This window comes from Molossus molossus, unplaced genomic scaffold, assembly GCF_014108415.1.
Source record: "Molossus molossus isolate mMolMol1 unplaced genomic scaffold, mMolMol1.p scaffold_m16_p_20, whole genome shotgun sequence".
Classification (NCBI taxonomy): Eukaryota; Metazoa; Chordata; class Mammalia; order Chiroptera; family Molossidae; genus Molossus; species Molossus molossus.
The window spans coordinates 28,765,504-28,835,645 of record NW_023425356.1 but is presented as its reverse complement, the minus strand read 5'-3'; the positions used below and the strand labels follow the sequence as shown (position 1 = coordinate 28,835,645).

The following is a 70,142-nucleotide window of genomic DNA, read 5'->3' as shown; positions in this document are numbered from 1 at the left end:
ATTAGGTGTACTCTTGTGCTGGTGATCCTTTTCCAAGGGACGCTGCCCTGTGCAGCTCTAGGGCCCCACACCTCCTCTGGCAAACCCTTCAGCCTTAGACCTCGTGGCTCCTCCCCTGTCATCTTCATCAACTTGTATGTGACCCGTTCTTCAGAACAAAAGCCCCCAACCTTTGCTGGTGCATTGTCTTTCCTACAAGTGAGGCATGAGGAACAGTGGGGTGGGACGCTTCTAGGACTTGACTCTGTGGCCACCTATGCTCCCCCAGGGTCTGGCCCTGGCTCGGGGGACTCACCCAGGTCTCATACATACTCTCAGGCTTCAGTTTCCTCAGGGTTGATCTGGAACAGACAGAGTCACTCCTCAGTAGGCAAGACGGACCCCCGCCCCAGGGTCCCCATAGCAGAGGCTGCCTGTGGGTCATGCCTAGCGCACGGACAGCCTGTAGCCCGGAACAGACAGCTGGCAAAGTCTAAGCTCTGGGCACCATGCCCAGGGCACTGCATGGTTTAAACAGGTGGGAGAACGGAGGGTGGGCCAGGGAGCTGCAAGAAAACTTTTGGGAGAAAGGTAAGAACTGAACATCTGATTATCCATTTGTTCATTCATTCAATCATTCGTTCATTCATTTACTTATTCATCCAATAAAAGCGGGTGTCTGAAATGTTCTGAGCCCTGTGCTGTGTAGATTCTTCCCTGATGAAGGAAACCACGATCCAGAGGAAGAGAGAGAGTGTGGTTTACACTGATGACAGGCTATTTCCAGCCGTGAAGTACAGTGAAAGGAGAAAACTGTGAATTTGAGGCAGGGTTTCTCAGCGTCAGCACTATTGACATTTGAGTAACCCTTTGTTGTGGGTGCTGTTCTGTCATTGTAGGATGGTTAGCAACATCCCTGGCCTCTACCCACTAAATGCCAGCAGCATCCCCCCCAACCGAAAAATCTCTCCAGACCTTGCCAAATATCCCCCGGAGGGCGAAATTCTCCCCCTGCCTCGCTAATCCCCTCACCCTGTTGAGAACCACGGGTAGGGTAAGGTATGAGGAAGATCACACACTGGCCAGACCTGGGCTGGAATTCAGTTCTGACACTTATGGCCTGTAGAACCTCATTACTTGAGTTTGCGAAACGGATTAATTATAATGATAGAGGCAGAAAGCACCTCTCAGTTCCTGGCAGACCACAGGCATGCAACACGCATCACAGTCCACAGTCCACAGTCTCCTCCATGTGTAAGGGCTCAGAGCTGCTTAGGGAGTGAAATAGTGTGGAAGAGGGTCAGTGTATCATGAGTACTGGCACCCAGATGTGGATTATCTCAAGGTGAGAGCATCCTCCGGGTTGGCTGAGAGTCTCCCATCCTATGTTACAGGCAGGGGTTCTAGCCCTGCTCGGGGGTCTGCCCCTGCCCCTACCTCTTATGCTCCTCCACGAAGTTGACAATCTCCTCTTCGCTGTTGGGCTTGTTTGGGATGGTCACAGGCTCCTCCATGAAGGCTTCATAGAAATCAATCTCATTGAGCTTCAGGGTCAGCTTCTTTGCCACCTTTGGGGGTGGGGTGGAGCAGGGGATGCAGGGTTACGGGTGGGCAGCAGTGTCATGGGGGAGCAGGCATGAGGAAGGAGGTCAGACTGCCACTGTGACACCGGACAAGTGTCTTCACGTTTCTGGGCTTTGGTTGGACATGAGAGGAGTGCGTTAGATCCTCTAAAATCTTGGGGTGAAGGAGGCCTGAGGTGGAGAGGGGAGTGTGGTGTGTAGGGAGGGAACTGGTCCCCGCAGATTCTGGGAGGGGGATTGGAGGGCTGCTGACAAGGGAGAGGGAGACCCGACATGTTCTGGGGTGGAGAACCTTGCTGTCGAAGGTGGCGAAGAAGGGGATGTACGGATGGAACTCCTCCGCAGCGTCCTCGAAAGCCTTGTAATCTGAAGGGGGGTGCCAGTCAGTCTCTGGGAGAGCAGGGGTGCCAAGGAGCCCTCTCCCGTCTGTTTCCCCTCGTTCTGCTTTGGCAAGTGGGATTCATTTTGAGACCCACCCCCTCTAACCCTCTGAGAGTGATTAAAACGTGGTGGGGGGAGGTGGAATGCTGGAGGTGCCCCGCCGGGAACCCCCCTCCCCCAGAGCAGGAGAACAGAGCAGGGGTGGAGCTGGCTGTGGCAAGAGGAGTTAGGAGACAAAGGGGCTGCGAAGTGAGTTAAGAGGGGGGATCCAGGGAGGGGGACGGTGGAGTCTGAGGGTTACCCACGCTCTGAGTCTTTGCTCTTGAAGTAGCCAATGAGTTTGATCTCGTCCTCGATGTTCTCAAAAGCCTGCAGCTCGCGTTCACCCTCAATCAATTCCACAGGGTCCTCTAGGACCTGGAAGAGGGGTCATTGAAGGAAGAGAGTGAGTTTCCATCCTCACAGGCGGAAGAGGGATGAGGGAGAAGAGGGCTGGGGAATCGGAGGAAGGTGCTCACTGGTTCTGTGTGTTTGTGTGTGTGTGTGTAAGGTTGGGGTTGGTCGAGGATACGGATAAAATCTTTTTTTTTTTTATCCTTACCCGAGGACATTTTTGCATTTATCTTCAGATAGAGTGGGAGGGAGAGAGGGGGGAGGAGAAGAGAGAGAAACATGGATGTGAATGAGACACATCGACTGGTTGCCGCCCACAGGACCCCAACCGGGGCCAGGGACAAAATGCAACCAAGGTACATGCCCTCAGCGGAAACTGAACCCGGCCGGGACTCTGGTCCGCAGGCTGACGCTCTAACTGCTGAGCCAAACTGGCCAGGGCCAGATAAAATCTTAAAGCAAGGCCATTAGGTCCAGGGTAATGAATCCTCACATCAAGCAGAAACTCCACCAGGGTGTCAGCAGAAAGCTCGCCATCATACTCAATGACTTCATCTCCCTTGAACACATAGATGCTGTCCTCTTCAGTTAGTCCTAGGGAGTGGGCCAGAGATGAACCATGATCCCGATCTTCCCACAGAGCCGAGTCCAAATCCAGGGCCACAGTCCATTCCATAATCCCACTGCACCCCATTCTCCCCCCTTCCCCAGCCTCGATCACCTCCACTGCCCTTTAGCTCTGCTCCCCGGGTGTCTATCCCATGACCCAAGGGGCTTTCCATGGAGAAGCTGGGCTCAGGTGGGAGTGTTAGGGGAGGATGTAGGAAGATTTCTCCGTTCTCTGCCTACTAGAGAGAGATATTCATGTCACCTCGTCTGAGGACTCCAGTGGCCAGTTCAGCCCTTTAACCCTCTGCTGTGACTGATCAGATGACCACTCCACCCCCATCTGTATCTGATGTCCAGTCTCAGGCCTGTGTTTCCCCCTGGTGGCCAGTGCTATAATACCTAGCCATGGCTCTGGAGGGGGAGGGGTGGGAAGAGGAGTTTGCTGAGGCCTCTCCAGCCTCACCTGAATTCCCTGATTTCCCCTTTCCTCTAGCACCTAGCCCTGTGTTTTTATTTTGTTGTTGTTGTTTGTTGCTTTTAAAATTTTTAAATAGATTTTTAGAGAGCAGAAGGGTGAGGGAATGAGAGTGGGGAACATTGATGTGAGAGTGGAACATTGATCGGCTCTTCCTGCACGCCCCCTATGGGGGATTGAGCCGGAAACCCCGGCACGTGCCCTGACCAGGAATCAACCGGCAACCTTTCAGTGCCTGGGACGATGCCCAACCACCTATGCCACACCAGCCTGGGCTAGCCCTGGTTTTTAATTATCTGAAAAACACAGAAAGAAACTCACATCCACCTCTTCCTGGGATTTGAGCATGGGTCTCTACAAGGAATAAGAGAGGCCAGGACCCCCAGCCATAAAACTTCCAATCTCAGCATTTTCCCCCCTTTCAGAATAGGCATGGTCGCCCAGCCAGTGTGGCCCAGTGGATTGAGAGTTGTCCCATGGACTGAGAGGTCCCGGTTCGATTCCCAGTCAGGGCACATGTCTGGGTTGCGAGCTCCATCCCCAGTAGGGGGCGTGCAAGAGGCAGATGATTGATGTTTCTCTCTCTCTCTCTCTCCCTTAAAAAAACAACAACAATAAAAACATATTTAAAAAATAAATAAATGGATTACATTTTAAAAAGAAAAAAGAATAGGCATGGTGGAGTTTCTAGCCTATGCGAGGGCTGCCCGTCCAGCCTCACGTGCCAGCTTCCCCTCCGTGTGCTCCCACCCCTCCCTTACCTAGTTTCTTGGCTACAGCTGCATCCTTTTCAGAGTCCACCATCCCGAAGCCAACACCCTTGTCTTCTAGGACTTGGGCTGCTAACTGCAAGGAGGGGAAGGGTAAAGTCAGCCCCTGGAATTCTTAGCAACCCCCTCTCCACCTCATGCTTCCAAGTTGGGTCATTTGGGATGCGGGGAGTTGAAAAGTTGACCTTGATGTGGTGCAAGGACCCAGAACACCTCCACCTTCTCCACAGTCCCACCCTTTTGTTCTTTAGCTCAGTTTCAATGCCTGAACATTTATTGCTCGTGGGCAATGTGCTTACTACGTTGAACTTTGAAGTGCTCTGCGTGATACTCCTGTTTCCTCAGAGATGCTGAGGAGCCTGGCTTTAGAGAGACTGAGGCTCTTTCCTTGCTCCTCACACTCCACCCTCATCAAAGGCCATGCCCAGTATGGGGTGACATCCCTGGGATTCTCACAAGTGACCCACAACGGGAAGAATTTTAGAGAGCAGCAGGGTTGGGGGGGGGGGGATTAGTCATGTTGCCGCTGAGCGAGGAATGTCTGAAAGCTGAGCGCAGGACTTGTTGCCCTCAGAGGGACCAGAGCCAGGGACTAGAGACACGGGCCAGGCCCTCCTCATCCAGGTGAACTTTCCCCTTCACTCACTTCCTTAGCCTGTTCTGAGGCTATGGACCGTCACCCCCAGGTCCCTGCCCCTCTGCCTTGGGCGAGGATTTCCACCTAACACAGACCGGCTCCTGGAGTCTCGGGAGGACGGGATAGAGGCAGCTGGCAGGTGGATGGCGTGGATGCTGAGCACTCAGGATAAAAATATTCAGCTCATTAACCAGAGGGAGGGCTCCAGCGCCTGGCAGGGGCACACAGGAACGAGAGCCTGTGGTCCTGGTATCTTGCCTTGAGGTACTCCCAGCTTCAGCTAAACTGGGGCCTATCTGTGCGGCCAGGACAGAGAAGGGGCTGCCGCCGCGTGGACAAGGACCCGCTAATGTGTCGGCTCCTGGAGGGGTATGTGTGGTTATCACCCCAAAGCGCAGGTGTTTTTCTTGTTACAATAGCCACTCTTTCCTGTGGGCCTGAGGCCAGGTTGGAGGGGAGGAGAGTCTTCCCACAGAGAGAAGCTGGGGAAGGATTCTGAAGCCTCCTCCAGTGGCAAGAATTTTCTGCTCAGAATATCCAGCTTGATCCAGAGGGGCCGACGGGGAGTGGAAGCAGAGGCAGCGTGGAGGTGTGGTGGTCTCCAGGAAAACGTGAGCCACGAAGTAAATGACATGCAAGATGTACATAGCATTGACATTTATGCTCAGTTTAGATCCTTGGGGTGCTGCTCCTAAAATGTATGGGGAGGGGGCATGTTCTGGCTAGGAATGTAGATTGGGGGGTACAGTCCTTTGCATTGCAGATCTCCCCTTTCCCCTGAAGAACTCTCTTTTTCTTTTTTGTCCCCCTTCTAAGGACGCCCCTGTCCTAGCCGAACCTGGTACTGCCAGCCTCCTAGAGCACCCTCCTGTAGATGGAGGAGACATTCCTCGCAGGCCCCCTCTCCTGGCATTGCCTGACCACAGTGCTACTTCTGGGTCCCCAAGTCTCTGTTTCTCATTTGGCTGAGGCCACATACCACTTGGGTCCTGTTGGTCAGGACAGGGGCCTACCGCACTGTCCTTGGCCCTGGATCCCACCCTCAAAGGCAACACGGGTGGTAGGGTGGGGGAGCCGCAGAGAGGGGCTGGGTGTGCCCTGCAGGCCGGCAGACCCCAGCACTCACCTCCAGGATCAGCTCCTCCATTTCAAATTGCCTTTGTGAGGCCTTGTCATCCTCCGGGGGGTCGTGGTAGAGCAGGGCCAGCACCTCATACTTCTTGAATACGCTCTTGTAGTTCTTTGCGTTGACATTGACCACACGGTCCACGCCATCGTACGCCGGGAAGTCCAGCCCTTCCTCCCCCTGCACCCCTGACGGGGCTGTCCCTAGCACCAGCAGCAGCAGTGCCAGCCGAGGGCACGGCACAGCTCTGGCCCCCATCCTGTCTGCAGCACGCATGGAGGTAGTGAGATCTGGGTTGTCTCCCCTGGTCCGGAAGAGGTTCGCTGGGGTAGGGAGGGGCCCCTGGGTCCTGAATCCTGAGTTAGGGGTTCACAGAGGGGGTGGGGTGGGGAACGGCCTAGGGCAGTGGACAGAGGACAGTGCTGGGTCCTGGAGACACTGTCAACAGAGCCAAGAGAAAAAGGGTCAGGAGGAGGAATAGGAGCATGGGGCGGGGAGGCAACCTGAGCTGCTCCTGAGATTGGCAGCCCTCAGCCCCACCTGGTCCTGTCTAAATTTGTTTTCAAAATTGGCAGGAGAGACTGATAACCTTCTGAGGCCAGGACAGCTCCATGAGACTAGAACCCTCCCACCCCGCCCCTCTCCCCGGCTCCCAGGCCCCCAGAGCTTGCTTCTTCTCCCCTCCCCACAATGGCCGGGGCTCCTCAGCCCCTGTCCCCACACCAGCCTAAGAGCTCATCACCATATTAAGAAAGGAAAAAGCTGGAGCTAAAAATAAGACCAGATGAGTCGGAGGTAAATGAAACTGGGGCTAGTGGAGGGGGGAGTTGGGGTGATTAGAAGAAGTGAGGGCCAGGGGACTCGGAGAGAAGGAAATGGGTTGAAAAGTGGGAGATACCCTGGGGCAGAGGTTAAATTTATAATGCAGGAGAGAAGGGACAACTGTATTAGCTCTAAGTCCTAAAACCTGGGAGCCCCCTCAAAGTGAAGTCTGTTTCTTTGATCCTGTAGAGAGGAGGGGGCAATAAAAATGCCATCCAGGCGGCAGCAAAGAGACCCCTTGCATTTCTCTTTAAAGAGCCAGGGCCACGGATGAGATCATTCTCCGAATAAAAGATGGAGCCGTGTCCAGGACTGGAGACCTGGCTGAGTTCCAGTCGGTTTCCTTTGCTTCACTCAACACTCAACTTGGGAAGGCAAGGGAAGGACGGTGTTGAGGGGCAGTGCTGGCCACATCCATCCTGGAGAGACGGGCATTTGGGGTGCCTCTGCCCATGAGGAATGAAGCAGGCCCTTGGCTGCTGCCTCCTGCTTGTGCTCTGGGCTCTGATCCTAGGGGACTCGGTTTCCTGGGCACAGTGGAGAGGAAGGTTCCCAGGCTGAGTGGCCCCAAGGAGACCAGCGAATGGCAGCCATTCTTTCCATGTCTTTGACCAGGAGAATCAGGTATACACACTAGGGGGAAAAATCAACACTGGGAAACCGTGAAAAGGTGGGCTGTGTGCCCTGAACCAAGGATGAAGATGAATTCTGTGCACCTGAGTGCTAACCAGAGTTGGAAAGGAGAGGCTCAACTTTACGAAGCCCATCTTGGGGGTGAGGGCCAAGTAGATAAGTTCAGCTCTGTGTACCTAGGAAGGAAGGACCTTCTTCATGGCCCTCCAGGGCGCTTACCATTTATAGGTAAACTGAGGCATGAGGGAGATCATGGAGGGGATGGATCAAAGTCAGACCCTCCAACCCTACCGAGATGGCTCTGATATTTGAGTGACAGTGTCTGTTTTGCACACAGGCGATGGCATGACATTCCGTTAGAGGAATAACGTTCGCACGCTCCGGCGGGGCAGACCTTGGCTGGCTAAGGCAGGCAGGCCACAGAAAAGCTCAGGATCACGGCAGGAGTGAGTCCAGGAGGGATAGCTGTCACCTGGCAGGGCACGCTGGAGCTGGAGAGACCTCGCAACCCATCTCCTGGTCTCACAGGAGGGTGACGAATGTGCCCACAGCCCCATGACCAGAGCAGACAGCGGGATGACGTCCAGCCCCAGTTCATCATGTCTGCCGTGCTCTGGGGGAGGGGAAACACTTGGACAGAGACATTGGAACATTAGTCCACGGCGAAGCTGACTTTCTGTACCCCCGAGTGTGTGAAATGGGACTCGATGGTGGCCCGGCTTGCTCCCTTTCCTGATCTCCTGCAACCGACAGACTTCCCACCCCATCCTGCTCCTTCTCTTCGCCCTTGGCCCTTCGGTTCCACTGTAAGCTTCCCACTAGCTGCCTCCCCATCCTTTTCTCCCTGATGCTTTGCTGTCTTCCTACTTAGTTCCTTCCCTCGGGCCCCTGCTTCCAGGCCCTTGGACTCAGCGGGCTCAGCCACTGATATCAAATGACCCTGAGTTGGGGCCTTTGTATTTTTAACCCACCAGACACCCGAAGCTCTTGCTCCTGAAACCCGAGGAGCTGGCCCCTCGGTACCTCATTTACACACACCCTGGTCCCTCCATCTTCCAGGGTCTGGTTCAGCCGTGTCAGCAGGCGGGGGAAGGACCCCAGACTGATATAGCTCTGTCCCTAGGAGACCTTGCCTTGGAGGAGGGAGGAGAGCATGGGGGGGAGCCTCTGGGGCAGGGGCGATGTAGGGGAACATGTAGTGGCTGACTGTACCTTACAATGCCCCTCCCTCTGCTAGCCAATGGCCTGCCATCCAGACCTGCCCGTGACCCTTCTTCCATCTCTACCCTATTTTTCTGTTCGTTCCATTGTTTTGCATTTGCATATTTTTGGCCCAGCCCTCGTTATAAGACCGGTCTGAAAAGTGGTGAAGTTCACAAGTTCTGGAATCAGAAAGATCTTGGTTTCTTCATCCATAAAACGGGGTGGGGTGGTCAGAATATGTGTGTTGTGTGAATCCGTGGATGGGGTAGTGCAGTCACTAAACAATTCACGTGGCTTCTGGTGGCAGCCTCTGACTCCCCAGCTTTCTTCAGCACGTCTCCCGCGCTCTTTACGCTCTGGGGCGTAGCCCGTCCTCTCCTCTAAGAGAAGCCTGGGCATGAACAGACTCACAGGGCAAAGCCAGTGAAGGGGTGGAGAGGAAGGAGCAGCTGGCAGGAGGGACTCCCCACCCCCAGCGATGCAGCCATCGGTGGGCCCAGGCTCAGAGCCCAGAGTTTGTGTGGTGTTTGGGGCATGAGACAGCAGGGCGCTTTGCCTACAGGGATACAGAACGCCTCGTTTCAGCCTCTATTTCAAGGCAGCAGCGGAGGAAAAGGGCTGAGGGGTGGGATGAGGTGGAGGGGGTGGAGGGCAGGGGTTACAGTGCCTTCCTCAGCCCCACATTCACCACTAACCATGTGCCCCTTCCCAAGTCATGCAACTTCTCTGACCCCAGGTTTTTCATTGATGAACTAAGATCTCTTCTACACTAAAACTCTGATCCTATGAGCAGATCCGAGGAATGGAAGTAGGGGCTGGGTTGGTCCACCTTCCAGCACCGGATGTGGGTGCTGGGGTCCCCTGTAGTGTGTGGCTCTGCTGCTCCTCTCTCCCTCTCCCTTTTCTCTGCTTCCAGCTTGACCTGTCCTGTCCTTGCTCTCCATCGTCGGTGGGAGAGTGATCTAAGCCTGGGCAGCCCTCAAGGGGCAGCGATGTTTGATTCTGATCCCTCCCAGCCTCGGCTGTGGTCCCTGACCTTCCTCACCTACCTGCCATGAGGATCATCTCCTCTCCCCAAATCAGACGCGACACATCCGGCCACGTGAGGGGTGTAAACCTTTACTGTCGAGACTGGCCACTGATCCAACAGGACGAGGCCCCTCCCTGCTGGGCTCCGGTCAGACACCCCACCTCCTGCCCATGGTGCCATCAGCCCAGCCCCAAGATTGCCTGTCTCTTTTATCGAAGGTGATTCATCCTAGCATTTCTCTGTCCCAACTCAGATGTCACGCCAAACTCATAATCCCCAATCCCCCATGGGGCCATCAGGACACCCCCCGTGTCATGTGAAGCTCTTCCTCTCCTGAGTTAGTAGTAGGTCTCCCTTTCCAGCCAGCCTGTGGAAGAGAAGAAACCAGACTGAGCTGGGAAAGGCACTGGGAGGCAGAGGAGGCGGTGAACAAAGGGTATGCGAGGACCAGGTGAAAAGGCCTGAGGGTGAAACTCAGGGCACCAAGGACTGGAAGGAGCAGGAGGGTGGAATCGAGGACTGAAGGGCCAGCGTCCATGCGCAGCCCAGCAGGGAGGAGGGAAGAAGGGCAACGGGTCTGGAGGAACCAGATGGGATGGGTGGCTACTTAGGAGATTGGTGACAATTCAGTCAGAGTGGGGTGCAGGGAGCCTCACCACCGGGATGCTGACGAATTCTGAGTTTTCTTATTTCATCATAGACAAAGATGAGAAGGCTGTAGGGGGTGGCACAGAGCCACCACATTATCCTGTAGGGAGCAAGAGTTGGTCAGTGCGGCAGGAGACAGGGGCCAGAGAAAGGCAGATGCAGAGGACAGGGGAGGGCCCTGAGTGCAGGGTTAGTCCCCGCCTTTGAGGAGGCTGAGTCTGGGGATGAGGGAGGAGAGAGAAATGCCACATCAGAGGTATAGGCAGATTATGTACCAACTTTATGGAGTTGCTAAGGGAGACCCTCTTTGCTTTCTAGGCCTGGTACCCACCAAGGGGGTGGGGGATATCCAAGCAGGAGAGGTCTATCTGACACTAGAGGCGTGGAAATTTTTTTTCCAGGGAGTATACGCACTCCTTCATGTTGCAATTATGGGGATGGTTTTTTCTTTCTGAACCTCTTTTATAAATAGAGACCAGGAAGATGGACTCTGGGGAGGGCCTGACGTAGAACCACATCTGTTCTCTTGGATGACAGAGAGCTGGCCTGGGCTGCTGTCTGAATGAATTGTGCTGTGAGCCACAGGTCACATGTACTGTTTTCTAGTCGCCACATTAAAATAAGTAAAAAGAAACAATTTTAATAATATATTTTACTTAACCCAATATATCCAAAATACTATCATTTCAAAATGTAATCAATATCAATGTTATTAATGAGATATTTTATTCTTCTTTTAATCCTAAATCTTCGAAATTCACACTCACAGCACATCTCAAGTCGGACTCCAAATTTTCAATGGTTAAAGGAAAATGTCGTCCATCCCAAACCGTAAAGTTTTATTTAATAGAAAACTATTTAACACTGCTTCACTTTTTAACTTTAAATTTACTAAAACTAAATAAGATCACATATTCAGTTTCTCCATCTCACTAGCTGTGTTTCAAGAGCTCAATAGTTTTGTAAAGATAGTGGCTACCATACTGGACAGCACAGGCCTAGGCCAAGTTCCTTACACACACACACACACACACACACACACACACACAAACAGTTAGGGACATACAGTCACACATTCATTCAACAACAATGTCGTATGTCTATTCTGTGTTTGTGTGTGGTCCAGGGGAAATAAAAATGATGACATGTGGCCTTTGATCTCAAGGAGCTCAGACAATCAAGGAAAAGAGGACAGAGAAACACACAAAACGCATGACCTCAATATTAGGCGAGGGGTTTCATGGTCAAGGTATATGCAGAGTGTTTGGGAGAACAGGTAATGCTCAGCTGCACTCCCTATTACTTATATATTGGCATCAATAACAAAAACAGAGTTACTTTTAGCAAAGCACCCACCATGACCCAAGGCCCCGGGCTCTGTGCATTATCTGCATTTCTACGTTCAATTCTCGCAACGGTCTGCCTGGGTTGTATTACGGAGACTTTGCAGATAAAGCTGGGGCTTATAATGGTAAAGAAGTTGTCCAAGGTCCCAGAATAACACACCGTAGAGTTGAAATTCAAACCTGGGTAACTATGTGCAGTGACAGACGGTTGCTAGACTTCCTGTGGTGACTGTTTCGCAAGGAATATAAATGTTGAATCGCTATGTTGTACATCTGAAACTAATATAATATTGTATGCCAACTCTAATTATAAAATTAAAAAAAAAAAAGAAATGCAAACCTGGGATTGTTAATACCTAAGGGCAATGGCAATCTCTTTTATTAAACATTGATTGAGCACCTATGGTATACAAAGCATCATGTAAAACACTGCAAAGGACAGAAAAGTGAGTGAAGTATGTAAATGCAGAGAAAATGAGTTGGAAGATACACACTAAGTCATTAACAGAGATTACCTATGCAGGTGGGGAGGTGAATGGGACTGGAGTGGAACGGGAATTTTGCTTTTTCCTCTGTAAACATTTTAAATGGCATTTTTTTCCCACAAGCATATACTAATGTGAGAAACAAAAACAAAACCAAACATGAGGGACAAACAAAACAAGGTACCCAAACAAGACTCAGTATGCTCATTCACACAGAGGCACTTTAAAGCACATTTGCATAAGTACACCAGAATTAGCCATGCACATTGGGTTAATTTGGTGATTACTTCAGTTCTGACCATAAGTATCTCCGGACAACTAACCACACGTCATCATAAAGGAAAAGATGCTAGTCTGGGAGTTGTGGTAAGTCTGCAAACTTGCATGTCTAGGGGTTTGTGATCACTTGGCACAGTCCCTAGTCTCTCTCTAAGAAGCATTTGTCAGAGCACAGACAATTCTTACTACACCACTGAGTGTACCCCGTTTACCCAGGTGGCCCCCAGCCGGGCCTTCCCTACTCAGGCTCACGGTCCCTGGGCACTGAGATCCCCCTACGGGCACCCCCCTCACTCACTTGAGTGGGTACATTCGCAGGGCCACGTCCATGCCCGGAGTGTAGGACAGAAAAGCAGCCAGTAAAGTCTCCTCCAGGATGCCACATATTAGGATCTTGTTTCTGGGAAAAAAAACGTTTTGGTGTATGTTGGAGACAGGGAGGGAGAGGTAGGGACAATGGTGAGGCCCCGAGTGCAGGTTTGGGAGACACGGGCCCACGGAGGGCGCTCACTTCATGCCCTGCTGGAAGACTGAGTTGCGGCGGGTCTTGCAGATGATGAGGTCGGCCCACTGCACGACCACAATGCTGACAAAGAAGGCCGTTTGGCAGGTGAACTCCACCACCTTCCGCTGCTCAAATGTCTGCGGGGAGGATGGGCGGTGTCAGAGGGATCCAGACACACCTCAAAGGCTTCGTCCCTCCCCTGCCTTCCCAGACCCAAGGCTGAGTGAAGTGTGTAGACTCCCACAGCCTTTCACTCATACCTCCCTTAGCACTTTTCATGTCAAAGCACGAGTTGTTCGTATGTCCTCTGACCTGACTGAAAGAGTCATACGCCGTGTCTTAGTTATCCCCGTGGCCCCTCCCTGTGCCGAACGGCAGGAGTGTGGCTCAGGACTCAGTTAATAAGAAGGGTGGTGTGAGAGAGGAAGGTGGAGTCAAGAGAAAAGCGGAGTCAGAGGAAATAGGTTAGGAGGGCAGGTTGGGCCAGAGGGGAGAGCAGTGCCTGAAGGGTGGTACCAGACAGGAGACAACATTCCTCCTTTCACTCATTTCTTTGGTTCACACTTTACATGTAAGGAACTTAGAGTCTGGTGGGGAAGGTGGATACGTTATGCGAGTACAGTGGGTAAGTTATACGAGGGAGATCACAGAGGGCTACGGGAACACAGAAGAGGTGCATCTAAATGACGCTGGAAAACAAGCCTGTGTTTTAACAAATAAAACAGCCCTGGCTGGTTTGGCTTGGCGGTTGGAGTGTCAACCCGTGGACCAGAGAGTCTCAGGTTCGATTCCGGTCAAGGGCCCTTACCTTGGTTGTGGTTTGTCCCCGGCCCTGGTTCGGGTCGAGTAGGAGGCAACCAGTTGATGTGTCTCTTTCACATCGATGTTTCTCTCCTTCTCCCTCTCACTCTATTTGAAGATAAATAGAAAAGAAAAATCCTCAGGCGAGGATTAAAAAATAATAAAAAATAAATAAAAGCATGTTTATAAATAACTTGTAGATTGAATCAAGAATTTGAAACTACATGGAACTGAACAATAATGAGATACTACATATCATGGAATGTGGTCCAAGTTGTACTTGGAGGGAAATATAGAGCCTTAAATGATTAGAAACCCAAGGCTGAAAATTCATGAGTCCAGTATCGAACTTAGAAAGATCCATCGGCTCCTTAGCGTGCTCCTAGCAGTGCGTGGAGTACTTGTAGGATGGGCAGCTCTGTACTCGACAATCTGCACGTCACAGCTGCGGAGGAGACAGAGACCCTGCCTTCATAGAGTTTATGCCTCCAGGCAATGATTCTCAACCCATTTTGCAATACCTTACAGTATCTTTGATGTCATTTGATGTTACTTTGTACTAATGTAATTACCTTTATTGTAAATGAATATATGTCAAGCTGCATCTTGGCAGCAGGGAAATGGGAACAAGACATAAAACTAACAAGGGCTTGGGCTGAGGAGCGAGGTGATTCGGACAATGAAGACGCAGGGCATCACTGGCCCCTGGAGCAGTGTTGGCTGCTGGGAACACGGGCATCTGGTGGCCTCATGGGGTCCAACTAATACAAGTCAAGTGTGTGAGGGGCATCTTTTCAACACCCCAAATTTTAACATACTTTTGAGAAACCTGCAGTTCACTTGGTTGGAGGTACTATGGTGAAATAGGAAAGTGCCCGGCAGGAATCAGCCCAGAACTCGAGTCCAGCTCCTCGAGGGTTCACAGTGGGACTTTGAGCAAGTCACTGAATCTTTCCAAACCCAGTATCCTCACTTACGGAATGATGATCGCCTGTGTGTCCTCTGTGGTACCAAGATTCTAGCAATAACTGGTGTCTCACCTCGCACTGTCTTAGAACTTGGGACAGAAGTATTCAGACACAAAAAAACCTACGTAATAAAATTCTTAAACACATGATGTTGTTTAGAGGGCCTCATTCATCTTGAGTGTTCGGAAAGACTACTGTAGAGAGGAACCCCCTAGGTTTAGAAAGCGTAGAATGAGCCCTGGCAGGGTAGCTCAGTTGGTTAGAGCATTGCCCCATTATGCCAAGGTTGTAGGTTTGATCCCCAGTCAGGGTACATGCAGGAATCAACCAATGAATGCATAAATAAGTGGAATAACAAATTGATGTTTCTCTCTCCTCTCTCTCAAATTAAAAAAAAGTTTAGAATGACAAAGAAGGGATATACAAAGAAAATAGGTTTTTGGACTTGAAATTACATTATTTGAACTCCTATGGAGGGAGAGAACATAATGAGAGAGAGGACCCAGCACTGATTTCTGGGTAATGATGGTTAGAAGGTAGAAAAACAAAAATCAAACTCCAAAAGTTGACATGACGAAGACTTCCAGGTCCAAGAAAGCCAAAAGATATAGGAAGGTAAGGATAGATAGTAGAAATGAACACAAATGAAGTCATTGTAAACAAAGGGAAGGATATTTGCTGACATGATTGAAGATCGAGGCCAAATGTTAGAATGCTCATATAGGACGGGAGATAAGACATAAACTCTATCTGCTTCCTCTATTCTCCCACTCTTCAAAAATTTGCTAACTCACTCTTCTCTGTTACTTCTTTTTTGAAAAGAGTTTTCATTGATTTTTAGAGTGAGAGGAAGGGAGAGAAAGAGAGAAACATCTATGTGAGAGCAGAACATCAATCTGCTGCCTCCTGCACGCCCCCCACTGGAGATTGAGTTCACAATCTGGGCATGTGCCCTGATCGGGAATCAAACCGGCAACCTTTTGGTGTACAGACAATGCCCAACCAACTGAGCCACACCAGCCAGGACCCCAGTCACTTCTTCACTCTTACTCGTCCCTGTCTACCACTCTACCCCTTTTACTCACCCACTGCTGTCCATAGCTGTCCTCCAGATCATTGAAGTATCGATTTTCCCAGGTGGGGCGGATGCCCAGCAGATCAAGAGGCTTAAAACCATTTTCGGCCAGAATCACAAAGTAGGTAAAGAATCCAGCCAGAGCCTGAATCATCCCTGTGAGTGGTAGAGTCACAGAACAGGGGAACCTGGCTCAGAGAAAGACTTCGAAAGGCAGGCTTTAGAACAGGGGATGACTGGGACTTGTTTCTAGCTGGGTTGGTGTGTGTTGAGCTGCAGTGCTGAAGAATCTTCCACCAATGATCTGATGCCATCATTTCTGTAGGACTGGCCTCCAAGCCCTGATGTTTATTTGTAAACTCTAACCCAGAGTCATCTTTCAATCATGTAATCTTAAAATGTGAAAGGACCTCAGAGGGGATTTCTTCCCTCTCTCCAGTGAGTGAGTGCTGAACCCTTCCCTCTCCATTTCCTCTGACGCTAGGACGCTCATCAAGTCCTCTCCTCTTAGTCACAACCTCTGTTCCCCATGCCTGGACCACAGCAATAGCCTACTAACTACAGAGCTGTGTACTGTGTAGAAACCCATGGACACTGGTTCTCACAACAAGTCTGAACTATTATTTACATCTCATAAGTGGGAAAACTGAAGCACAAAAAAGATTCAGTCCTTGTTCAGGGTCATGCAGGTAGTAAGCTGGAAAATTCAAACACAAGTCTGGCTTGTAAATTTGTATTTTTTCTAGGTGTTTCCTCCTCTAGATATTGGGATGGTCTCTCCTATTCTCAGTCTTTTCCTGTCCATTCCTCATTCTGTTCCCTGAAACATCCTACTGCACCTGGCAACTCAAGAGCAAAAACATCTTGTGGCTCTCAAGTGTATTTCAAAACGGGCTCAACCGCCTATAGCCTATTTTCCACTACTCCTTTATCAGGAATAAACTGGTTAATTCACTCTGCAACAACCAGACTATGTGAGTTTCTCCTCTCCTCTTGTCCCCCACCCCTCCACTTAACCATACATTGGATAGTCTACTCTCCGTCTTTCAACATCAGGTTTGAGTCCGATTTTCTCCATAAGGCTTTCTGACAATCCTTATGATTGGTGAGCCTGCTTGCTTTGTACTGTCTTATGCTCATTATTTGGTACTTAGAAAGATGCTATCACTTTATGTATGTTTGTTCCTTCCTGACTGAACTTTAGGTCAAGGGCAGATCACAGATCAATGGTTCTTTGTGTTCCCAGGGTCTAACACAGTTTGTTGTTAAGAAAATTTATCTCCCTGACTTCCACAAGGAGATGGTCCAATGACGAGACAGGTGCAACCACTCCCCACTCCCTTCACCCCTCACTCTGGCCGTACCGATTTGTCCATAGGCCATGCCGATGAGTCGGTTGTTCACCAGATTGTCAGTCTTTGGATTCCGTGGAGCCCTCTTCATGATGTCACTTTCAGCTGTCTCATAAGCCAAGGAGATAGCAGGGAGCTGGAGAATGGGGGGTGGGAGTAATAGGGGACACAAAGTTCAGAAGGAAACCCAGAAGTAACTTGAGCTCTGTGCTTCTCCCTGTACACAGATTCTTCCTACTACTCAGTCCATCTCCAGGAGTCCCATGAGCTGAGTCCCAGTTTGGCCCTCACCATGTCAGTGCCCAGGTCAATGCAGAGGATGGTTATGGTGCCCAGAGGCAGAGGGATGCTGAGGATGATGAAGAGCAGGAAGGGGGAGATCTCAGGAATGTTGCTGGTCAGGGTGTACGCGATGGATTTCTTCAGGTTGTCAAAGATGAGGCGGCCTAGGGAGAATGGTCAACCTTCTGTGAGAAGCATAGAGAGGACACACCTCCCACAAACCAGCTCCCAGACAGAGAGACCGCTACAAAACGCTGTCATGACCCATGAAAGGGTCTGCAGGTCCTAGGCCTCTGTGGTCTCAGTTTTGTTTCTAAATTGTATGATTATTAATTAGACCCAGCATTTATTAGCATGCCATATCTGTGTAGTATTGGTTCTTGGACTCAACCTGGCTAATATCATCTGCTTTGAAAATTAAGCAGGGTTGGGACTGGTTAATACTTAGAGATGTTGCCTGGCCCATGTGGATCAGTGGTTGAGTGTCCACCCATGCACCAAGAGGTTGCCAGTTTGATTCCTGGTCAAGGCACATGCCCAGGTTGTGGGCCAGATTCCCAGAAGGGGGCATGCAGGAGGCGACCAATCGATGTTCTCTCTCATCGATGTTTCTATCTCTCTTTCCCGCTCCTTTCCTCTCTAAAATCTATAAAGAAAAAAAAATATGGATAACTTACACCTACAAAGTAACATAGTAATTCAGTGGAGAAATATCCTGATTTCAAAATGAAAATCTGAAACAATTGGATATCCTCAGGCAAAAACAAACAAACAAACAACAAACAAACAAACAAACACACTTAGAGATGTTTGTGAACACCAGTATAAAAGCCATTAGAAGGTTAAGGATGAAATGGAAAGAACCTGGGCTTGGGTTCCAATCCCATTTTCTGCAATAGCTGGCATGTGACTTTGGGTATCCTCACCTCTCTGAACTGCATTCCTCCTGTGTTGTAAGATGGCTTGATTCCTTCCCTGATGACCCTTCCAAAAACTGTAATCGCTGTCTGGTGTGGCTCAGTGGTTGAGCATCAACCCATGCACCAAGAGGTCACCGGTTCAATTCCCGGTCAGGACACATGCCCAGGTTGTGGGCCCGATCCCCAGTGGGGGGCATGCAGGAGGTGGCCAATTGATGTTCTCTCTCATCAATGTTTCTCTCTCTCTCTCCCTCTCTCTTTCACTCTCTCTAAAATCAAGAAAGAAAAAAAAATTAAAAACAAACAAAAACCCCCCCCAAAACAAAAAAACTGTAATCTCTCCCTGAACTCCCTTCCTTTTTCCCCCCATTGTAGTTATCTTCTTTTATTTAAAAATAATTTTTTCTTTTATTGATTTTAGAGAGAGAGAAAGGAAGAGGGAGAGAGAGAGAGAAACAATGATGAAAGATAAAATCGATTGGCTGCCTCCTGCATGTCCCACACTGGGGATCTGGTCCACAATCTGGGCATGTGCCCTGACCGAAAATTGAACTGGCGACCTCTTGGTGCATGGGCCGACGCTCAGCCTCTGAGCCACACCAGCCAGGAGCACTTATCTTCTTTTAATATACTATGCTATTTCACTTTATTGTCTGTCTTGTTCCACTAGAAATGAAATGACATGAGAAGGGGGATGTGTCATGTCTTTTTATTCCCCACTGTTGCAGCCCCAACATCTAGAACAGTTCCTGGCACATAGCTGGTGCTCAAAAAAAATGTACTGAATTGAATGGATACAAAATACTGAGCAGTGCTCGCTTCAGCAGCACATATACTAAAATTGGAACGATACAGAGAGGATTAGCATGGCCCCTGCGCAAGATACTGAGCAGTGTCAGGATCATACGAGGTCTCAATAAAATGATAACTATTACTACTATCTGGATTGCACAATTGTTTTGTTGTTGTTGTTAATCCTCACCCAAGGATATTTTCCCATTGATTTTTAAATAGAGTGGAAGGGAGGGAAGGAGGGAGAGAGAGAGAAACATCGATGTGAGAGAAACACATCCATTGGTTGTCTTCCGCACGACCCCAACGGGGGCTGGGGATTGAACCTGCAACCCAGGTGCCCTTGACCAGGAATTGAACCCACGACCCTTCGGTTCATGGACTAACACTCTAACCTCTGAGCAAAACTGGTCAGGGTGGGATTGCATAGGTTTTAATAAGATGGCTCCAGGCAGAAAGCAGGGAGCCTGGGATGCAGAATTCTGAGTTCTCTCATCTACCAATGGCTATTGTCTCCAGAATTCTCTGGGAAAGACTGTAATAGTTTTGGCTCATGCAGTCAATTTATAGGTCAGTCTCCAACTGATTTTGACATGTCAACATCATTCAGGAAGCAGGTCCCTGGGGGCCCCTCCTGAGATTATGGAGAGTGAAGTTGTCCCAGGGTTGTGGCTGTGTCTTGGAATTTATTGTGGACTTGCTTGAATCTCCATGAGAGAAGAAAGAAGATACAGTACTATACCACAGTCCTAGTCTCCCTAGATAATCTGGACTTCCCTCCAATCTAATACAAAAGGGCTCCTGATAGTGATGCGCTAAGTACCAACTGAATCTAGTTTGCAAAATTTTGTCTTACAGTGATTTTCCCTAATCTTTACAGGATCATCGAAATGGGTGATGGGTGATGGGAATGAGAGTACTGCACACCAACTCCACCTGAGTCAGAGGGTCAAGTCCCAACTCTGCCTCCTCACCTTCCTCCACGCCCGTGACGATGGAGGCAAAGTTGTCGTCCAGCAGGATCATGTCGGCTGCCTGCTTAGAGACGTCGGAGCCAGCAATGCCCATGGCTATGCCGATGTCTGCCTTCTTCAGTGCCGGGGAGTCGTTCACCCCGTCACCCGTCACCGCCACAATGGCTCCCTGGGAGAAGCACAGAGAGAGTGAAATAATTACTGTCAGGTTCAAGACCAGTCCCCCAAATCAGTTTTATTTCATCATCCCTTGTTTCTTGGTATAATCATGCTTGATGTAGGTCTCTTAGCTTGATGTAGGTTCCTTCTCCTCCCAATATATTAACACTCTCAGGGAAACCCCAAACTGATGCCCATCTCTGGGGTTCACAATGGGATACTCTAGAGTCTCCTCTGGCCCAGTACACGCTCCTCTGCTTGGTTTAGGCCTGGGCTATGCCACGTGATTTCTGCCAGATTTCCTAAGGCCCTTTGTCTCCTTACCAGCCTCTGACATCCCTCTACGATGATGAGCTTCTGCTGAGGGGATGTCCGAGCAAACACAATCTCCGTGTGGTTTTGGAGGATCTCATCAAGCTGTTCTGAGTTCAGATCCTTTAGTTGTGAACCATGCACCACAATGGCTTTGGCATCCCTGAGCAAAATGAATTTTATTTTTTGTTTTTAATCCTCATTGGAGGATATTTTTTGTTTGTTTGTTTGTTTTTTTTACTGATTTTAGAGAGAAGGGAAGGTAGAGAGAGAAAAACATCGATGTATCAGAGGAACATTGAATGGTTGCCTTCCGTGTGTGCCCCCACCAGAAATCAAACCCAGGAATCGAACCGGCCACCTTTCGGTACATGGGACGATGTTCCAACCAACTGAGCCACACTGGCCAGGGGACAAAAAGAATCTTAAATGGTTAGTTCAGAGTGTTGAGAATTCATCAGGTACCCCCTAACCAACCTTTACTATAAGCTCCTTGTTTTTCCTTTCAACCCAGTCTCCCTACTTGTTCCCAACCACTGACTGTCCCCAGATTGACACATTCCATCTCCTCTTCCCTACCCCAACCACTCCTCCCTTTTCTCTGCCTCTTTCCTTGTTCCACATCTTCTGAAAACCTGCTTTGTCATTTTCCTATTACATTTTACTTTGTACTATGTAAACCCTGCACATCCTACCTACTGAAGAATTCTTTAAGAACTTTAGTAAGTGGGATTTGGGTGGGGCAGGCTGATGAGAGAGGAAAGCATGGCAGATCTGAATTCTTTAGGGGGTCTCACCTGCTATTGACCTGGGTGACAGGGATCTTGAGCCGGGCAGCAATGTCCTCTGCTGTCTCGGTGCCTTCTGAGATGATGCCCACACCCTTGGCAATGGCCTTGGCTGTAATGGGATGATCCCCTGTTACCATAATCACCTGGGTTGGGAAGGAGAGCAGAGGAGTAGAATTATCTTCAGAGAGGTCCTGGGTCCCTCACCTTTCTCTCTAAGAGCTAATAGATCACTACTTTCGTTGCACAGAGGTTTTAGTAGCTCATTCCTAAGCACGTGTGCTTCAACCCTTGGGGATAGGTAAAAATCATAAGATCATAAACCAAGGCAAGCTGGGTTCTAGTTTTTCCAGGAATAAATAAAGGAGAGATTTGGGTATATTGCTATTTTCAGATTTTCATTTAATTGCTTCAGAAGCTATTCTGCATCTTTAAGCTCAGAGACAGAAATACCGATGCACAGAACAAGTGGTAATAAAGGAACGTCTGCAATAGTCCATCTGCCAAGCAAAATTTCATCTAGGCCCAGGCACATTCTGATCCTCATCCTTCTTCTCTTTTTCCCATCGCCTCCGTGTACCCCTAAATTTCAGCCCCTTTTTGCATAGCTGTTACCAGCTCTAGTCCCATTCCTTCCCTAGCATTCTCTCCTTACCGTATGATGATCGCTTATACATCTCTCTCACACCCTGGGGAGAGCTCTGTGAGGGTGAGGCCATGTCTATGGCTCCTTGTTAAGTGTCCTGCCTTAGCACACTGCCTAGCACAGAATAATCCGTCAACAAACAATGATCAGATGAAGGTATGAAGGGATGATTGCTGTCTAGGAACCAATGCCCATGGTTCCCAAGTACCCAGTTTCTCAGGATCTGAGGGAGAGAGAAGGATACCGTTTGACTGACTGGACTATCCAACTACTTTTGGGAACAGAGGTCCTGGAAATGTCCGTCTGTTTATTTTTCGAGCATGGAGATAAGCCTTCCGGGACTTTTCCTATGAGCCTGCATCATTCCCTACAGCACCCTGGCTGGCTGGAAGAAGACAGCAAAGTGTGCCTAAGCTGTGCTTCCAGAGACCGAGGAAAGTCACACTGAGTTGTTCCTCGTACCACTGATTTCGAGCACCCTGGCTCTGTTCTGGGGCACTGGACCCTCATCATGCTTGGCCTGTGGGCCGTGGGATAACTGGTGAGGCTCTGGAAAGGAACTGCCCAGAAGAGTAGAAGATTTCAGATGAGGTTCAGACTGAGCCCACAATGATGCCTTTCAGGCTCACAGTGCCCCGGGCTACCCAGTAGCTCATCAGTAGTGACCTGGGGCCTATAGGACAGGTGTGGTGTCGTCTGGATACATCCCTAGTACCCAGTCCAGTCTGACCATTCAAGTGGACTGTTCTGTAGTAGTTTCTGGCAGTACCACCTCCATGCCAGGCTGGGGAAATAAAAACACAAAGTCAGTCACCCCAAGAGTGAGTTCCTAGGATGCAGTTTCGCAGAGACTGAGACGCACAGAGACAATAGGAGCGCAGTTCTGCAGAGAATGGCTCCCTTTGAGGTGAAGGGCACAGCAGCCTCTGGAATGTGTCAAGTATTAAAAGAATTTCATTCCTAACTTCTTCATGCTGACTGTATCTCTGATGTTCCCACACAGTCTTGCAAGCTGCCCTCTTGTTCCTTTGTACCCGCTTCCCCCAGATTGGATCCATCTGAGGGAAACGTTCCGGTGTTGGCACCGTTACTCTAGGCCCTCACCACTTTACTACAGTTCTTAGAGGAGGCCAGGTTCATAGCATGGCTCAAGCAGCTTCGTACTACTGAGAACCTCAGGTAGCGGCAAACATAATGAAATATTTTTACTTTAGTTTTTTATTTTTTTAATTCTCACTCCACTGATTTTCAGATAGAGTGGGAAGGAGGAGAGAGAGAGAGAGAGAGAGAGAGTGAGAGAGAGAGAGAGAGAAACATTGATGTGAGAGAGACACATCGATTGGCTGCCTCCCACACGACCTCACCAGAGCCAGGGATCGAACTGTAACCGAAGTAGGTGCCCTTGACCGGAACCGAATCTGTGATTCTTTGATCCGTGGGCGGATGTTCTAACTGCTGAGCCAAATCAGCCAGGGTTTTATTTTAGGTTTTTTGTTTTGCATTCATCTTCAGATAGAGCGAGAGGGAGAGAGAGAGGAAGAGAGAGAGAGAAACATCGATGTGAGAGAGACACATAGAGTGGTTGCCACCCACACGACCCCAACCAGGGCCAGGGACAAACTGCAACCGAGGTACGTGCCATTAGCAGGAACTGAACCCGGGACTCTCTGGTCCGTGGGCCAAAGCTCTAACTGCTGAGCCAAACTGGCCAGGGCTATTTTAGTTTTTAAAAAATTATATTTATTCCTGCCCTGGCTGGTTTGGTTCAAAGGTTAGAGCATTGGCCCACAGACCAGTGAGTCTCAGGTAGGATTCTGGTCAAGGGCACGTACCTCACTTGTGTTTCGTCCCCAGCTCTGGTCAGAGTCGTGTGGAAGGCAACAAGTTGATGTGGCTCTATGACATTGATGTTTCTCTCTCTCTCGCCCTCCCTCCCTCCCACTCTATCTGATGATAAATAAAAAGTATCCTGGGGTAAGAAATAAAAAAATAAAAAATAAAATTACATTTATTCCAAAGACCCGAGCACATGTTTCTACCTGGGAAATACCAGTACTACAAAAATTTCTTGTAAAAATGTTGCTGCCCTGCAAATGTTACCAGGCCTCTTCCAGCAGCCTAGTAGTGTTGATCAGCTCTGCATCAACACCATGATGGAGTGGACCCTGAAAGGCTCCACCCTGTGGGACAACCCCTCGTGTGTGCGTTATATTTTGTCATGGTAAGTTTTTCACTTCCCTGTAAAGAAAAGGATGATTCACAGTTCTTCACCAAGTCTACCAAATGTCAGCTTAGGGTCCAGAGGAAGTGAGAAACTACAACATGACATATAAACCTGTGCCCAGAAGAAGCACGGAGGCCCGCGTAGGCTGTTAGCTGGAGGCCAGCCCTAGGACTTCGCCTCAGATTTTCACGAGCTCACTCTGCCTCAGGCTGTGAGGACATCTGGCTAAAATCACCCCTTTGTCTCCTGTTTGGGCCACCCCACTTTTGAGCACAATGGTTACTTCCTGCTCAAGAGATCCATGAATTCCCAGGTGAGATCACTTTTAGACACACCCACAATGTTATGCCTCATTCTGACAAGCCCACTTCAAAGCTTAAAAATTCAGATGAAGTCCTTCTCCACTTATCTCCCACACTATGATATAGGAGTTTATAGAACCATTGGAAAATATTAGGAGAACTGGGTTATCCTATGCAGATGTGTTATAATAATGCTATCTCTGCAAAGAACTATACCAAACATCTTGTGATAATTAGGGAATTAACTCAAAGTACTTTTTTACATCCAGTTCTTGGCTCCCACTGTAGTGACCAATCATTGAACTTAGCATGGCCCAAGCTGCCACCAAATAAACTGCCAACAATCAAAGGTCTAAGAGAAAGTCAGCTCTAACAGACAGCATCTAGATCCTTTAAATACCTCTAATGACCTCCCCTCCCCACCACTATAACCTGCTCTCCCCAAGTCTAGGGTTTAGCATGTCAAGTAGGACCAGAAAAGGTGTCAATACCACATGCTCATTAGTTTGCGAAGCACTGTCCTAGGACACTAGTTCTCAAAGTTCTCTGCACATTGGAATCTCTAGGAAAGTTTTTTTTTTTTAAAAATGCAAGTGTAGCAGGAGATTCAACATGGTAGTGGGCAAGACCAGAGTGAGGGTAAGTTTGTGAATGTGTGAGCATGTGTGAGTGGGTAAGAGTGTGGGGAGGCATCTGCTTGGCCAGGAACTCAGGGTGGGTGGTTCTGGTGCTTCAGGCAGGGGAGCTGCTGGCTGCCACTAGGGCACATCAGCCTAGCCCCTGCCAGACCTGGGCAAAACAGCTGTGCCCACACCAGACTATGCACTCCAGCAGCACCCCCACCAGACCCATGCATGCCAACAGTGCCTCCACCAGACACACAGGCATGAGCTGCCAGCTGTTAGTCCACCTGGCCCTGCAGCAAACAAGAGCCACAGGCAGAGCTGCTGGCCACAAAGGCCCCACCTCAGCCGAGAGCTGTCAGATCCTGCTGTTACTACTGCCAAGACCTGCCACTGCCATCAAGAACCACCAGCCTTACCATGGCAGGGAGCCACCAGCAACCTCAGATGAATGGATGGGATCTGAGACCTGGCCCCACCATGACCCAAAGCCCCTGGATGCACCGACCTGCCAATGCAACCTGGTGCAACTCATCCGGCCCTGATCTACCAGACTGCTAAAATGGTGAGATAAAGAAACAATCCCCAAATGAAAGAAAAGGAGGAATCACCAGAAAAGGAACTAAATAAAATGGAGGCAAGCAATTTATAAGATAAAGAATTCAATCTAATGGTTTTAAGGGTGCTCAAACAACTTAGTGAGAACAACAAGTAACTAATGAGAACTTAAGGAACTCAGTGGGAACTACATCAGCATGAAAGAAGAGCTAAAAACCATGAATAAGAATCAATTGGAAATGAAAAATGACATAGCTGAAATAAAGAATACCCTGGAAAGAATCAATAGTAGATTAGAAGAAGCTGAGGACCCAAACAGTGAGTTAGAAGACAAGGTAGAAAATAAAACACCCAATTAGAGCAGCAAATGGAAAAAAGTTAAAAAAGCAGGAGAAGAGTTTAAGGGAGTTGTTGGACACCATGAACCATAACAACATTTGTTTCATAGGGATACCAGAAGAGGAAGAATCTGAGCAGGGAATACTAAATCTGAAGAAATAATGACAGAAAACTTCCCTAACCTGGTGAAGGAAAAAGTCATACAAGTCCAGGAAAAACAGAGAGTCCCAATCAAGATGAACCCAAAAAGACTCACACCTAGATACATCATAATTAAAATGGCAAACATTAAAGGCAAAGAAAGAGTCTTAAAGGCAAAGAGAGAAAGAGAGAGAGAGAGAAAGTTAACTGCAAGGGAGCTCCCAGTAAACTGTCACCTAATTTCTCAATAGAAACACTCCAGGCCACAAGGGAGTGACAAAGTAATGAAAAGCAAGGGACTGAATCCACGACTACTCTATTCATCAAGGTTATCATTCAAAATGAAGGTGAAATAAAGAGTTTCACAGACACAAAATAAAAATAGAAATACTAAAGGAGTTTACTACCAACAAACCAGCACTACAGGAAATGCTAAAGGGACTGTTGTACGAAGAAAGAGAGAGAGAAAGAGAGAGGGGGGGGGAGAGAGAGAGAGAGAGAGAGAGAGAGAGAGAGAGAGAGAGAACACAGGCATAAAGAATAAAAATGGCAACAAATAAGTGCCTATGAATAACAACCTTAAGTATAAATGGCTTAAATGCTCTCATGTAAAACATAGGGTAGCTGGTTGGATAAGAAAACAGGGCCCATATATATGCTTTCTTCAAGAGACCCATCTCAGAACAAAAGACTCACATGGGATAAAAGTGAAAGGATGGAAAAAATTTTTCCATGCAGTGGAAATGAAAAAAAAAATCTGGGCTAGCAATGCTCATATCTGATAAAACAGACTTCAAAATGAAGGCCATAACAAGAGAAGGCCACATCACAATACTAAAGGGATTGGTACAACAAGATTATATAACACTGGTCAACATATATGCACCCAATATAGAAGCACCAAAAAATATTTTAAAAAACTTCTGGAGGACTTCAAGGGAGAGATAGACAGCCACACAATCATAGTAGGAGATTAACACCCCACTGACATCAATGGATAGATCTTCTAGACAAAATCTTAACAAGGAAACAGCAACCCTAAATGACACACTAGAGCAAATGGATTTAATTGACATTCACAGAACATTTCACCCCAAAGCTGCAGAATATATTCTTCTCAAGTGCACATAGGACATTCTCAAAGATAGACCACATGTTAGGACACAAACTCAGTTTCTACAAGTTCAAAAAGATTGAAATCATAACAAGCTTATTCTCGAATTATAATGGCATGAAACTGGAAGTCAATTACAATAAAAACACTCAAAAACATTCAACACATGGAGGCTAAATAGCATGTTATTAAAGAATGAGATCAAGGAAGAAATTAAAAACTTCCTGAAAACTAATGAAAAGAAAAATACAACACAGAATTTGTGGGACACAGTGAAAGTAGTCTTAAGAGGGAAGTTCATAGCACTGCAGGCCTACCTCAAAAAACAAACAAACAAACAAAAACTTCTAATAAGCTATCTAACCCTACAACTTGAATAATTAGAAAGAGAACAACAAGAAAAACCTACAGTATTTAGAAGGAAGGAAATAATAAGTATCAGAGTGGAAATAAATGACATAGGTCTGAAAAAACAATACAGAAGATCAATGAAACCAAGATTTGGTTCTTCAAAAAGACAAGCAAGATTGACAAATCTTTTTCCATACTCACCAAGAAACAAAGAGAGAGGACCCAAATAAATAAAATCAGAAACAAAAAAGTGGAGTAACAATTGACACCACAGAAGTACAAAAAGAATCATAAGAAAATACTTTGAACAACTATATGCCACAAGTTGGACAACTTAGAAGAAATGGACAAATTCCTAGAAAAATGAAATCTTCCAAAATGGAATCAGGAAAAATCAGAAAAACTGAAAAGGCTGGTAACAACTGATGAAATTGAAGCAGTAGCAAAAACAAAAAAACAAAACAAAAAACTCCCAGCATACAAAAGCCCTGGTCCAGACAGCTTCACAGGGGAGTTTTACCAAACATTCAAAGAAGAACAAACATGTATCCTCCTCAAACTATTACAAAAAATTCAAGAGAAAGAAAGACTTTCAAGCTATTTCTATGATGCTAGGATTATTCTAATTCCAAAACCAGAAAAAGGCACTACGAAGAAAGAGAATTACAGGCCAATATCCCTGATGAACATAGATGTAAAATCCTCAACAAAATATTAGCAAACAGGATCCAGCAATATATTAAAAAGATTATATACCATGACCAAGAGGGATTTATTACAGAGAAACAAGGCTGGTACAATATTCACAAATCAATAAATATGATACATTACATAAACAAATTGAAAGATAAAAATCACATGATCATATCAATAGATGCAGAAAAAGCATTCAACAAAATTCAACACCCATTTTTGATGAAAATTCTCAGCAAAGTGGTAATAGAGGGAGCATACCTCAACATAATACAAACCATACATAACAAACCTATGGCCAGTATCATACTCCATGGGCAAAAACTAAAAGCATTTCCTCTAAGAACAGGAACAATACAGGGATGACTACTTTCACTACTTTTATTCAAAATAGTACTGGAGGTCCTAGCCACAGCAATCAGACAAGAAGAAAAAATAAAAGGCATCAAAGTTGGAAAGGAGGAAGTAAAACTGTTATTATTCACAGATAACATGATATTGTACATAAAAAGCCTAAATACTCCACCAAAAACTACTGGATTTAATAAGTGAACTCGTCAATATAGAAAGATACAAATCTAACACTTAGAAATCAATGGCATTTTTATACACCAATAATGAACTATTAGAAAGAGACACTAAAAAAGCAATACTATTTACAACAAGAAATTATGATATTTAAGAATAAATTCAACCATGGAGGTAAAGACCTATACTTAAAAAACAACAGGATGGTGAAAAAATAGATAGAGGAAGATATAAACAAATAGAAGAATATACCGTATTTATGGATTGGAAGAATTAACATCATTAAAATGTCCATACTACCCAAAGCCATCTATAGATTCAATGCACTATGGAAAACAGTATGGAATTTCCTCAAAAAATTAAAAATCGATCTGCCATTTGACCCAGTGATCTCACCCCTAAAATCCTGAAACACCAATCAGAAAGAACACATGTACTCCTATGTTCATAGCAGCACTATTTATAATAGCTGAGATCTAAAAACACCTCAAGTGACCATCAGTAGATGAGTGAATAAAAGCTGTGGTACATATACACAATGGAATACTATGCAGCTGTAAAAAAAGAGGGACCTATTACCCTTTGAGACAGCATGGAGGACCTGGAGATGATTATGCTAAGTGAAATAAACCAGTCAGAGAAAGACAAGTATCATATGATATTACTTATATGTGGAACCTAATGAACAAAATAAACTGATGAATAAAATAGAAACAGAGGCATGGAAACATGTAACAGACTGATGAACCTCAGAGGGAAGGGGGTGCGGGAAGAGATTAATTAAGGAACTTACATGCATATATGCATTACCCATGGATGCAGACAATAGGGTGGTGAAGGCCTGGGATGGGATGGGAACCAGGAGAAGGGAAGCAATAGGGTGGAGGAAGGAGTAAGGGGGGAGGGACATCTGTAATACTCTCAACAGTAAAGGTTTAATTTTTAAAAAATACAGGTTGTCCAGCCAGTGTGGTTCAGTGGTTGAGTGTTGATCCATGCACCAAGAGGTTGCTGGTTCGATTCCTGGTCAGGACATATGCCCAGGTTGTGGGCCCAATCTCCAGTGGGGGGCATGCAGGAGGCGGCCAATTGATGTTCTCTCTCATTGATGTTTCACTCTCTCTCTCCCTCTCACTTCCTCTCTCTCTAAAAAATAAATAAAGGGAAAAAAAAAACAAAAAACAAAAACAAAACACCACCACCATCCAACTGCTTTAAAAAATAAAATAAAATAATTTTTAAAAAGTACAGGTGTGTGGGTCTCAACCTGAGCATTTCTAATGTAATGGGTCTGGGATGTGGCTGAGGCATCTGATTTTTAAAGTTCCCTTGATGATTCTAACTTTCAATGAAAGACAGGAGTCTAACTATAGAGGACACTTACTACTAGTTTCTTAAGACTAAAAATCCTAAGCTGAAGGAAACAGAAATTAAACCACGATTATTAAAAACCAACTCTATGCAAGGTTTTCTACTGTTGTCCCAATCGGTGACCTGTGGGGCTTCTGGGGTGGTTAAGAATTTACCTTAATCCCTGCACTGCGACACTTGCTCACAGCATTGGGCACTGCAGCTCGGGGAGGGTCGATCATGGATATGAGCCCCACGAAACAAAGGTTGCTCATGGGAAAATTGATTTCTTCTGTATTAAACTCAAATCCCTTGCAGAAAGTGGTAGGCAGATCCAAGAAGCAGAACCCTGAAGAAAGACAGAAGGGACCAATAGCCATTTAGCTATGTATGTCCCTATCCCTCTTATCCCAACATCCTAGATTTTTGACCCCATCAATCAGAACCACTTTGATACCATCCTTGCAAAGGCTTCTCCCATAGCCCCCTCACCTAGCACGCGTTCCCCCAGGCCTCCCAGTTCCATGTAGGCATTTTGGAAGGCTTCTTTCATTTCATCATCCATTGGGTACTCCTTCCCCTTCAGAAGGTAACTAGAGCAAAACTCCAAGATCCTCTCAGGAGCCCCCTTCATCATTAGCACATGGGCCTGGGGAGAGTCTTCTCGCAGGTGGATGGACATCTAGGGAGAGGAGAGATAGCATTGGTGGAACAGGAGAGAGAGCAGGGTCAGGGCAAAAAAGCTAGGGAAAGGTTTTTGAGGGTTAAACAGACAGGCAACCTGTTTTATGCCCCTCCATTTCCTTTGTGCCCGAACCCCAATGCCGCACCCTCCCTCCAGTCAAATCGGACTCAGGGTCAGTCCATCCCTCTCCTTTCCAGGAGCATCCAGCATGGTTTTATTTGCACATAAGTCTCTATCTTCTCAGCCCCACTGGCAGCTGAGGGCAGAAGCTGGCGCACTCACTCTCGCTGCTTCCTCTCTACCTGGATAGCTAGAGAGGGCAGAGTGGGCAGGAGAGAAAGCCTGGAGCCCAGCGACCCATGTCTAGAGCCAGCTGAATGCTTCATGACCTCAGGTAAATCCATTAGACTTCTCACAACCCCAGTGCCTTTGATAAAGCGTAAAAGCATCTGCAGGGCCTATTTCATTTTCTTATGATAGTATTTGCAAAAATTGCTTTAAAAACTGTGAAGCACAATAAAACATAACTTAGTCATTCCAGTCCCCTCTCCACTCTCTCCTAAAATCATGAGAAAGTCCCCTGCGAGGGGCTGGATGGTATGAGAGAGGGTGGGTGGCTGAATGTGAGGGTCAGGGTCAGGGTGGCTGGTGCGGGGAGAGAAGGGCATGTTCTTGAAGGAAACCCGAGGACGCAACACAGGAGGAGAGAGAAATAAGGTCAACTTTGGTTTGCATTTTCCCTTGATCTTTGATCTGTGAAAAAGTATTATCTATGAGGTTCCTCCTATGATCCACAGGAAATTCCTGCTATGTAGCCTGTTGGGTAACAAAATTGGCACGTTGAAAGGAAATGAGCTGGTGCAGAGGAGACCAGACTTCACGGCCCAAAGGACAAGCAAGGTGGGAAACCATGTGTAACGTGGTCAAAACGGTTCTACTAGAAACTTTAAAATAACTGTTCAGTTATATTCAGAATATGCTTAAGCACTGAAGAGGAAAAACCTTAAATTCTGTAAGCAGAAGCTGTAAAGGTTTAAAAGGCTTAATTTTGAGGGCTCAATACTTATTTGTGGACTATTTATTGGAGATTATTGAAGATGACAGCAAGGTCTATGTAAACTATTAACTTGGTCACAGAAAAATCACATGATCGAAAATTACAGATGAAAATAGGGAGAAATCTGGAAATATCCGAACAGAGAACCTTCTTTCTTTCATTTCCATCTGAGAGAGGGAACGGAACCCAGCTCCGCCACAGACCAGCAGGCTGAGAACCCTGTGCAGACCGAAGCCGCTAACTACCCCTAGAGCAGGCTCGTTAAGGCAGTCGTCTGCATGGACTGAAAGTAGCAAGAAGGGTTTTCCTGGTGCCTCTTGCCTCCTCCAAGTAAGCCCCGCCGAGCAGAAGGATTTTGCTGTGTGAACTTGATAGTCAGTAGCTCAGAAAAAGCACTCAAGTAGTCATTTTGGGTAAAGTCGTTATTTTGCTAGACATTCCAACAAATGTGGCTATGTTTTGCTTTTATTTTGAATCATGTAGAAGGAGAGGTACCTAATTCTTTCCGGTCAAAGGCTTTAATCAGATCCTGTCTAGCACGAAATTCCTGTCTGGTTAGTGAGGCCACTGAACGTCAGAAAAAAGTGGAAATGAATGTGAAGTTTGGGCCTATGAGACCTATCTTATTACACCGACTAAAAGCCAGTTGAGACAAAAAAACGATGGATCTATTTTTTTTAACTCTTACTTGTTCAGTGTTCAATGTGAAAATATAGATGATTGGGCTTTTAGAATTCTATGTAGCACTTGTTATTTTATTATTATTTTCAGTTACAAATATATTTTTGTGATGAAAACTTTTAAGCTTTACCCTCTTAGGCAACTTTAAAATATAAAAATATAGAACGATAAACAAATTTGCGTGGTATCTGGGGCTATGCTAATGTTCTCTGTATTGTTCCAATATCAGTATATGTTCTGTGGATGCACCATTACCTGTTTCTTTTCCTAGAAAAATTTTATTTTATTTAAGTTTGCAAATGTATTGGCATAAAATTATCCCAACTGTTTTCTTATGATTTAAAAATGTTCATACACTCATTTCTGCTCTTCATTTTATCATTAAAAAAATACATAATTTTGTATTAGCTTCAGGTGTACAGCATAGTGGTTAGACAATACTTTACAAAGTGTTCTCCCCAACATATCCAGTACCCACTGGGCACCATACACAGCTATTGTAATATTATTGACTATATTTCCTATGGTCTGACAATTTTGTAACTGCCAATTTGTATTTCTTGATCCCTCCACCATTTTCATTCAGGCCCCTAAGCCCCTCCCTTCTGGCAACTGTCTGTTCTCTGTATCTTTGAGACTGTTTCAATTTTGTTTATTTTATTCTTGAGTTTCCAAATATAGGTGAAATCATATGGTATTTTCTTTCTCTGACGGACTGACTTCAGTTAGCATAATACTCTAGGCGCATCCACACTATCACAAATGGTGAGACTTTTTTGGGAGGGGCTGAATAATACTCCATTATATATATGTACCACAAGTTTTTTTTGTTTTTTTTTTAACCACAACTTTTTTATCTAGTCATCCATTGATGGGCACTTGGGTTGTTCTCATATCTTGGCTATTGACTATTAAGTGTGTTTTAAGTCACAAATACAAAACTGACTTTTGGGAGTCTCATTTCTTCTCTGTTACCACACTTGAATGTCTGACCTTTACAGTAGTGCATGAACTTGGAGAATCCCACTCTCCTGAGCAAATCACAATTGTCCCATAGAACTCACACCTTAGCTGGTAGAGTTCCAGTCATGGCAATGACACCACTCCCCACTTTCCATCAGGACCCCCTCTTCAAAGTGAGCTAGGATTCTCATGTGTTTTCTTTCCCTCTCATGGATTTTGTTTTCCCTCATCTGGGGATATTTTTCCATTGCTTCTTAGATAGAGTGGAAAGGAGGGAGGGAGGGGGAGAGAGAGAAAAACACCGACGTGGGAGAGACACATAGATTGATTGCCTCCCACACGATCCCAGCTAGGACTGGGGATCAAACCTAGGTACTTGCCCTTGACGGGAATCAAACCCACAACCACGGGCTGACACTCTTACTGCTGAGCCAAACTGGCCAGGGCCTCTCATGGCTTTTGTTGTTAGCACCACCAGTGTCTCTCACTCAGCATTTCTCTTTCCCTTGCAACTCCTCCCTGGACAACAGACAAAATGCTCCTGGGAAATGAAATTCACTAACACACTGGAGACCCCTAATCACCTATCTGATGGCAGCTGCTAGAACTGCAGGCATGGGATAAAAATTTTTTTTAAAGATGACTAATGAAATAAGACGTGTCCGGGAAGTGTCTTATAAATACAACCTTATTCTGCAGTGGCTAATCTCAGAGTAGTCACAGAGATGCCTCCTAACAGCTGCAGGGACTGTGGCGTGACTTTCATCTACCAGCTTTCAGAGAGCCTTTTATGACTTGCTCTCTTCACAAGCTGTGTAGTCTGGAGCTCTGCTTAGGGCTGAACACCTCTCCCTTTATCACCTGCTCCTGGCACCTGCTTATTACTTTCTCTTGAGGCTAGCCTTCTTTCCAGTTGGGATGCTGGTTATCCACTGTCTCTCTCCTACTGCTCAGAGGTGAGGTTGATGACCTGTTTTCCCAAAAGACAAGCACACCCCACCCCCATGGTTTTCCAATCTTTGTCGGGTCTGTACCTGGTACTTGTTGGTAGAATTAAAGGGAATCTCTGCCACCTTGGGGTTTTTCCTTCTCATCTCCTTCACAGAGCCACAGGACTGTTCGATGAACTTGAGGAGGGCTGACTCAGAAGCATCCCCTACAGTGTCCCGCTGCCAGAATGGGGTTTTGTTTGTAAGCCCATGGGACAAGGAGAGGGACAAGGAGAGGGACAAGGAAAGGGACAGAGTGGAGAGGGAATGCCTGGGGAAATCACTGAGCATCAGGAAAGAGATTTTTTTGGGAGGTGGGTTATACCCTGGACACTAAGCTACCCTCTACCCCCTTAGGCCTGACACCTTAGCTATGGCAAGGGCCTCTTGATTAGCCTTAAAGTCAGCCCGGTTGCAGAGGCCAGCGATTCGGGCCAGGACAAACCAGGTATCAGAACCCTTGTCAACTGCATTCCCTAGGGAGAAAAAACACACTGTGAGCAGGGGAGAAGAAAGTTTAAAGCAGGGAGTTATTTCCATCCTGTCTGTACCCCAAAACTTCACAGAGACATCATCTTTGGCCCACACCTTCCTCCTCTCACTCACTTTCCAGCTGAACTCACCATTCCCTCATCACATTCCCCCAAATCCATTCACTCGTGGCCCACCCATGCCACTAGTCACCAGTCTGTTCTTCACTCGTGTCGGCCTCACAGATGGTCCCATCGAACCATAAATGGGCGACGGTCATACGGTTCTGGGTGAGGGTGCCCGTCTTGTCCGAGCAGATGGTGGAGGTGGAGCCCAGAGTCTCCACCGCCTCCAGGTTCTTCACCAGGCAGTTCTTCCTCGCCATGCGCTTGGCTGTCAGCGTCAGGCACACCTGGGCCATGAAGAGGCAAGAGAATAAATGGTGAGGTGATATCGGCTACTAACTAACACCACTTTGTGTTTTGGAAATCTGATATTTTTTTTTCTATTTTAATGTTTTGTACTAATTTCCCTTATGTTCCTACCTAGTTTAAAAAAACAAACAAAACCTCCATCTATGGCTACAGTAAAGGAAATTAAGAAAGTGATGTTGGTTTGTGCTTCAAGGCAGAGTTTTAAGACTAGAGTGTATTCCTTTATCAGGGCATCATAAAGAATGAGCTCCTTATTTTCCATGAAATAGTCCACCCTCTATGATCCTTTTATCTTTTCTATTCAAGTTTAGGTCACCCTTCTTTCTCAAGTTTAGTCTTTCCAAGGACCATATGATAGCTAATATTTTATTGTGGCATAAAATGTTATGTATGGAGTGGAGATTGTACCTATAGTTAACAAAAAACCAAAAAAAAAACAACAAAAACAAAGAACAATGGAGAGAATGATGAAGTTGAGAAGAAATATTGCAGCACTAAAAAGGAGTCAAGAAATCATTTAAATCAGATTTTTATGGATCATAAATTATGTTGCCCATATATTCAATAAAAGTCAGGTGTGTGACAAGGTTGTGTTATAAGCTAGTGAATTCTTAGGATGTGGTTATGTAAGTGCAGAATTCTAATCATGGGGTTATGTTTTATTTACACATCACTAGTCCTGGTGGTTTTGTGCTAGTCCAACCTCACCCCGAATATTATTCTCATTTCTATTTTACCCCAAACAGGTGATCAGCAAGACAAGGGGCTTGAAGACCATGTCAGATGGCAAAGGGAAAAAAATTATTATTTCACCTCCTTCCTGGAGAGTTTGAGGAAACATAGTGGCTACTGTAAAAAATCTAAAGGGCGGTTTGTAGAAGAGAATTGTATTTCTTCAGATGGGAAAACTGGGACCAAACACAAAATTATATTTCTGCTCAACACAATGCAATCAAACTAGAGAACCCAAATATGAAATGAGCTGGGACAAAAGGGCGCGATCTCCCATGGACTTTGTGCAGGAGAGTCAGCATTGGCTGGAAAGTTGAATTTATATGGGCTTTGCAGTCCTTTCCAATAAGATTCTATGATTCTAAATCAATCTCCCTCTATAAATTGATGAATAAATTGAGGCCCGGAGGTAAGTGGTTTGGACAAGTTCACCAGCCAGGACTGGAATTCACTCCCCGAGACTTATAATCTGATGTTTCCTGCATTGCAACTCACTTCCTTTCTCACTGAGAAGAAAAGAGGGCACCAGAAAATAAGGGTGGAGGAAGTAAAAGTAATTTGGAAGTTAAATGATTTTACATCTGTATACACATCAGGGGTACTCTGTGCTTGGCAGGTTGGACAATGAAAGAGATACTAGTGATTTCATTTCCCTGGAGTGGTTTGTCTGCCCTGAGGCCACCCTCTACCCTGGCTACTCACAGTAACAGTGGCCAGCAGCCCCTCAGGGACATTGGCCACAATGATGCCAATAAGGAAAATGACAGCCTCCAGCCAGGTGTAGCCCAAGATAAGGGAGAGCCCAAAGAAAAAGAAGCCAAGGAAGATGGCCACTGAAGTGATCAGATGGATGAAGTGTTCAATCTCTGTAGCAATGGGAGTCTTGCCAACTGCCAGGCTTGAGGTCAGGGTGGCAATGCGGCCCATTATTGTGGAGTCTCCAGTAGCAATCACGATGCCTCGGGCTGTCCCTGCGGATGAAGGGGGAATCTCAGTTAGAAAGGATGTTGGGTTTGGTTAATACAAAAGCTGTCAGTGGTCAAAAACAAGGTGGAAACTCAAGGGCCTCTGAGAGGTTATTATGTTCTATTCTCATATTTAGCTTATACAAATAAGGGTCTCCTACTGTTAACAAAAAAAAAAAAATCTCTGAAGAGATTTTACAGTTCTCCAGAGATACCCAATTTTATTGCCTGATTGTCTTCACTGTCAAGAATGTAAATATCTTCTATTGTCTATTTATTTCTTCTTTTGCCCTAAGCAACGGAAAGTTTCTAGATCCCCAGGATTAGTGGTAACTCATCTGCTAGAGTCCTATGTTCCATTATCTTCTTATTCTCTAACCCACTGGTTCTCAGCTGGGGACAATTTGCCCCCTAGGAGACATTTGACAATGGAGACAATTTTGGTTGTCACAACTGGGTGGGAGGGGGTTGCTCTTGGCATCTAGTTGAGAGAGGAGAGGGATGCTAACTATCATGCTATCCCCAGGGAAGCCCTCCTCTCTCCAGACAATAAAGAATTATTCTGCCCAAATGTCAATGGTGTTGAGGTGAGAAACCCTGCTCTGACCTGAGCCCCCTCCCTGCTTTTCTGGCTGGAGTCAGTCTGACCCCTGCTGGGTAGGATAGGCCATCACAGCCAGGCTCCTGGGCTCTTCCCTCCACCGCACTGCCCACAGTCAGAAGGGGAGCGCGACGTCATGCTTGGCTTTCACACACCTGATGCAGGCCACTCACCTGTGTGGCTTGAAATGAGGGGCGTGGCAAGGTTCTTTACTCCAGATAATTCTTCCTGCTTCGCTATGATGGCTGAATTAAAGTCACAGCCAGATTTGCCCAGAAAAGCAACATATTATAGAAATAGTACTTATTTTAGAACCAGGAAGACTCAGGGTTGGAAGTTCAACTTTCTAATGTTTCAGCTGTGGGTCCTGAGGCTAGTTACTTAAGTGCTCTGAGATGAAGGTTTCATCGTCTTTAAAATGGGATGGAAGCACCTACAAAACTGCGACAAATGAATGTTTGTAAAAGAGACTAGAAGAGGGTTGGGTACATAGTAGGAACTCATATATTAATGTATTTCTTTTCTTCACTTAGAAGAATTCAGGGTCTCCAGAAAGGCAGATATATAAGCACATGTGTAATTTGCAGGGGCAGCTCCCACAATATCTAACATATATTTCCAAAGTCACCTTCAGCTAGATGAGTCTCAGAACAGGGTCGGGCATGGACAGCAGACATGTTAGGTCAATGTTAGGTGAAGGTTCTGGGAGGGTCACAGTCTGAGCCATTCTACAGATGAGTTTCAGACTGGCTGCAGAGGCATTCCTTGAGCTTTGTGGAAGGAAGATACTAAAATAATTGAGAGGTGCTGGAAGGGTTTTATATTTTGGAGGAGAGGAGAGTATGGTATCACCTATATTTATAGACTGTTCCATAGTTTAGTCTAGTTCTTCATTTTCATTCCATCTGCTATGATTCCCCCAGGCTTGGAGAGAAGGGATTTAATAACTAATCTCAATGTGTCTAGAGACAGGGTGGGTTGATGTCAACCTTGGGGAAGGTTAAGAAGGCCAAACTTCCTTTATCCCATTATAACCTCCTATATAATGCCAGAGAAATAAAAAGCTTGGGCCCCCCATGAAGATGCATGAGAACCCAATGGGAGATGTTTGCACCAGTAGCCCTGTCCAAGTCCACAGAGATAAAAGCAGGGAGGCAAAATTCTAGGATAAAGGTCAAAGTTATGCAACTAGTTTGCAGACTGCACAGAAATCCCTCAATTTAACAGTCAAGAGCTCCCTCAGCCTGGCTCCACCCACTTGGTCACATCTTGGATCCCTCTTGTTCCCTCCTAAAGCCTCCTGCATTCTAGCCAGATCCTTGTTTCTCAGATGGAATGCCACCACCCACTTCCCCTCTTATCCAAAGCATATACTTTGCTGATAAAAAATTTACTATGAAAGGAAAATTTGAGCAAATTTCTTCCTGAAATTTAATAATAGAAACTAGTGTTTTTTAGAGAAAGCTTGCTAACTTGCATTTTTCCCTTCAAATTTTTAAAAAATTATTTGAATCTATATTTTATTTTCTAGTTGGATTCTTCCTCTTCTTCTCCTCCTTCTCCTCCTTCTCCTTCTCCTTCTTCTTCTTCTTTTCTCTTCTCTCTCTCTCTCTCTCTCTCTCTCTCTCTCTCTCTCGTGTTAATCTTCACCCGAGGATATTTTCCCATTGATTTTTAGAGAGAGTGGAAGGGAGGAAGGGAGAGAGACACAGATCGGTTGTGACCAGAGGTCAAACCTGCAACCCAGGTACATGCCCTTGACCAGGAATTGAACCTTCTACCTTACAGCCTACCGGCTGATGCTGTAACTGTTGAGCTAAACTGGTCAGGGAAGATTCTTTTTCTCACTTAATGTTACTCTTATTCTATAAGATAATTCCAAATAAACTAATTTGATTATCAGAGAGGTCATGAAGAAGCTTTATTCCTGAGAAGGGTCTGTGGAAAGAGCATGTGTTCTGATGACAAGCCTGCATTAGAATCCTTGACCCTCCTCTTTTCTGTTGAGTTGTGCTCTTGGTACTGCATTTAATTTCTTTAACCCTTAGCCTTTTGTGTGTAAAATAGAGATAATATCTATTGTACAGTGTTGTGAGAATCAGAGTTATCTGTGGCACTTGACATATACCGGACATTCAACTTTAAAAATAGTTATTTCTGCCCTGGTCAGTTTGGCTCAGTGGTTAGAGCGTCGGCCTGTGGTCTGGAGAGATTCGGGTTCGGCTTCCGCTAAGGGCACGTACCTCGGTTACAGTTTGTCCCCAGCCCTGGTTGGGTCGTGTGGGTGGCAGCCACTTGATGTGTCCCTTTCACGTCGATGTTTCTATCTCTCGCTCTCTCTCTCCCTCCCTCCCACTCTATCTGAACAAAATACTGAAAAATGTCCTCAAGTGAGGATAAAAATAGCTATTTCTTAGATACATTTATTCTTAAGTCTGAATAATGATTTTAATGTGTGTTCCAGAGAGCGATGCAGACCTCCTAAAGGGAAAAGATGATGAAGAAGTTGACATAATGATACTGAGTCCATTGTTGCCACTTTGGCCAGAACTGCCTCCCAGTTCAAGGATGTCCAAGATACTAGAAGCACAGCCGAAGTGTGAAAGGCACCTCTGGGAACTCAAATTTCCAATGCCCAAATCCTCTTTGGAACAGTGAGAAGATAGGGTTTACCCCAGGATAAGAATGAGCTAGCGGGGCTGAGTAATTTTCCTCCTGTCTGTGCTATTTCCAGCTTATAGAGCATAGTCTATCCACTAGCCAGAATAATAATAGGGCACTTACAATGGGTTAGGCCTTGTGCTAAGCATTTTATGTGTATTATTCCTTTAATCCACATAAAAATGTATAGGGTAGCGACATTTAGTATCATCGTCGTGCAATGTGAAAATGATGGCTTTGACCTTTTACCCAAAGGTCATACTGCTCATGAATAATGGAGAACCTTGACTACTTACCAGCTGTTACCTACCCTACTACCTTTAGAAGATAAAGACTTCCTGAAATCTTTCAAACTCTGCTTTTGAATCCAGAATATTTATAATGCAGTATTCACCTTCCACACAGTTGGTGGAGAAGAAGCAGATGTTTCGCGTCTCCAGAGGATTCTCATGGGTGAAATCAGGAGAGCGGCTTTGGGGCTCCGACTCTCCCGTCAAGGATGAGTTGTCCACCTGAGATGGGAAGGAGGATCAGTGGTCACAAGGAAAAAAAGATTCATTTAGAAAGATGACACAGCTTTATTGGACATCAACATCATCAATACTGACATGCAGAGAGAAACATACATTTACACACAAGCATCTATTGTCTCTAATCTCAAATGTGCATTGGTAACTTCTCCAGGTTCTGAATAATAAGATCAGTACTTTCTTTCACTGAGTCCGGGTCGCCACAGTGCCTCAAGGCCAGGCTTGGCTCCTTCTCCTAGCTTTCCACACCCCCTTACCTTACATCCATCTGCAGAGATGATCCTGATGTCAGCGGGGATTCGGTCTCCACCCTTCACTTCTACTAGGTCTCCCACCACTACATTTTGTACATCGATTTGTATCTTCTCTCCACCTCGAATTACTAGAGCTTGCTGTGGGAAGATAGTACGGGGTCATTTCCAAAGCTTTCCGTTCCCCCAGTCCTGCTCCAGGCCTACAACCTCTTGTTCCTGGTCTCCTTCCTTCAGACTCCCCTTTCTTTAAAAAATTTTTTTTTTTCCCCTTTATTGATTTTAGAGAGAAAGGAAGTGAGAGGAAGAGAGAGACAGAAACATTGATGAGAGAGAACATTGATTGGCTGCCTCCTGCATGCCCCACACTGGGGATCGGGCCCACAACCTGGGTATGTGTCCTGACCGTGAATTAAACTGGAGGCCTCTTTGTGCGTGGGTTGATGCTCAACCACTGAGCCACACCGGCCGGACCAGACTCCCCTTTCTTACACTGTCACTCACCACATCATATTTTTAAAATTACTAAATGTATTAGGGTAACATTAGGCCCTGGTCAAGTAGCTCAGTTGGTTAGAGAGTTGTCCTAATATGCCAAGTTTACAGGTTCTATCTCTGGTCAAGGCACATGCAAGAATCTATCAATGCATGTATAAATAAGTGGAACAACAAATGGATGTCTCTTTCTCTGTCTCTCTCTGTTTCTCTGTCTCTGTCTCTTCTCTCAAAACAATAAATTAAAAAGATTTAAAAAAGAAAAACAAATGTATTGGGGTAACATCGGTGAATAACACGATCTAATTTTCAGCTGTACAAGAATATAATTCTTGAAGGGCTCGTTGACAGATTGCAAATTCTTTTTTTTTTTTTTTTATCCTCACCCGAGGATATTTTTCCATTTTTTGTACAGATAGAGTGGGAGGGAGAGAGAGAGAGAAATATCGATGTGAAGGGACACATCGAGTGGCTGCCACCCACACGACCAATCAGGGCCGGGGACAAACTGCAACCGAAGTACGTGCCCTTAGCCGGAACCGAACCCGGGTCTCTCCGGACCGCAGGCCGACACTCTAACCGCTGAGCCAAACTGGCCAGGGCAACAGATTGCAAATTCTTACCATTGCTGTTTGCAGGGCTCTTTGCAACGTGATGTTGACATTTCTCCCACTAAGAGATGGGGTCTATCTTTACAAACCTACACTTAGGCTTGGCTGTCACTTGCTTTGGCCCATAGGACATTGGCCATTGTAATGCAAACAGAGGCTTAAGAGTGCTTGCACAATGGGGCTTGCCCTGTTGTCACTGGACATCTCTCTGCCGCCACACTGAACATGCCCACGCTAGCCTCCTGGAGGAAGAGAGAGCATGAGGAGAAAGACCCTAGATGGCCCCAGTAATCTCAGCTGAGACCCCAGACATGTGAATGAGGTCCTCTAATACCATCCAGCATCAGCTAAATTCAACTCAGATCAGAAGAACAGCCCAGCCATAGAACTGTGAGAAATAATGTTGTTTTGAGCCACTGTCTTAGGTGGCTTATTAGGTAGCAAAAGCTAACGGATAGTTTCCAAACTCCTAGTTCATTCTACCAAAACATTTCCCCAGAGCTCTGACTGAAGGAAGGAACTAAGTGATGTTCACACCAAAGTGAGAAGAGAATGCTGGGCTATAACGCTAGAACACGATCATGTTGTTGGAAATGTTGAAACCTGTTCCTTTCTCAGTTTCCAGCCCTGTGCCTAGAAACCTCTTTCTATGGTCGTATTATTATTGTTTTTTAAATTAATTAATTTATTTTTGTTACAGATGTTTCTCCTTTCTCCCCCACTGTCTCCCCCCTCCCCGCCCTGTCCCCAGCTTTGTTGTCCACGTCCATTGTTCATGCACACATGCATATAAGTTCTGTGGTTGATCTCTCCCCCACCATCCCCTCTTCTGGGGATTGTCAGTCTGTACCCCACTTCCACGTCTCTGGGACTACCCCATTCCTCAGACTGTTATGTTCATTATATTCCACAGAGATCATATGATACTTGTCTTTCTCTGTTTGGCTTGTTTCGCTTAGTATGGTCATATTATTTTCAGGTACTTAAATAAACGAAAACCCCTTTTTATCTGAAAGTAATCTAAACTTTTAGAAAAGCTGCAAGAATAAAAACCACACCAAAGATGCCAGTATAACCTTTACCCAGATTCACCTTTTAACATCTTATCCCATTTGCTTTGTCATTTGTTCTTTGTCTCTACATATGGGTGTATGTAGACTTTTTTTCCTGAGCCATTTGAGGGTAAGTTACACACATCATGATCTTTTATTCTCCATGCTTCAGGGTTCATCTCCCAAGAAGAAGGATCTCAAATAACTATAATATAGTTTATCAATTTCAGTACATTTCACATTGACACAACATTTTAATCTGTCTGCATCCCAGTTTTGTCAATGGACCCAGTATATCTTTTACAGCATTTTTCCCCTTCCAACACGAGTCAGTCGAGGGCCAGGCATTCCAGTCAGTTGTCATGCTTCTTTCCTCTCCTTTAATCTGGAACATGTCCACAGTTGTCCTTTGTCTTTAACGTCACTGACATTGGAAGAATCTAGCCTCCCCAACTTCCTCTGTCCTTTTTTAAAAAATGAAAGGTTCTCATTTGGAGTTTCATTTTATGCCCATTAGGTGCAAATGCATTCTAGAGCAGACCACTTCATAGGTGATGCTGTGCCCTTCTCAGGGTACTTTTAAGACCAGATAGAGAAAAACCTAAGTGAGCCTCCCTCTCCTCCAGCGTCACTCAGCTCACTCATTGTAGAACATTATTCTTCCAGGGACTTAATAACTGTGCATTTGGCCATGTTGCTTACCTCCTCTCACATCAATCCTACCTGAGGCACCAAGTTCTTAAAAGACTCCATGATTCTGGAACTCTTGGCTTCCTGATAATAGGAGAAGCAGCCAGTGATGATGACCACAACGGTTAACACAATGCCCAGGTACAGCTGGGGGGAGGGAAAGAAAGGGCTTATCAGCAGATCCTTTCATTCCTCTTCGTCCTCAGAAAATTGCAATGAGAATAGTCATCTCTCCAAGTGCAGGAAACCATAGGACTCAGTTGGAGAGTTCAGGGGCCGAGAAGAATCTGAGACAGGGCTGGCTCACTTGGCTTCCTGGTGAAGGAACCCCAAGCTACAGTGAAGGGCCAGCAAAATCCCAGGACCATGAAGGCCTACATTCTGCTCTCTAAGAAGGCTGTTTATGGGGTGTGTGGGGGCAGATACTGAGGGAGATGGGGAGGAAAGAAGAAGAGATTAAAATTCTGAGAAAGAGAAAGGGACTTCAAAGTGCTATGATGATCAGTTGGGAAGATGATCAAAGGAGAGCAAGTTTCCAGGGGAATCATGTATCTCAGTGAGTGGGATCATGCCTTTACGGGGAGAAGATCAGGGAAGCCAGGAGGCACTGAGGGCTCCCTTAGAAAGTCCTGGGAGACCTAGGGATTTGGGTCAGAGGGCTCAGGAGTGCTAGGCTGCTGAGCAGAAGAGTGTCAGGGGCTAAGCAGAGGCTGGGCTGGGCAGTAGTAGTTGAATAGACTCACATTGTCTTTGGTAAACTCCTTACTATGATGTGTCTGGATGCCAAAGGCCAGGAAGCAGAGAATGGCACCAATCCACAGGAGGGTGGAGAAGCCACCAAACAGTTGTTTACAGAATTTCATCCATTCTGGAGTGGTGGGGGGTGGGGTAAGTGTATTTGGTCCATCTCGAATCAGGATTTCCCGTGCTTGTTCGGGCCTAAGGCCCTGTATAAAGAAGAAATAAAAATGGGTAAAAAATCATGAGCGGGGGGTGGGGGGGGCAGCTATAGCAAAGGGGAACCTGACTTCAAAACTCAATCTGCCACAGAGCCCAAGGATGGGTCTAGAGACCAATGAAGTTCTCTAAAGATCAGGCTAGAAGTTCTTCCTACAAGACAAATGGGATTTTAAAATGTGTATTATAGAAGGGATATCATTGAGCATGCTTACATAAGATGAAGTTTTAGTTTATGGATTGATTCACAAGCCTCTTGTCCTCACCGGAGGACACTTTTTTTTTTTTTTTTTTTTTATCCTCACCCGAGGACACTTTTTCATTCTTTGTTCAGATAGAGCAGGAGGGAGAGAGAGAGAGAAACATCGATGTGAAAGGGACACATCGAGTGGCTGCCACCCGCACAACCAACCAGGGCCGGGGACAAACTGCAACCGAGGTACACGCCCTTAGCGGGAACCGAACCCGGGTCTCTCCGGACCGCAGGCCGACGCTCTAACCGCTGAGCCAAACCGGCCAGGGCCCGAGGACACTTTTTGATATTTTGTTCAGCTAGAGTGGGAGGAAGAGAGAGAGAGAGAAACATCGACATGAAAGGGACACATTGAGTGGTTGCCACCCGCACTATCCAACCAGGGCCGGGGACAAACTGCAACCGAGGTACGTGCCCTTAGCGGGAACCGAACCCAGGTCTTTCCAGACCGCAGGCCAACGCTCTAACTGCTGAGCCAAACTGGCCAGGGTTTTGAATACCCATCTTGGTCCTGGCACTGTGGTAAGATACCAAAATGAGTAAAAATGGTCCGTAGGCTTATGGAGCTCTAACTCTGGTGGGGATAATTTATAATATAGAAATAATATGCAAGGCTATGTAATAATGGGGTACACTACGGAATGTTGATAACATGTAGATTGCTCACACTTTGACTCTCTAGTTAAGAAGTAGGAAAAAAACCCCAGCTAAATACATGAATGCATAGATTCTCACTTTAGCCTTGTGCAAGCTTGCATACTTTTTCCTCTGACAGCAAATGATAGTAGAACCTACTAGAGGAATGGAAAACACATTCTCTTTAATCCCCATCAGCCACTCCCTAACCTCCCACTGAAAAAAGAAACACTTTTAATAAAAACAGGACAAGCCTCCTATGCTCGTCCTTGGTTACCAGATGAAGCCCCTCCAGTGAAGAAGTTCTAGATCTAAGAGCAGCTTACATTTTGAAGTTTGGTGTTTGAGGTTTTATCCATGGTCATTGTGATAGTGGCTATTGTAGCAGCAGCAGTAGTAATAGTAATAGTAGTAATACATGATTTTACTGTTAAACCAGTGGTTCTCAATGTAGTCTGGAAAGACCTGGGTTCGGTTCCCTTTCATGAGGGTCCACATGTTCAAACAATTTCATAATAATACTAAATTGTTGTTTGTCTTTTCAGTCTTGTTCTCTTGAATGTGCAGTGGAATTTTCAGAAGGCTACATGACACATAATATTGCAACAGATTTAATACTGAAAATATATGAGAATCTAGCTGTCTTCTATTAAAAAGCTAGCCATTAAAGAGGCTTGCAGCCCTGGCTGGTTTGGCTCAGCGGTTGGAGAGTCGACCTGTGAACCAGAGAGTCCTGGGTTCGGTTCTTGCTAAGGGCACGTGCCTTGGTTGAGGTTTGTCCCCAGCCCCGGTTGGGGTCATGTGAGTGGCAACCACTCGATGTGTCTCTCTCACATTGATGTTTCTCTCTCTCTCGTCCCCCTCTCTCCCTCCTGCTCTGTCTGAAGATAAATGCAAAAATGTCCTCGAGTGAGGATAAAAAATAAAAATAAATAAAATAAAGAGGCTTGCAGCCCTGACAGTTTGGTTCAGTGGTTAGAGTGTCGGCCTGTGGTCCAGAGAGACCTGGGTTCAGTTTCCGCTAAGGGCATGTACCTCGGTTGCAGTTTGTCCCCGGCCCTGGTTGGGTTGTGTGGGTGGCAGGCACTCGATGTGTCCCTTTCACGTCGATGTTTCTCTCTCTCTCTCTTCCTCTCTCTCCCTCCCACTCTATCTGAACAAAAAATGGAAAAATGTCCTCGGGTGAGGATAAAAAAAGAGACTTGCAAAAATGAAAAATGCCACTAAATCTTTTTATTCTGAAAAACAGTTATTTGTCATATAATTATTATTTATCTTAATATGTACATGATGGGTTCACTCTTGTTTTAAAGTGAATTAGAAAATATTTTTAAATTTCTCTATTTTAATTTCTAATATGATAATGATGGAGGATGTAATCTACATAAGCAAAGCTCTTTGGGTTCTTTGATAATGAATGAGTGTAAAAGGGTCTTAGGGACAAAGGTGTGAGAAGTGTTGCTGTAAACCACGCTTCTATTCTTTTGTCTAATTCTGAGCTTCCTTTGGGACAGTAGCCATTTTCATCTTCTGCCGAGTGTGTGGCCTGTGGAACTTGCCCTGGTGGAGGTTAAGGGTCAGGGATTTTGTCCTGGTGGGAGCCTCCCCCAGGGAGTTTCTTCGCTCACCTTTGTCAGGTCCACCGAATACTTGGTACTCAGCTGCTCCAAGGTTAATTTGTGATCGTTCTGAGAAGACAGCAGAGTCACTGAGGGAGAGGTGGTGACCCTTGGTCATTTCCAGGGGAGGGGGAGAAACACTTGGGGGAAGTGGCCTGTGGGTGAGACGTTCAAGGCTGAGGGTTGAAGGATGTTTTCAGAAAGCAATCTGGTCAGCCTCCACTTGGGTTTTCTCACCATGGACGCCTCCTTCTTCAGGTCCTCCATGTCTATCTTCTTTTTTTTCATCTTTCTTTGACCACTTCTGGGCCTCCTTCGAAGTCTCGGGCTGGGGTTCTCCTCACCGGGAGTCACGGCTCCCTTTCTCCCCCCAAGTCCCATGGTTGTCCCCGGGTAGAGCTGACCGGCTCAGTGGGTGGGAAGAAAGCAGACACTGGGAGAGAGGGAGCAGAGGGGAGGAGGGGCAGGGGGTGAGAGGGGCAGGAGTGGAGGGGGAGGGGACAAACTGCTGGGGAGGAGAAGCGGGAGCAAAGACAAGGTGGAATGGAGAAGTCAGGCCGTGCAGACCCGAAGGGAGGCCGGAGGGGGAGGGTGAAGGGGGAAGCAGTCAGACGGGGAGGTGTCAGGGACAAGGAGGGAGGGGTAGGAAGCTCCCGGCCCCAGGAGAGTTACTAAGAGGCGAAAGGGTGAGGAGATGGGCTGAGGAAAGGAAGGTAAGGGCCTGGGGGAAGAATGGGTGGATGGTACTGATGTGCCTAAGTGAGGATGCCACAGGGCCCTGAGCAGGTGGGCAAAGCTGTGGGCGTGAGGGGCCAGCTGGGCTTCAGGGCATTGTGGGAGCCCCCGCCCTAGCCCCGGAGGTCACCATGGCAACAAGCCAGGGCTGCCATCACAAAGGCTTGGTGAAAGTTCTGAGAACCCGGAGGTCTCAGTCTCTGGGTGTGAGAGTGGTTGGAGCAGGTTCTGCCACAGCGTGAATTTGAGGGTAAAACTAGAGCAGACCCCCAGTTTGGTATTTAGAAGTACCTTAGATAGGTGACTCAAAAAATAAAGCAGGCCCTCTGTGTGCGAGCATATTTTACTGAGGTGCACTTCTCCACCAACACTGACTTGGTGCGTTCAGTTTTATGAGATCAGATTGCAGAATAGGTCAGGTCTTGCTGGAGCTTTTAAATCAGTTCTGAATCTGAATCCTGCCTCCTCCGCTTACCAGTCGTGTAGCTGAAAATTGTCACTTGGGTCCGCTATGTCTTAAGATCTATTAGGGTAAATATGCCAGCATCACAGTTATCTACTCATTTACTTCATAATTGTAAAAAACTCTGATGTTCTTGCCTGATCACTCTTGCAGCTGAATGTCACACCCAACGTTTTATAAAAATTTTTAATTGAAATTGGATCAACTCTTTAAAATTTATTATTTTTCAATTACAGTTGCCATTCAATATTATATTAGTTTTGCCCGGCCGGTGTGGCTCAGTGGTCAAGCATCAACCCATGCACCAAGAGGTTGCTGGGTCAATTCTCCGTCAGGGCACATGCCCAGGTTGTGGGCCCAATCCCCAGTGGGGGGCATGCAGGAGGCAACCAGTCGATGTTCTCTCTCATCAATGTTTCTATCTCTCTCTCCCTCTCCCTTCCTCTCTCTCTAAAATCAATAAAGAAAAAAAAATTTAAAAATTGCGCCCTGGCCGGTTTGGCTCAGCGGTTAGAGCGTTGGCCTGCGGTCCGGAGAGACCTGGGTTCGGTTCCCGCTAAGGGCACGTGCCTCGGTTGCAGTTTGTCCCTGGCCCTGGTTGGGTTGTGCTGGTGGCAGCCACTCGATGTGTCCCTTTCACGTCGATGTTTCTCTCTCTCTCTCTCTCTCTCTCCCTCCCACTCTATCTGAACAAAATATGGAAAAATGTCCTCCGGTGAGGATAAAAAAAATAAAAATTGTATTAGTTTCAGGTGTCCAGCATTGTGGTTAGGTATTTATATAACGTACAAAGTGATCCCCCTGTAAGTCTGGCACCCTCCTGACAACATACATAATTATTACAATATTATTGGCTCTATTCTGTATGCTGTGCTTCACATCCTGTGACTATTTTATAACTGCCGTTTTGTACTTCTTAATCCCTTCATCTTTTCACCCAGCTTCCCGACACCCCTCCCATCTGGCAGCCATCAGTTTGTTCTCTGTATCTATGACTTTGTTTCTGTTTTACTTGTTCATTTATTTTGTTTTTAGAGTCCACATATAAGTGAATTCGTACTGTTATCAGAGAATTGTACAGGTGGAATTTCTCTGTTGCCAGTGGGTGTGGGGTTCTTGGGGTGCCACTGGAATAAGCAGGTCTGGAGGCCCCCACGGGAGGATGAGATGTGGTAAAAGGCTTTATTTTCATGGAGTTACATTTCTTGGTTTCCAAAGTCCCCTTTCCCTTAAGCTAGTCCTTGGAAAAGGTGCAACTGGGGCTTTAGTAGAACTAGAAGCAAAGCCGGGGTACAGAACTTCTGTTCCATGGTGGAACTGAATCTGGCGTAGCAACAAGCATCAGGCTAGTCACTGTCCATTAGTCCATTGTGTGTGTGGGGTTCACATGGCCACAAGGCATATGGGTGACTGTGGAGTATGAGACCCCCACAAGCCAGGAGTCAGACTTGTACAACGAGAGAGAGAGAGAGAGAGAGAGAGAGAGAGAGAGAGAGAGAAAACTCTCTTTGTTTAAGAGTTTAAATATTTCAGATTTCATGCTCTTGCAGTGGCCACACCTATTCTGGCCAATTACCTGTTTCCAGGTGTGATTGGCAGGCAAGTACCTTCCCATGTCACCCAGACCTTACTGGGCATGCATCTAAATTGCAGCTTTCCTTTACTCCTTTTCTTATTAATTAATAACAGGGTTAATTACAATGGTATCAACATGGCATTTGTCTTTTTCTGTCTGACTTATTTCATCTAGCATAATACCTTCTAGAGCCATCTAAGTTGTCTCAAATGGTGAGATTTTACTCTTTTTTAGCCCTGGCTGGTTTGGTTCAGTGGATGGAGCATCAGCCCTTGGACAAAAGCATCTCGGGTTTGATTCCCAGTCGAGGGCAAGTACCTGTGTTTGCAGGTTCAATCCCCGGCCCCGGTTGGGGTCATACAGGAGGCAAACAATTGATGTGTCTCTGTCACATCTCTCTCTCTCTCTTTTTTTCTGTTCTGTTTTCTGCTTCCTTAGCTTCCAAATCTGATTCAATCTTCTGCTTTATCTAATCTGCTATTGATTTCATCTAATACATTCTTTCTAGAAATAGATATACTCTTTGTTTCAGTTATTGTATTCTTCTTTTCTGACTGTACCCCCCCCCCCCCGATCTCCTTTGTGTTTCCTGTTTCTTTGCTGAAGTTATCACTAAAATCACCTATTCTTTCCCTGAGTTCACTGAGCATCCTTATTACCAGCGTTTTAAACTCTGCATCTGATGATTGCTCGTCTCCATTTTGTTTAGTTTTGGAGTTTTGTTTTGTTCTTTCACTTGGGACATGGTTTTTTTTTTTTTTTTTTTTTTTTTTGTCTCCTCATTTTGGCTGTTTCCCTGTGTTTGTTTCTATATGTTGGGTAGATCTGCTATGTCCCCCAGTCTTGGCAGAGTGGTCCTACGTAGCAGGTGTCCTATGAGGCCCAGTGGCTCAGTCTCCCAGGTCAACCAAGCTGGGTGCTCCAGGGGTGTCCCTTGTGTGAGTGTTTATGCCCTCCTGTTGCAGTTGAGCCTTGACTGTTGTTGGCATGTCAGTGGATGGGACTGACTCTCAGTGTGACTGGCTGTGAAGACTGGCTGTGACTACCGTAGACAAGCTGTTATGTGTAGGCTGACCTCATGGATCGGGATTTGATTCAGTAGGGCTCTGGAGCCTGCTGAGTCCATCCTTTAGGTGTGTTATTTGTGGTGCTAATTGGGTAGTGCTCTGGTATTGTCTAAAGCTCACCACAAGGTGTGGTGGTTCTGGGGACTCTTGGAAGGGGATTCAGTGTGTCCATCTTGGGACCACCTTGTAGCAGCTTCAGAGTGATCTGTTGTAGTTGCCCGTGCTGGGCTAGGAGGCACCTGAGAGTGGTCATGCTGTGAAACTAGCCTAGCTGCCACTAGTGCCTGGCTCGTGATGGCTTAGCAAGAGGTATTGGGTACACTGAGGCCAGTTGTGTTTGTTAGGGGTTTGTGCACCTTTTAGAGATTTTAGGAATGCCTGCAGGGTGGGTCTAGGCTGGCAGCTTGAGTGGATTAGCCTCTGAAAGAGTTTGGGCCCTGGAACCTGAATTGGATGGGGCAGGGTCTCAGAGAATCACCAGAGAGGGGCTAGCAGTGTTGGCCATGTTAATAGAAAGTCAGATTTGGCACTCACCTGTGCCTGCAGGCTGTGTGTGGGAGGGCTCAACAAAGAAACAGTGGTGCCTGCTGGCACTTGTGTCCCAGAGAGAGCAGTCCCTTTATTCTTCACCCTGGAGCCAGAGAAGTCAGTTCCTCTCCATATATATCCATGGCACTTTGAAGCTGCTGGAGCTCAGGGCAAGTGTTCCTGGGGGTGAGTGAGTCTAAGATGACATCTGGGTCTACAGTAGTCCTGTCTCACCCACGGATTGGACTGAGTTTTTATAGTAGCTTATTTTTATCTTTACTACATTCTGTACTCCGAACCAGCAGTTGAATTTAGCTCAGATAAAAATGTATTCATGTTTTTATTACTCTTATTGTGTTTTTTTTTTTTTTTTGAAAAAAATATGTTTTTATTGACTTTTTAGAGAGAAAGGAAGGGAGAGAGAGAGAGACAGAAAAATCCATGTGAGAGAGAAATGTCAATTGGCTGCCTCCTACACGCCCCCCACTGGAGATCAAGCCTGTAACTCGCGCATGTGCCCTGACTGGGAATCGAATCAGTATCTCTCAGTCCATGCGATGATGCTCAATCCACTGAGCCACACCAGCTGGGCATGCTTATTTTTTTTTTTAAATATTTTAACTCTTTATCCAAGTGACAGCTGAAAGCAGGGTTCTTATTCATTAATTATATGTTTTGCCCACTTTCTTCAACAAACCTGGTGTCCTATAATGAGCTACCAAGTGTGAGGCACAATTTATACCAACATTGACTGGTTGCCAAGGAGACTCAAGCTCATGTTTCCCCCTCTCCCTTTCTGCTAACAGGAGGGTAACTCATGGGTCAAGGGCAAGATGCTAGGGAACTAGAGGCTACAGATGCAGCCTAATAATAGAGAACTGAAGTGAACAATATGTTCTCTCTCTATTCCATCTCTCAGCAGCAGGAGTTTTTGAGTTCAAATGAGAAAACGTGAAGTTTTGTGTTTGAAGGAATACCAGCATTCGAAGACAGTCAGAATACCCCTCTTTGCAAAAAATCCAAGGGAAAGGCCAAGGGGAATCACAACTACCTGCCAGGGCAAGCGTCTTCTACCCTTGGCTTTATCGAAGTCAGATTTCCCTATTAAGAAAAACTCTGTTATTCTGAACAAAATTGTTCTTTATAGTTACCCTAATCAGAGGTGAGGATAATTCCTTCATAGGGTTCCAAACTTTTGGTTGTCTAGAAATTACTTATTGTTTCTCTTCCAGTACTGTGCCATTAATTCTTGCATGAAATTCTGGACTGCTGGCTCTTCATGGCTTTCCTCCGTAACTCTGTGGTCAATAACATCAGGGTCACTGTCTGCTTCCTCATTCTCTTCATCCAAGGTTCTCTGAGTCATGATGAGGTCAGAAGGGTCAGCATAGCAGATAAGCTATTTGCAGCAGTTCCTGTGTCCAAGGCTACAGAACCCATATTTTTCCAAAGGCGTTACAGTTGTTCTTTCTGCTGCTGGCTCTGTGCACTGGCCAGTGGTTTCTTCAGACGTTCATATTCAGGATGATGCTCCCTATCATGTTCTTCCGCAGAACTTGCATGAAGAGTTCCTTTAAGCCTGTACCCAGAACAGCAGACACACCTACCACCCTGAGTGAGCTATAGAACTCATCTAACACCAAGCTCCTTGAGCGAGTCAGGTCACTGACGGATGTGGTCTTTTGATTCAAGGCATCGTGGAAAGCCTCGAAATCTTGCGTCCATTCCACTGCAAAGCTGTGATCAGTGAAGTCAGTTTTATCCATGACCACAGTGAAAGGAAGCTTGGTTTTGTATAAGATGCTGCAGGCATAGAGCATACTGGACCCGAAGGTTGGTAGGTACTTCTTGATATGTCCCTTACATAAATGACAATCATTGAAAATGAAGATGCCAAGGCCTCAGTGATGATTGTCCCAGAAGCTGACCAGCTGAATACTTCAATCTGCCCAGGTGTGTCAATCGACATGTTCTGGGCTTTCTCAATAAATTTCATCACCTGATCGAATCTGGTAGCAAAGCAATTGAGGGAGGCCACTATGCCACCATTGAGCTCAAGTCCATGCTGTTTCATGACTTCTTTTTCCTTCACAGTGTCACAAATATCTGTATTGGTAGGAAAGGGCACCATGTACAGCTGGGTCCAGATTGATCACATAAGGTGGAGAGCCTTGGCTATGTGGGTATCCTGTGAGCCTCTGTATAAAGGTAGTTTTCTCAGATCCTGCCATTCCCAACACCAACAGACACCCTGGGGGCCGAAGATCCTGTGAAGTCTGGGGCTCAGCTGCAGCTTTGGGAGCTGCCATCTTCCTCTTCTCTTATTATGCTTTTAAATTTTCTTTAATAAATACTACATGTCACACACTCTAAATCTGGAATGTAATTTGTCTTGGTACTGTTGTAAATAGAAGGTCTTTGCCCTGTACTTTCTATCTCACTAATATTTAGAGACACATTTAATTTTTGAAAAATTGATACCTTAGACCCTGTAAATTTGAACTCTTTGTTTCTAGGATTTTGTTGTTGTTGTTGCTACTGGTGCTTTGCTTTGGCTGACTCCTTTGGATTTTTTTAGGTATTTAATCATGTTGTTTATCCTCAAAAACTGGTTTTTATTTTTTTAATTTATTTCTTTAAATAGGTTATTTAAATACAAACTCTTTTTCTAGGGTTTCAAATGTGGTTGTTATGCTTTTGTTGTACTGAGACAGGCCAGTAAGTCAGGACAAGTGGAATAGGGAAACAGACAGATAGCTGAACAAACTGGTCAAGCAATTCATAGCAGATGCAGGAGGTCACCTCCCTAGAGATAACATCAAGGTCTCAGTTGTATTTCAGCTCCAGGCCCTGAAAAGCAGCAAAACCAGGTGGGCGACACCAGCACCAGCTGCAATGACTAACAACCCTCTGCCCGACAATGACCAATCAGTGAGGACCATGACCCTTAAAGGGCACACCTGGAAAACTGATGACTATTCTGCTGAAATCCTCTCCTGAGACCGCCCCTAAAATTTCTGCCTGCCAGGGAGAGATAAAAAACTTAAGAGAAGGACCCAGCTTGGTTCTCCCTCTGGAGAGCACACTGACACCATCCCATTTCCCTTCCCTTTCTTCTTCCCCCACGTCATCCCCCAAACTCTGCATCTCCTAAACTTTAAGGGACCCCATGAAACTTGCAACCAGAAGAGCAATGGGCAGCAGCAGCTCATCCCAGGCAACCCCCTGCATCTGTCCCCAAGGCCCCCTTTTCTCTGACTTCCTAGTGAGCTAAAGCAGCCCAGCCTAGGCACTCTGTTGTGGCTTCTTCTACCCTAAGCCCTTCCTTGTTTCACTGTCCCCAGCTTTAACAAACGTACCCTCGTAGTCACCTGGACGCATGTTTTGAAATTTTTCCTGCACGAAGTCAAGAACCCACACACTACCGGCTGGCCCTAGATAGACTTGCTCAGGGCCAGGTCTTCTGTCTGGTAACAGTACTTGTTATTATTATTACTTTTCTAGACTTAGCACATTCCTTCCTGTCTTCTCTGAACGTGGTTACATTTTTCGACATGCTTCTTCCTTTAGCATTTAAATCAGGAATAGATGTTGAATTTTACTGATAATCTCCTCATAATTTTTTGAAATAATTATTTAATCGTTTTTCTGGTGAATGTTGTCAGTTTTCTGTATAACATACTATTCTTGCATTCCACTATTTGGTGGTAGTCAAGTTATACTTTTTATTTTTTTATTGATTTTAGAGAGAGAGAAAGGGAGAGGGAGAGAGAGATAGAAACATCAATGAGAGAGAACATTGATTGGCTACCTCCTGCATGCCCCCCACTGGGAATCAGGCCCACAACCTGGGCATGTGCCCTGACTGGGAATTGAACCGGCAACCTCTTAGTGCATGGGTCAGTGCTCAACCACTGAGCCACACCAGCGGGGCAAGTTATACATATTTTTTTTTATCCTCACCCGAGGACATTTTCACATTTATTTTCAGACAGAGCAGGAGGGAAAGAGGGAGGAAGAGAGAGAGAAACATCTACATAAGAGAGACACATCTAGTGGCTGCCACCCACATTACCCCAACCGGGACCAGGGACAAACTACAATTGAGGTATGTGCCTTTAGTGGGAACCGAACCCGAGACTCTCTGGTCTGCGGGCCGATGCTCTAACCGCTGAGCCAAACTGGCCAGGGCAAGTTATACATATTTTTAATTAAATTCTATCAAAACCATATTTGTCTCATAAAATAGGCTGGGCAACATAAAATTATTTTCTATATTTTAATACAGTTAAAATAATATAAGAATGTTCTTTGAGAAATTTGGAAAAAATTCTCCACTAAATTCACTGGAGCCAAGAATGTCTTTGGAAGATTCATTTTGTATCAAATGTGTTCCTTTGATATTGATTTAATCATTTTCCTATTCTTAGCATTATGGATATTTAGCTTGTCATCTGTTTCTGATGAATCATCATGTTTCTTGTTCATTAGATAAAAGGGAAATGCAATGGAAAGTATTTCTGCCTGGACCAGAAGTTGGCCTGAGCTTCTAAAACTACACCCAGTGGTAAGATTGTCTCACCTTTTCATTAAGATCCAGGGTTGGGGAACATTTGGCCCAAGGGCCTTATAAGGCCCTCAGAATCAATACCAGCTAATATCACACACGTCACCAACTTAGCCTGACCAAATCTAGCAGGCTCATTTTTAAGTTAATAATTTTTTTTAAATCCTCATCCGAGGACATTTTTGCATTTATCTTCAGATAGAGTGGAGGTAAAGAAGGAGGGAGAGAGAGAGAAACATTGATGTGAGAGAGAGATATCGACTGGCTGCCACCTACATGATCCCAACCGGGGCTGGGGACAAACCGCACCGAGGTATGTGTGCCCTTAGCAGGAACTGAACCCAGGACTCTCTAATCACCAAGCCAACCCGACCAGGGCTAAGTCAATAATTTTGTATGGCCCACGAATGATGTTATAAATATCCAAATAGCCCTTGGCAGAAAAATGATTCCCCATTCCTGCATGTCTTTGTACCTTTTTTTTTTTATCCTCACCCGAGGACATTTTTTCATATTTTGTTCAGATAGAGTGGGAGGGGGAGAGAGAGAGAGAGAGAAACATCGATGTGAAAGGGACACATCGAGTGGTTGCCACCCGCACAACCCAACCAGGGCCAGGGACCAATTGCAACTGAGGTACGTGCCCTTAGAACCAAACCCGGGTGTCTCTGGACCACAGGCCGATGCTCTAACCACTGAGAAACCGGCCAGGGTGTGTACCTTTTCTTTACCCCCTACTGCCTCTTTAAGATCATAACCTCTTCCTTTCTCTGGTTGTGATTACAGGGTCTGCCCAGCTCCTGCTGCTCAGAGTTCATTGTCCACAGACCCCTGGCTCCCTTTGCAGCCTCCCCAGTTCACTGACCCACGGTGCTGGTCAGGTTTCCTTCATACCAATAGGTGTCCTGACCCTGCAGCTGCAGATGAGGGCGGCAGGGTGGTAAGAGGGCTGATCTAGGTTTGAATGCTTATTTGCGTGTTGACCACTTCTGAAACTTGAATACATAATTTAACCATTCTGAGCCTTAGTTTTCTCATCTGTAAATTAAAGATAACAATAGTCTCCATCTTACTAGATTGTGAGGATTCTTTCAGTCACCCCTCCAATATATATTGTCTGATAGGTGTCAGACATGGTTTTAGTAGCTAAACATAAAGGTGGTGAACACAAGAAAAAAAATCCCTGTGTACATAAATTCACTGAGGAGGAGTCAGGAAAATAAACCAAAAAAGTATAAACCAACAAACTAATAATAACTATATAGATAGATCTTTGAATTATATGTATATGTTTTTTTTATCCTCACCTGAGGACTTTTTTTCGTTTTTTGTTCAGATAGAGCGGGAGGGAGACAGAGGAGGAGGAGAGAGAGAGAAACATCAATGTGAAAGAGACACATCGAGTGGTTGCCACCCGCACGACCTAACCAGGGCTGGGGACAAACTGCAACCGAGGTACATGCCCTTAGCGGGAACCGAACCCGGGTATCTCTGGATCACAGGCCAATGCTCTAACTGCTGAGCCAAACTGGCCAGGGCTGTATATGTTTTTATATATTATGTAAGTATGTATGTATGTATGTATGTATCTGTCTATCTATCTATCTATCTATCTATCTATCTATCTATCTATCTATCTATCTATCATCTGTCATCTATCACTCTATCCTTCTATTTACCTAAATTTGAGGTAGCAAGTATTTGTGAATAAGAATACAGAATGGGGGAAGAAGGGCCAGCGTGTTGTTTTATTTGGGGTGGTCTTTGAGGGCATTTCTGAGGAGGCCATGTTTAAGGAGCAGCCCCCATGAAGTGAGGAAGGCAGGCCAGTGAATAAGTAGGAAAACATGTTCCTGGTGGAGGGACTATCGAGACAGAGGCCCTGAGTCCTGGCCGGTGTGACGCAGGTGGCTGAGTGTCATCCATGCACCAAAGGGTGGGTTCCCTGTCAGGGCGCTTGCTGGGTTTGCAGGCTTGATCCCCTGTAGGGGGTTGCAGGAGGCAGCCAATCAATGTTTCTCTCTCTCTTCTTCTCCCTTCCTCTTTCTCTAAAATCAATAAAAACATATTTTTAAAAAAGATAGAAGGCTCTGAGCTGGGATTAAATGAGGCTATACAAATAGAGGTTTGGCTTAGTTATGGCACAAAGTGAGCTGCCTAATGCTACAACTGTTGCTACACCAACCATCACCACCGCTGTTGTAATAAAGTTGTAATAAGGGGGCCAAGAACGGACTTCTGACTGCTATTCCCAGACCCTGGCGTAGAGCTGTAAGTGTGTCTTCCTCTATCCCATTCCCGGGAGCCCCAGCGGAATGTGCACCACCCATCCACCCCTCCTCCAGCACAGTGTCCCTCCCTCCTGCCCATCACACCCTATCCATAAAGGTTTCTTTTTTCTGTTTTTAATATGTTTTTATTGATTTCAGAGAGTGAGAGGGAAAAAGAGGGAGAGAGGAACATTGATGTGATTGGTGGCCTCCTGCACAAACCCTACTGAGGATCGAGCTGCAACCCCAGCACGTGCCCTGACCAAGAATCGATCCTGGCAATCACCTGGTGCCTGGGACGACCCTCAATCACCTGAGCCACACCGGCCAGGGCCATGAAGGTTTCTGAAGTCGGCTACATGGTGAGCCTGAAGGATTGCCTCTGCTTTTCCCTCCATTCCCCAAAGACAGCACCCAGAACAGGGTTCTGCACACAGTATAGACTTAATTGGTGCTGACAACCGGGGTCCCTCAGCCCACCATCTCCTTCTTCCACCCCCTCAGATTGAGAGTGGCCTGATTTTGGTCTGAAAAAAAACCAGCATAAGTGGCTCCAAGGATTTGGGTCCCAATAGACTCCTAGGCCCTTTCCTGTCCTGGACAACCCTTTGCGGTTCCTGGAGTGGGTTCAGCCGTGAGGAAGGAGACCCTGCTATATTTCCTTCTAGATCGTTCTACAACCTAACTTCTTCCCCTCTAGCTTCTCCACTGATGTCTGCTCCCAGGTTATTTCCCTCCTATCCCTGTCTCCTGCTCTCTCGCTCTCTCTCTTTTAAATTGTGTGTTTTTTAAAAAATTTTTTTAGCCCTGGCTGGTTTGGCTCAGTGATTGGAGTGTCAGCCTGGAGACCAGAGAGTCCTGGGTTCGGTGTCTGCTAGGGGTATGTACCAAAAAAAAAAAAAAATTCTTTTTGTTTTAAAGAGAGAGGAAGGGAGAGGGAGAGAGAGATAAAAACACTGATAGGCTGCCTCCAAGATGGAGTCAGTGACCTGGGCATGTGCCCTGATTGGAAATCAAACCGGTGGCCTCTCGGTGCATGGGACGATGCTCAACCGAGCCACACTGGCCAGGTTCTCTTGCCCTCTCTTTATTGCTTTCTCTGTAGGCCAATCCTGCTTCAGCACACATTTCAATACCACATTTGGGGAGAGAGGAATGTAGTAAGTATAGACAACTGAATTATGAAAGGGATTTCTTTTTTCATAAAGAAATGCAACTTTATTATTTTCAAGTACATATGTAGTGCCTCAAACTAATGTCTTATAAAAGGTCACCAACTAAAGGTCTTGCAGATGTTTCTTAAACAAATACATAAGAATTGATTATAATTAATCCATACACTCACTACTTCTAAATGGAGATTCCTAAAGTGCTTGAAAAGGATTGTTTTAGGTAGACTAAATATGCCACCCTTAGCAATATTGTTTATGCTCTTAATTTACTAAACAAATGCCTTTTGTATTGATTGTGCAAAGATAAGCTTTTGTCTACAGTCAATAAATCTCAAATTAATCCGGCCCAAATTATTGTGGTTTCCCACTTAGTTTTCCAAGCCCAAGGTAATGACTCACTTATTTCAAGGCACTTCTGATAAAGTAGAATTCCACTGTGAAGAAGTAACAGACCTTGGGAGGTGGCTTATGGGTTTGACCTAAAGTTTGCTTTTTATGCTTCCTTTCTTTCTGCCTTAGGTGTTCCATTTTCCTTGGGTGACTCGCACTTGCTTTGTTCATCTAGGTCTCTCTGCAGGACATTCCCAAAGCCTTCTAAGCCAGTCCTAAAGAATGGGCAGAGCTGCCTGCAGAGCAGATGTACTAGTTGGGGAGGGGGTAAGGGGAGGAAAAGCACCTCTCGTAGGAACTGGAAACCAATTGCTCATCTTAGGGAAAGTGGGTGCAATGAACATCAGCATGAAGGGCATTTGCCTGGGAGGAATAGCCCTGCTGACTAGAGGTCAAAGGTCCCCCAGTGCTTTCCCTCTGATCCAGAGGTCTGACCATGTTCATGACCTAAGCTGATTCTGCATGTCCCTTGAAGACAGGAAGTTTCTGGGAACCCCTCCACCCCAATTCCAGCTGTTGGCTAGGGAATACCTTGGCAGTGCCTAGGGATAATGCAGGTTCATCAGCATGGGCACGAAGGGGAAGGGGGTGGGAGAGGCAGGGAATGAAATGGCAACATCCCTCTCAGAACAACATGGAACTTCTGAGTTCTTAGCATCCTAAAGGGCGGGTGTTACCAAGTGCATGTGATTGACAGAACTGGAGCATCGGTGACACTTGGGCCGCATGGACCACAAAGTAAGGGTCAGTGGAACTTTGTGGCACGTAGGTGTGGGATCTCAGTGAAGCTCCCCAATTGCCCTCTAGTTCTGCCTCTGCTGCTACTCTGATGACATCTGAATTCGGCCTGCCAGCAGGGCACTCTAATGAAAGAGCAGGACACAGAGCTGGAGCCCAGAGGTCTGGAGAGTCCAGACGGCAAATGCTCTGTCCTTGACCTCTTTCCTTCCCTGTGCCTCTCCATTGTTATTTGCCTCCTCCGCCACACCCTAGCCTCTCACCTGTCTGTTTGCTCAGCTCTCCTCTGGAGCTTCCTAACCAGCCTTAACAGGAGACAGGCCAGCTTCTCTTTCTGGCCTCAACAGGAGGAACCATTTGTGATTTCTAGGTTGGAGGGGAAGCAGTGGACGGTGTTGGGCAGGAAGCAAATGAGGATGAAGGTAGGAAGTGGGGTGAGGCTGGAGAGAGAGAGACGCTGGTAACCTGAGATGGTTTCCTTCCTCCTGGTTAGACATGGCCCTGCCTTTGGATGTTGATCTGTTCTAGTGAGAGGTTGGGGCAAAGGGATAGGGGATGGGGAGGGCTGGAGTATCTCTCAATTCCTCGTAAAAATAGACAACATGGTGGAGTGGGACGAGCAGGATCTGGGGAGAGTGTCAAACCTGACTGTTCAGAGTTAGGCCTGTGGGGCAATCACCCCAAGCTTATTTACCTACTCCCCCCAATTTAGCCTGCTAAATTGCCTCATTCTCTCTCCCCAAATCTTCCCCTAAAACCACCCCAGTTGCAGCTCCTCCAGGGCACCCCATCTTTTCCGTGCCTGGTTCTTCTTTCCAGTGGGCTCAGTAGTATGTCTCCTTTTCTACCCAGCCTGTGAGAGAGATTAGGGGTGCGGATTTCAAGGTGAGCATAAAAAGAGGCACAGGGGCTGGGGTGGCTGAGGCCAGGCAAATAGGAGCTGGGGAAAGGGGCTGAGGCAGGGAACTGTGGGCAGGTGAAAAGGGAGGGGGAGCAAACCCAGTGAGCTGGGGTCATAGATCAGGGGAAAGGAGAAACTTGTACATCGCACAGTAGAGGATGGGCATAGAGTAGTTGGGGGCGAAAATGCAAACGACAGTGACTCTTCAGGTAACAAAAGAGTTTCTAAAGGGGCAGCCACCTCTTGTTGCTGAGCAGAAATGTGGCCATGGGATTGGCATCTCTTGTCTTGTTCAGGAGAGGTCAGAAGTTCGGATTTTATGTGAAAGCCCCCAAGTTTTAAATATTGGGCAATTAAAACTAACACACACCTGTGCAATAGGGCAGGCCAAACCAAACATGATTCATGGACTGAACTGGGCTTATAGGCCACCCCTTTTCAACCTCCAGCAAGTGATCAAATGCTTGTTGGAAAGAATAGTAACTTGGTTGATCCTGGGAATCAGGAGGCCTTGGCTCTCATGTCAGCTGTGCTGCTTCTTGCTCTGTGACCTTGAGCAAGTACTTCCCCTCTGCACCTCGCTTTATCTGTAAAATGTGGCGGTGGGACAGATGGCCCGAAGGGCCTTTCTAACTCTGATGTTCTGTGATCCCAGGTGGAAGAGACCAATGGTGTGTTAGGGGGGGACCTGAATCTGAGAGAAAGGGGGTGCAGAGAACAGGTTCAACAGAGTCAGGGCTCCGAGGACCTGGGACTCCAGGATCTCAGGGCACCGGCGACAGGAGCAGGATTCTGTAGCTGAAGTGGGGTTTGGGGTGGGACCCCTGGAGGGGCAGCTCGCAGAGGGGGTTGCATTTGCTGGGGGGTCGGGGTGAGGCGTGGAGGGGCTTACCGCCAGGATATCGCCTCAGGATGAGCTTTCGGACCTCATCATAGATGAAGATGAGGAGACTGTAGGGGAAGGCGCAGAACCACCAAGTGACCCTGAAAGAAGCAGAGGAGAGCGTTAGGAACCTTAGAGGCTGGCTGCACAGGGAAGACTTCGCTGGCCCAGAACGTGGATCCTAGAAGGTGCCCTATTATTTTAGTTTAGTTTTATTTACTTATTTATTTTTACTGAATTGAATTGAGAGAGAGAGAGAGAGAGAGAGAGAGAGAGAGAGAGAGAGAGAGAAACATCAACTTGTTCTTCTACTTATTTATGCATTTATTGCTTGGCTCTTGTATATGCCCTGACCAGGAATCAAACCTGCAACTTTGGCATATCAGGTCAACTGAGCTACCCAGCCAGGCTAGAAGGCGCCCTTTTAAAGCAACACTCACTTGAGCGGGTACATCCGGAGGGCCACACCCATGCCTGGGCAGTAGGATAGAAAGGCAGCCAGCGCTGTCTCTTCCAGGAGCCCAAAAATCAAAATCTTGTTCCTGGAAAGGCAAAGCAAGACGAGGGTAAGTAGCATTTGAAGGGAGGGAAAGGAGGGAGTGATCCAGGGAGACCCCGGTAGTGGAAGGGTCACAATGACATCTTCCCGTACCCTCTGCAGCCACCTTGTGCTGTGTGTCACCCAAGAAAGATTTTCTTTAATTTTTATGCTTATTCATTTTACCCCTTCTTGTTGTCTATCACACACATCATCATTCATTAGACAAATTATTTCTATGTGGTGGGCGATGTGCTCTGTTCCAGCGATGCCACGTGCAACCTGAGCTTTCTTCTGGAGACGTGGGACCTGCCCTTAGGCAGCTTACAATCTCACTGCTCCAGGAAAGTGGTCTGTGAAAGTGTCACCTCTGTATGGCTTCAGCAGTGCTTTTCAAACTTTTCACCCATTAAGGAACCCTCTTATTTTTCTTCTATAAGGGCCACATTTTAACGGATTTGTCTCACAAGCTGCATTTGTTCATATTAGTGATATTTCCCCATTTAAGATTAACTAGACATACCCAGCTTCCAAACGGCGCTAGCATGAGCATGCGGTTTCTACATTTACCACCTAGGCCTCCGCCTGAGTGACACTTTGGGGGCCTAGAAGCTTTCTCACAGGAAAGGGCTTGATTTCCATAAAGCTTTTTGAACAATGGAAACAGTATTTCAGGAGGGCCTCGGAGGGGCAGGGACCCCAGGTGGGCCCCGAAGCGCTGAGGCCTCCTCTGGTCAGGGGACTTTTTGGTATGAGTACTCCCCTGTCCCCAGCCCGACACTCTGTCTCGTTCCCCTTGGCCTCTGGGTTGGGCCGGGTTTAGCACAGTAGGGCTCAGCCCAGAACGGTACCAACCTCTTGGACTCTGGTCCTTGTTCCCTGCATTTCCCCCATGAGTGCCTGTGTTTATAGCTCCTTCACGTTGCCTTTATTTATCTAACAGACTTTTCCTTTTCTCTCCCTAGGATCTTCAATGCTATTAAACTTCCCCACAGTTCTGGCATCTTTATTTGTTCCCCCATAGTAAGAAATCGTGACAAAACTCATTGGGGAATTGTGCTCATTTTGAAGAAAATAAGGAGAACAAGAGTGACCTTCAGCATGTACCACCGTCCACGCTGCACTCAGAGTCGTGACTGCGTCCCTCACAGGTGCCAGACTGTAGAAGGCGAGCCACCAGTGTGGGGGCCAGTGGCCCGGGCTTTAGAGGTGACTTGTGTTAACCCTTACTAGCTGAGGGACCTCAGGCACATCATTTAACATCTGGGGGGAAATCTCATCCACAGACTGAAAATAATACTTAACTCATAGAGCCACTGTGAGGTTAAACAATGTCTCCGCATCCTTATCTCAGTGATTGGCACATGGTCACTCACACCATAAAAACATTGAACTTGACCCTGAGCAGCTCATAGACCCCACAAAGGCAACACCATTACCACAGGCAAGTGCTATAAAGTAGGGTGACCCGTGAGTGTAGGGGAGCATGGGAGAGCCTCTATTTAAAGCTGTGCAAAGAATGGGGTGGGTGTCACTACAGTACAAGACGGGGGAAGGAAGGAAGGAAGGAAGGAAGGAAGGAAGGAAGGAAGGAAGGAAGGAAGGAAGGAAGGAAGGAAGGAAATAAAACATCAGAAAGAGTTGTATTACCCTTTCTTCTCTCATCAATTTAAAACATGACTATGGATATACAGCTGGGTCACTAAAACCTGTCTCCCCAGCCAAACTGGGCCCAGGGGGTGAGGTGAGCTGGTGAGAGCCCCTCTGGCTGGGCAGGCGGATGCCTGGTGGGGAGGGTGCTCACTTCATGCCCTGCTGGAAGACTGAGTTGCGGCGGGTCTTGCAGATGATGAGGTCGGCCCACTGCACGACCACAATGCTGGCGAAAAAGGCCGTGTGGCAGGTGAACTCCACCACCTTCCGCTGCTCGTAGGTCTGGAGGAGGGCAGCAGAGAGGCAACCGTGTGAGAAGAGTCGGGACCAGAGTGCAGCACCACTCAGTCCGGTTGCTAAATCCCGGGCACCGAATCCACACGTAGCCCCCAACCCCAGTTGGCTACTACTGATCCCCTCTGCCAGGGGACCCCCTCGCATACACACAGTCCACTCACCCACTCCTGCCCATAGCTATCCTCCAGGTCATTTGTGGACCGGTCATCCCAGTCAAGGCGGATTCCCAGCAACCGTGACGGCAGGAAACCGTTCTCGGCCAGGATCACGAAGTAGGTAAAGAAGCCGCCTAGTGCCTGGATCATCCCTGTGGGTCGTGGGCAAAATGTAGGGTCTGGGTCAGAGAAGGAAGCTGGAGGGGGCCAGCGCCCACAGGCCAGAGGTGGATGTCCCTAATCCCGGGGGAACTGGCCCCTGTCCTGGACTCCCAAAGCTGGGGAAGGAATTCCCTCGGGTTCCCTCCTGAGCCCCAGGGCCCCCCAATACCGATCTGTCCATAGGCCATGCTGATGAGCCTCTCGTTCACCAGCTTGTCTGTCCGCGGGTTTCTTGGTTGCCGCTTCATGATGTCACTCTCAGCTGCCTCATAGGCCAAGGAGATGGCGGGGACCTGTGGGTGGGGAGTGGGGGGAGAAGGGCTTTGGAAGGGAGCCTTGAGCTTCTCTCCTCTTCAGCCAGCCCAGCCTGGTCAACTGCCTTTGCTGCTCCTCTCTTTCCACCTGCTGCCCATCCCTGCCCACTGTGCCCACATGGCTGCCGGGCCCGTCCCCTGCTCCAGCCCTTGGCCTCACCATGTCAGTGCCCAAGTCGATGCAGAGGATGGTCACGGTGCCCAGTGGCAGGGGGATGTTGATAATGATGAAAAGCAGGAAGGGGGTGATCTCGGGGATGTTGCTGGTCAGGGTGTACGCAATGGATTTCTTCAAGTTGTCAAAGATGAGACGGCCTGTGGGGAGTCATCAGGGAGATCTGCAGGACCTTCCCCACCCCTAGCCATGGAAGTGTGGCTGCCTGACTTTCCGAGAGGGGAAGATTTTGTGTGTGAGGGCAATTAACACCAGGGGCAGATGCCTGCGATCCCGACTTGCCTCTGGGATTGGGGTAAAAGGCATGGGAAGTAGTTGTGTGGGCAACAGCTGTCCTGGACGCCACCCCACCCATAGCCTCCTTACCCTCCTCCACGCCCGTGACTATGGAGGCAAAGTTGTCGTCCAGCAGGATCATGTCGGCTGCCTGCTTAGAGACGTCGGAGCCTGAGATGCCCATGGCTATGCCGATGTCTGCCTTCTTCAGCGCCGGGGAGTCGTTCACGCCGTCACCGGTCACCGCCACGATGGCGCCCTGGGAGAAGGTACAGCCCAGCTGGAGGGCGAAGGCCCTGCACAGGCCCAGCCCTGCCTTGGGCCGCCCCGCTCACCTGCCTCTGACAGCCCTCCACGATGATCAGCTTCTGCTGCGGAGACGTCCGCGCAAAGACGATCTCCGTGTGGTTCCGGAGGATCTCGTCCAGCTGCTCCGACGTCATGTCCTTCAGGTCAGAGCCGTGCACCACGCATGCCTTGGCCTCTCTGGAGGCAGGGCAGAGGCGCTGATTCCCGGCCCAGCCTGGCCGGCTCTCCCGACTGACACTGGGGCTCCAGTCTCTCCCAGGGCCTCCGCCACCTCTCCCTCAAAGCTCAGGGGCCTGTTCTTCCCATTTCTCTCTCTGAGGAGGTGGTGCTAGAGCCATGCCATGTGCATAACTGTAGTCAGTACAGTTTGCTAGGCGTGTGCTTGTTCCCTTACATGTACTTCATTGCTATAGCTACTCTGTGGCGTAGATAGAATTTTAATTTTGTAGTTGAGAAAGTGGAGGCTCAGACAAATAGGGTGACATCTCCAAGTTACATAGCTAAACAATGACACAACCTGGACACACTCAGGACTGAGGAGCCAGATGAAATGCCTATAAAGGTCCTCAGGGGTGCTGTCCTGATACCCCCAGTCCCACGCAGGCACCTTGTGGGAGAGGATGGGTTGCCTGGGCAGGGGGTCCTGCAAAGGCCTCACCTGGGGTTCACTTGACTGACAGGGATGTTGAGCCGGGCTGCAATGTCCTCCACAGTTTCATTGCCCTCCGAGATAATGCCCACGCCTTTGGCAATGGCCTTGGCTGTGATTGGGTGGTCCCCAGTCACCATGATCACCTGGCAGGAAGGAGAAAGGAGAAAAAAGAACAGGACAGCAGTTAAGCCCCTCTCCCCAAGCCTATTCCTTTTCCAAAATCAGGAAAAGGCAAATGGTGGGGCTCATAGACCCCAGACCAAATAATGAAGTGGAAGAGAGAGAGAGAGAGAGAGAGAGAGAGAGAGAGAGAGAGAGAGAGTTTTGATGCGTGGGTCAGTGGGGAGAGACAATGACAAGTGCGTTCTGATGATTAGAGAGAGTTTTTCTAAGTGGAGGAAAGCGGCCATGACGGAATAACATGTAAATGAGGGTCCCTTGAAAGACAAACCTTAAAGATTGTTTAGGAGTTTGGATTTCATGGGATATGAGGTTGTCAGAGCAATAGGACTCTTAACAGCTTCCTCCTGTTACCCATGACGAAGCAAAGGCCTGGACAGGGCTTGTGACTGCTCAAGGTCACAGGGAGCCGGAACTGGGACGTGGTTTTCTTAGTGTCCAGTACGATTGCAGCAGGGCGTCCAACTGGTCAGATCAGAGCAAGGATGACAGGGAGACAGCCCTTACCCCCCACTCCCCCTGACACCCCTCCATGATGTGGGAAGAAGGTGATTCCGGCCCCGTGATGATGCTCATTGTGTTTCAGAACAGGTGAAGTTGGTGGGGAGGGGTGGTTGGCATCCCAGAGGTGGGTTCAGAGGCTTAGACATAAGGAGATAGCATTTGCACGTGTGGGTTTATGAGGACAATTGCACAGATACCAAGAAGGAAGCCTCTCCAGGCCTCACTGCCTTCTCTTCCACCCCTAACACTCCACGGAAACTGCCCCCCAAAGGCTACCTGGGCCTCCCAAGGCAAAACAATAGCATCTTTGCTCTGGGGTGTTTGGCATTGTTTACCACCCCTCCTTAACACCGGTTCCTCCCTTGGCTTCCAGGGCCCCTCTATTCCTGCTTCCTCTCCACTCTTCATGCACTTTCCTACCCTCCTCAGGGGGCAGCCAAGAAGGGTGGAAGACGAGCCTTAGGAGTCAGAAGGCTCCTTTGGGTAAATGCTGACGTTCCCCAGCTCTGAGACCTTAGACAAATGCCTTCACCGGGTCTCAGCACACGCAGAAGGCGAGTCCTACCTTCCACAGTTGTCATGACGAGTATGTGGCAGTGGGTGGATGCTCAGTAAATGTTAGCTGTGTTTAATCACCCACTTCCCTCAGCCACCGGTTCCTATTCCTCTGCTTGCCCCCAACGTTGGTGTGGCCCAGGGTTTTATTCTCCTCCTCTTTCCTGACCCATACTCTTTTCCTGGACAATATTGAACATCACCCTTTGTAATTATCGACAGCCTAACTGGGTTTAAATCCCCAGCCCTGACCCTTTTTCTTGAGCTCTAAGCCATATTCCAGCTTGCCCGGAACATCTCTCCCTGGTGTCTTATAGACCCTTTGAGTGTACGGTCAAAATGAACTCATTATCTCCACTTGTAGCACCCCACCAAGCCTGCTTCTCTTCTCCCCACCTTAGAAACCGTCCCTCATCCATGAAGGCCGTTGTCTCCTGTCTCTTCCTCATCTCCCATATCCAGTTTATCACCAAGTTCTCAAAAGGTTTCTTGAACGCAACGACTCCCTTTTGTCACTGCCCTTGTTCAGGTCACCATCCCTTGGCTGAACTATTGCAATAGCTTCTTGCCTGTCTCCCTGACTTCAGTTCTTCTCCACATCTAGGCCTTCTTCCATTTGGAAGCTAGATTGGCCCTCCGACACCGCGGCCCTTTGTGGACCACATCTGGCATTTAAGCAAAGTCCTTCCAACTGGCCCTGGCCCCGTGTTTCAGCCTCAGTCCCCAGTGCTCCTCCGCCATCTCTCCCTGCAGCCCCCACACACGTCCCGTACAGTCTAACCACACAGGGTACGCACTGTTCCCTGCCTTCGACGGCCTTCCTCTCCCTCACAGCCTTATAAAATACTTGTGAACATCTGAGGCCCAGATCAAATATCATGCCCTCTATAAAACGTTGTCCGGTTCCCTGCGGCAGAATTAACTGCTCCCTGCTCTGGCGTCTCACAAAGGGGCTCCCTCCAGGTCTCTGTGAGAGTGCTGGCCGTGGCAAGAGGCAGTCTGATGAGCAGGGGAGCAGGTGCCGTGCTTGATGTAGCCAATCTGCCTCTTATTAGCGGAGTTATTTGGGGAAAGCTACTTACCCACTCTGAGTCTCAGCTTGTTTTATTTTTAAGTGGGGGTAGCAAAGCCTACTTTAGAGATAGAGTGGTATGGGGTTAAGAAATCACCTACATACACATATAGACAGACACAGCTTCTAGTGTGGTGGCTGAGAAATAGCAGACCACCTTGGTTCAAATCCCGGCCCTACTGCTTACTAGCTGTGTGGTCTTGGGCGTGTTACCTTGTGCCTTGGTCCCTCTGCGTAAAGAAGGGAAAATACTACTGTTTACTCCCAGGGTTGTTATGAAGATTCAATGAGATTATACAGGTTGAGTGCTAGAAGTAGTGCCTGATTCATAGAAAGTCTCACAAAACAATTGGCTGTTGTTGTGATTAGAGAATCTGACCTACAGTAAGTGCCACTTTGACTGTTCTCTGGTTAACGGCAAAGGCATCCGTTTCCCCCGAGAGACCACAGACTCTGGAGGCAAGGCTGTGTCTTTTTCTTT

At 46.8% G+C, this 70,142-nt stretch overlaps 3 protein-coding genes, 1 non-coding gene and 2 pseudogenes across 4 annotated transcripts in view; 1 reads left to right on the top strand and 5 right to left on the bottom strand.

Moving 5' to 3' along the window:
• Positions 1-6,388, bottom strand: part of CASQ1 (calsequestrin 1) — a 9,456-nt gene extending 3,068 nt beyond the window's left edge. Inside the window, exons 1-7 of the mRNA XM_036272820.1 lie at positions 5,954-6,388; positions 4,182-4,266; positions 2,830-2,930; positions 2,249-2,360; positions 1,855-1,928; positions 1,417-1,547; positions 296-341 (exon numbers count right to left, since the gene is read on the bottom strand). Coding sequence (XP_036128713.1) covers positions 296-341; positions 1,417-1,547; positions 1,855-1,928; positions 2,249-2,360; positions 2,830-2,930; positions 4,182-4,266; positions 5,954-6,229 — 825 coding nt within the window. The 5' untranslated portion in view covers positions 6,230-6,388. The remainder of the gene's footprint in view (positions 1-295; positions 342-1,416; positions 1,548-1,854; positions 1,929-2,248; positions 2,361-2,829; positions 2,931-4,181; positions 4,267-5,953) is intronic.
• A 3,506-nt stretch (positions 6,389-9,894) lies between these two features.
• On the bottom strand, positions 9,895-47,910 carry LOC118636912 (sodium/potassium-transporting ATPase subunit alpha-4). Its single transcript, XM_036271844.1, has 22 exons — positions 47,767-47,910; positions 47,539-47,598; positions 44,808-45,011; positions 44,098-44,211; positions 41,223-41,357; positions 40,830-40,947; positions 36,911-37,179; positions 35,256-35,454; positions 34,938-35,047; positions 34,617-34,751; positions 30,689-30,878; positions 30,373-30,545; positions 21,337-21,473; positions 20,552-20,702; positions 20,069-20,237; positions 17,392-17,546; positions 17,113-17,236; positions 15,759-15,904; positions 12,911-13,041; positions 12,698-12,799; positions 10,298-10,389; positions 9,895-10,008 (listed from the first exon to the last, which is right to left on the bottom strand). The coding sequence occupies exons 1-22, from the start codon at positions 47,908-47,910 to the stop codon at positions 9,980-9,982; spliced, it is 3,087 nt and encodes a 1,028-aa protein (XP_036127737.1). The 3' UTR covers positions 9,895-9,979.
• On the top strand, positions 19,114-19,216 carry LOC118638114. Its single transcript, XR_004961069.1, has one exon. It is a non-coding gene; the product is annotated as a U6 spliceosomal RNA (small nuclear RNA).
• LOC118638035 lies at positions 32,773-32,868 on the bottom strand (annotated as a pseudogene).
• A 5,198-nt stretch (positions 47,911-53,108) lies between the features above and the next one.
• LOC118637960 lies at positions 53,109-54,207 on the bottom strand (annotated as a pseudogene).
• Positions 54,208-61,286: 7,079 nt separating this feature from the next.
• Positions 61,287-70,142, bottom strand: part of ATP1A2 (ATPase Na+/K+ transporting subunit alpha 2) — a 23,991-nt gene continuing 15,135 nt past the window's right edge. The window contains exons 14-23 of the mRNA XM_036272129.1: positions 67,357-67,493; positions 66,725-66,875; positions 66,480-66,648; positions 66,099-66,253; positions 65,794-65,917; positions 65,469-65,614; positions 65,162-65,292; positions 63,260-63,361; positions 62,829-62,920; positions 61,287-61,888 (exon numbers count right to left, since the gene is read on the bottom strand). Of these exons, the coding sequence (XP_036128022.1) occupies positions 61,860-61,888; positions 62,829-62,920; positions 63,260-63,361; positions 65,162-65,292; positions 65,469-65,614; positions 65,794-65,917; positions 66,099-66,253; positions 66,480-66,648; positions 66,725-66,875; positions 67,357-67,493 (1,236 nt within the window). The 3' untranslated portion in view covers positions 61,287-61,859. The remainder of the gene's footprint in view (positions 61,889-62,828; positions 62,921-63,259; positions 63,362-65,161; positions 65,293-65,468; positions 65,615-65,793; positions 65,918-66,098; positions 66,254-66,479; positions 66,649-66,724; positions 66,876-67,356; positions 67,494-70,142) is intronic.

Coding starts and splice junctions, on each gene's coding strand:
- LOC118636912 (XM_036271844.1), bottom strand. CDS start 47,910: ATGGGACTTGGGGGGAGAAAGGGAGCCGTGACTCCCGGTGAGGAGAAC. Junction 44,212..44,807: donor AGGAGTTTACCAAAGACAAT/GTGAGTCTATTC, acceptor CCCTCCCCCCAG/CTGTACCTGGGCATTGTGTT. Junction 40,948..41,222: donor TCTCTGCAGATGGATGTAAG/GTAAGGGGGTGT, acceptor TTCCCATCTCAG/GTGGACAACTCATCCTTGAC.